The following is a 72,089-nucleotide window of genomic DNA, read 5'->3' as shown; positions in this document are numbered from 1 at the left end:
AAATGCTACGGTGGGGATCTACTGCTTTACGGTAGGTTCCAAAGTGCCCAGAACCCACCGTAAATTACGGTGGAACCCAGCTTGATGAAATTTTTATTTCATTTTCTTGAATAAGTTTTCGGACCTAATCCGAATACATGAATTCCCATCATTAATAACTCTAATGCTTGTTTAAAACATTAGTTTTCAGGTACTCAAGTGAAGGATGATGATCAAGTGCATGCATCTGAACCGAACACACTTACAAACGCTTCCGCACATGATCTTTTGTTTTAAAAACTATGTAAACAATTGTAGTTATCCTTTTATTACGGTTTCGTAAGTATATTACATGTTGTTGTGTCTAGTTATGTTTCAAACTATTGAAAGTTTTTGTTAAGTCGTCATTTTGGCGTTAAATGCAAGGTTCTATGTTGTCAAATCTAGTATTATAAACTGGTTCTTACACATCTATGTTTATTAAAAGTGTTAATGATGTGTTTGTTGTACTTCTAGTATATGTTGATGACATAGTTGTTACTGGTAATTCTGTTGGTGAAATTGAAAAAGTTAAACAGAGTTTGACAATAACTTTTTGATTAAAGATCTTGGTATGTTACAATACTTTCTTGGGTTAGAAGTGTTAACTTGTACAGATGGTATATGTTTGTCTCAAAGAAAGTATTGCACTGATTTGTTAGTTGAGTATGGGATGTTAGGATGTAAACCTGTGTGTGTTCCCATAGATCAAAATCATATAGTTAACATTGTGCTTAATAGTAATACTGGTCCTTTAAAAAACATAACTGGTTATCAACAACTGATAGGAAAACTAATCTACTTGTCTCACACTAGGCCAGATATATCATATGCAGTTCATGTGTTGAGTCAATATATGCATAGCCCTACTGATGGGAATTTGAAACTGGCATTTCATTTTTTAAGATATCTTAAGTATGCACTTGGTAAAGGGTTGTTATTCAGCAAAAGAGAACCTTTTGAGTTAAAAACTTTTGCTGATTCAGACTGGGCTAAATGCTTGGTTTTCAGGAAGTCTGTTACAGGTTTTTGTGTTTTTTTAGGTAATAACTTGGTGTCCTGGAAAAGCAAAAAACAAACAACTGTTTCTAGGTCCTCAGCTGAGGTTGAGTATAGATCTATGTGTGCTACTGTATGTGAGACAGTTTGGCTTAAAAATTTGTTAAGTGAGTTGCAAGTAGATATTAAAGTTCCTATTAGCGTGTATTGTGATAATAAAGCGAGATTGCAGCCAATCTAGTTTTTTATGATACGACCAAACATTTGAATTGGATCTATTTTTTTGCGTGACTTAATTGCTAAAGGTACAATAAAATGTGTTGGAGTAAAATCGGAGAGTCAAGTTGCTGACTTATTTACAAAAGGTGTTTTAGTTAAAACTCATCAAGCTTTGTGTTTTGAATTGAAACTGTTTGATGCGTTTAAGTGATGGAATTGTGGCGGGGGGGGGGGGGGTGTTAAAAATATAAGTATCTCTATATTGCCATATGTCTCAATTCCAATTCCATCTTAAACATTTCATCTGTTTATATTTTTTCTTTTATATTTTATTTCTTATAATTTGTCTTTGTTTTTTTGGTTTGCATATGAGTTGAAGTGCTGGGCTGATATAAAGTGGGCTCATGTAAACTGAAGACTTATGGGCTGACTTATGGCTGATTTATGGGCTTGCTTGAAGACTGGTGAAGAGCGGGTTGTTATAATGACCCGGGTTACCCGCATGTGATCTGATATAAAAGCCTTTCTATCCGTATTTGGGTTTTCATCTCAGATATTTTTTTTCAGTTCTCTGGTTTTCTCTCTCTTGTGAGCGATTAGGGTTTGTAAACTGAGAATCGTTCCGATTCTCAATTTTTGTGTTTCCTATAGTCGTTTAGTTTGAGATCATTGTGTTGATGATCTTTTGAGAGTTAGGAGTTCTTGTATCTGGATCGATTGAGTGTATTGATCAGTCTGTACTTTTTAGAGTTAATAAAATTCTGTTTGGGTATATTCTGAGTTCTTGCACTTTGATACCATAAATTTGACAAAATAAAGGTGAAATTAGAGTTCCTTTGCAATTCCAAATCATCTCTTTGTATATCTAAAAACCAAGTCCAAGTAGCTCTGGACTCTGCCTCAACAATGGCATAAGCAACCGGATATATCCCATTATTAGCGTCCATACCCACAACAGTTAGTAATTGACCTGGAAATGGCCCCTTCATGAAAGCACCATCCAAACCAAGTATTTCCCTTCTACAAGCTTTGTACCCCTCCTTTAGTGGACCTAAGCAAATGTATATTCTTCTAAAGACTGTTGTATCTAAAGAACTATTTGGCTAAGGTTTAATGTCAATTTTGACAATGGTGTTTGGGTTTGTTCTTTGCAATTCTAGAACATAGTCCCTTAACAGCCTATAATGCTTAGTAAAATAACCAACTACCTTCGTACCCAACTCATTACTTTTTACAAGTACAAAGTACATGTAAATAACTCTTTAACAAATATAAATAAAGATTGTGTTATTATTTCTTTTCTTGAAAGTACAGGCACTCAAGAAATATTAGAGTGCACCACTCCATGGTAGTCATTTGAATATTGTTCGAATTAGTGTTTTCAGTGTTTTACCTTTTAACTTGATTATTTTATTTTTTTATTTTTTTTTCCGTATTATATAATTGTTTGTTTTATAATCCTTGTGGTTCTGTATCCTTAAACTTATTTTGTGATGTTGATTGAGCGGCTTTTTGTTACCTTTTCTCTTTGATCTGATCCTATTTCGTTCAAAGAAATAGACGAACCTCGTGCTTAGAAATTATGTATATAAAGACCCCAAGTTTAATAAATAGATATGGAGCTATTTATTACTTAAAGAAAGGTATTTAATATATATGTCAAAATTCTCTTCGTTTATGAATCAAAGGAAAGACCAACTGCGTCGTTGTCGACTGAAAGATCAAAAAAGAATCACAAAAAAAAAAAAAAAAAAATCACATAATTGCAGTTTTGTAAATAAGTAAAACATTATTATTATATATATCAATTCACATCGTATGAATGCGTCAGGATAGTTTTCGGATTTTTCTTTTTTACCACATTAGATTTTAGCTTTTGCTTTTGGACACTTGATAACAACTCAAGTCCCCCACAAACATCCACACCTCAGTAACAAAGAAAGCGTTGTGAGACAGAGAGAGAGCACCGACGAGAGAATGAAGGGCATCCGGTGAAGATCTGGTGCGTACTCCGGCATGTGAGTGGTACCAATCTAAGACTTAGATCATGGCGGTGATCTGAAGTTGAAACAGAGACGAAGACGGAGAGGGTAGTTTTCCCTTTTACAAGTTCACACAAACACCAGAACATCTTCTCTGCTCTCTCACACCTCCGGTCGCCGGAGGAGGGATTCCGGCGTCGGTATACCCGGTCAGACGACACGCACACACCCCCAAAACTCTTCTCCTTCCTATGACACCCCCACCCCTTTCGTTTTCTCTCTCTCGCACACTGTTTTCGGCCGGAGAGCGGCGGAGCCGATAGTGCCAAAACCCTACTTCAAACATAATGAACAATAGTATGGTTTTAGAATTTTACGTTTTGGCCACTAAGGTTTCTACATTTTCGTTTGACTTTCTGCCAAAACCCTACTTCACATCGTGGTGTTGCTGTGGTGACAGTGGCTGTGTTTTGGTGGTGGTGGTGTGTTCGGTGATGGTGGCGGTTAGGCGGCGGGGGTTTTGTGGTTTGAGTTTGGCCGCCAAGGGATTGAGGAGGGGGAGCAGTGTAGATTGTTTTTCTGGAGCGGGGTGGGGGCAATCCGTCGTTGGAAAGATGAGGAAACAACCAAAGGTGTGTATCGGAATCAATGGAGTCTAAGTTTTTCCGTTCATATATAAGAGAGAGAGGCAAGAATTTACATGGTTTGTTTGTGGTTGTGGCTAGGTGGTTGGGTTGTAGTGATGATGGTCGCGGTGGCAGTTTGGTGCTGAGGGTCTGGGCGGCAACAGGTGGTGGTGCTTGTGTTTGGTGGAAGGGTTACCGGTCGTGGATAGTTTAGCTTTCAAAATGGATTTGAACAATGAAGTAGTCAAAAAGAAGTTGGTGACTTGACTTTTGTGTATTGTTCAGACGTTTAGATACCTTCAATACTCAAGTGTTTTGTTTTCCCAATACCACAATTAAGTTTTCCATTATCAAATTGCAATAATGTGGAACTTAGAATCACATATTATTATAGTCTTCTTAAAAACATTGATTTATAATAATTTAAATAGGTTATGGTTTTACTTAAGTTTAAACTGTGATAAAATATGTAATTTGTGAAAGTGTCTTTTATCTGTATCTCAATGTGAAAACTCGACCGCCGAGTGGCGAATCCAGGGTCGGATTTCACGGGGTTCCTTTTGGTAGTTTTTCACTAATTTTCATTATTTTTTTTCCAAATCATAAAAGGTTTACACTAACTTTTCCCATTTTCTTCGAATCGAATGGGTTCCTAGGAACCCATGGAACCATGCTAAATCCGTCCCGACCGCGCATAGCGCGGTGTAAACATCTAGTTTACATTATGTTGTATATACATTGGCAGGGTTAGCCCTGAGAATTCATGTACCTGTTCGAGCTCGAAAAAACGTGCCCTTAGGCCTTAACAAAATTGGGTATTCGGCTCACTAAAAGTCTAAACCTAATGCCAATGGACTAATAACTAATCTAAAACATAAAAATAGTTTTATAAGTGGGCATATGTTGGTGTTTGTATGGATATACCCTACTAATTTAATAATTTATTTATTTTTACATATACATATCGGAGTTTTTTAAAAAATAGCGTGTCATTTGAAATATCAGGCCCTGGCCCGGTGGTCCTCCCCGCCCACCTTCAGGGCCGGCCATATACATTGGTTAATATAGTGTCTATATTTGCGATTACAGTGCTTGTGCACTGATTACAGTGGCGGTGATGAGGGTGTGCGGGGAGGACCAACACACAAAGCCCGTGACTTCGAGAGGCACGCGTTTTTTTTTTTAAATCCGATATATATGTATTTAATAATATAGCATTAACAACTCCAAGATAAGCCCATTTACAAAACAATTTTTATGTTTAGAAGTTAGCACATTGGCATTAGGATTAGTGAGTCCAATACCCGTTTGATTTTAAAAGATAAAAACATTACGAAAGGGCACATTTTTTCGAGCTCGAACAAGGTATATAAATTCTCAGAGACGCCTCTGACTGATTATATGTTGTCGATTATATTTTACTTTAATTCATATATTGGTGCTTACACAACATATAATATGCTTAAGCGTCAAGGATCTACGGGCCTATTAACCAAGTATAGAGGTGTCTATGTTGTCTATTAAGCGTCAAGGATCTACGGGCCTTTGCATGTATTCCTGATCGATGATTCAACTAAACATGGATAGTAACATTGGTGATTACACTACATATATCTTCTTACTATAATATATGCAATCGATTTGTATTACTTATTACACTTTAGAGTTTAGAGTATGCACTGGTCTTGTTTAGTGTATTCATTGGTGATTGCACCAAAATGTATTAATTTTTAACTTTTAGCATGTACACTAATTTGTATGCGTTGTTGATCACACTTTGATTTGGGTTTTGATCGTATTCATGTTAGTTTTTTTTTTTTTTTTTAAAGAGAACTTTATTAAAAACGGCTTGCCTGACAAAAAACATAGGATCGCGCCACCAACCAATTACAACATATACAACGGATTGTTACACCATTCTCTCCAAACAATATCCTTATACTTCGATATGTTTTTAAGCCAAAAGAACCCATAGGATCTAACTTCACCAAAAATGTCTACACTATCTCCTCTACCATTGGCAAAAATCTTTTCGTTCCTAGCTTTTCATATCGCCCAACACACCACTATAACCAGACCTCGAATTATCTCCTTGGCTTTATTATTCCGGCTAACCCCATTGTGAATATTAAGGACGCCCGAGAACGAGAAAGCAAAGGGAGGTTTACCCACCCACTAAATCGATTCCAAACCCTCATAACAACGTCGCAAGCCGTATATATGTGATCCACTGTTTCCACTCCTTCCCCGCAAAGAGCACACGATGACGATTCGACCTGGATATTCCTTCTTTCTAGCGTATTCATATTAGTTAATAAGGTCGAAATCAAAGTCGATTTACTCTCTTTTGACTTTGACATTGAGTAAATTCAAATCTTGATCAATTTGATTCTGATAATTTCCAAATCCTGATCAACTTGCTTTTAATGTTTCTTGATTTTGATTGTATTCAGGTCTTTTTTGAATTTGATTTCGATCAGAACAAAAAATAGGAAAATTCGCCTGTATTGATAAGTAGAATACATCATTGGTCATTGGCAGTCTCACTTTTAAATATTCCCGCTGCCAGTCCAACCTTTCACATATTTTTCCTTCAACAGTCCCCCGTTAAAAATACTTAACGAAGTTAAGTTTTTTTTTTTTCCAGAATTACAACCAGATGTTTTAGGACTTTTGATCAGAACGACGATACGAGTCGATTGATGTGAAGCTTACCTCGAAACGGTGGTGCTCCAAACAACTTGATTTTTGTTAATTGTAAGTTTAAACACTCGAATTGAAGCACCGTTTTCGTTGTTTGGAACATCATTTCGAGGTAAGTTTTACAGCAATCGACTCGTATCGTCGTTCTGATCAAAAGCCCTAAAATCCGTTTGTAATTCAGAAGAAAAACTTAACTCCGTTAAGGTTTTTTAGCGAGGGACCGGTGGAGGAAAAATAGGTGAAAGATTGGACTGGCAGGGAGAATATTTAAAAGTAGGACTGCCAATAGCCAACGACGTCCATTAGTAATTATTACAGACTAATTTCCCTAAAAAATAGACGTTGGATAATATATGCGAGTACATGAGATTTTACCCTACCAGTTTTAAACAAAGTTGCTCCAACATTAAATTAAATTAAAACTAATAGCACAGAAGAAAAGTTGTTCCTACAAAGATTGTTCTTAGGGGAGGGGGGTGGTTCACTAGTGATAGAATTTATCACTTACAAGCAGCATTCAAGTTTCGCCATGTCATCGACCATTTTTCCATCACTTACAACCATTTTTAGTGGGGGTGGTCATCACTCATCACCACACCCAACAATTTCCCCCCCAACCAACAAATCCACTCACAAAACCAAACCATAACGCGTGAAGAAATAAACGGAAATATGATTTCGTTGCACATTAACGCGTTAATGTTATGACCGGCGACCGATATAACGAGTGATGGATGGTGGCCATGATACTTTCACGCACCACCCTGTCCTCTCTTACTTACATGTAGGGCTGTTCATTTTTATCCAAAACCCGAAACCCGACCCGAATTCAAAGCCACCCGAACCCGAATTAGCGAATACCCGAAAAACCCGAACCCGAGAAACCCGAACCCGACCAACCCGAACTTTAAATGGTTTGGTTATCGGGTCATTTTTTCCAGGCCAAAAACCCGAACAACCCGACCCGAAAAACCCGAAACACGAAACCCGAAAAAAACCCGAACATTTATTGTTTTTCTTCTTATAAAAGTGTTTAGATTTTGAGTCTTTCATAGATGGAAAACTAAATTTTGGGTTTTTTAAATATTATAATAGCATATTGTTAATTAATCTTTGAGCTTTGATGATATTTATAAAGTAACAATATGAATTTTGATGATATTTTATAAAAAAAACATTTATTTTCATTTTACATCTAAACCCGAAAACCGAATAACCCGAGCCGAACTATCCCGAACCCGAATAACCAAACCCGACTAACCCGAACTTTAAATGGGTTGGTTATCGGGTCAATTTTTCCTAGAGAAAAACCCGAACAACCCGACCCGAAAAACCCGAAACCCGAAGAAAAAACCCGATGAACACCCCTACTTACATGTGAGGAATCCTTTCAAGCTGCAACGCAAGCAAGTGACAAGGTCAAAGAGAATGTATCAAAGTAAAGAAAAATACATAAATAAATAGCTTATATATATATATATATATATATATTATTTAGAAAAAGTTATACTTCATGAGTTCATGGTAATTGTTGGTCGGATTTGAAGAATCTACGTCGACGAGCTTTGCAAGGATGTATGGTTCATACCTCAACCAACATAGAAAGAATTTAGAATAAAAAATTGACCATAAAAAATTACGTGAGAAAAGCAATGGTCATGATTAGAAATTTGACGAGCCCTTCAAAGATTCGCCAGGCATATATACCGTTATATATTATTTTTTTTTTCACAAAATCTGATCAGCTATTAACTACTTTAAATTAAAAAAAAAAAAGTTATTGGATTTTGTCACAATTGGTACCAAGAATGAAGTAATCGACACAAAAAACTCAACCCAATGTTGTTTATTGCCCTAAACGTTTCAGCGATTACACAATATGAAAGAACAGACAACACAATCTTACAAACTCTCAACTCTCTACTAACAAGATTATCAACAAGATAATCACTCACAAGAACACCGAATCTCGATCAAGATCACTGATTCAAGATGAATCAGTGTTTAACCAAATGAAACCCTAGGTATCTAGAGAGAGAAACAAGAGAAATTGTGTAAAAAATATCTGCTACAAGACTTCTTTCTGATTAGTTCTGAACGACTTCTCTAATCCTTTTTATTCAGCCATCTGCCCACTTGTCCATATGCAAAAATTGAAGCCCAGAAGCCCACTTTGTTATGCGATACCTGAAGCCCAGAAGCCCATTTGTCCAAAAGCAGCAGCAGCCCAATACTTCATTAAGACCTCATGAAAACATGAAAAAATAAAACCAATACTTCCATTAATAAAACCAATTAAAAAGATATTAAACTGAAAAGAAAGGAATATATTTTAACACCCCCCCTCAGTTTAATATCCAAAAAGGATTAAACATATTAATACCTGTACACATAAACTCATGTTGTTGTATTAACAACCCTTTAGTAAATAGGTCCGCCAATTGCATTTTTGAACCAATACCCAACGGCTTTAAAACATTTTTAGCTATCAACTCTCTTATAAAGAACAAATCAAGCTCAAAATGTTTAGTCCTGTCATGGAAGACAGGATTTGTAGCTATAGACAAAGCTGTTGTATTGTCGCAATACAAATTAATAGGCAACTCAACCTTAATACCCAATTCTAATAGCATATTTTTTAGCCAAACCAATTCGCAAGCAGCAGCACACATAGAGCGATACTCAGCTTCAGCTGAGGATCGTGAAACAGTAGATTGTTTTTTACTTTTCCAGGAAACTAAACAGTTTCCTAGAAATACACAAAAACCTGTAATAGACTTTCGTGTCTCAAGACACTTAGCCCAATCCGAATCTGCATATGCACTCAAGTTAAAACCAGATCCTTTACTAAATAAAGTGCCTTTTCCAGGTGAATGTTTTAGATATCGCAATAACCTAAACGCAATTTTTAGATGACCATGTGTAGGAGAATGCATGTATTGACTTAAATAATGCACAGTGTAAGAGATGTCCGGTCTAGTATGCGCAAGATAAATTAACTTGCCAACTAACTTTTGATAGCCTGTAATACTATCAAGAACACCACTATTTTCTTTACACATATTTACCAAAACATGATTTTGCTCAATTGGGTTATTAACTGGTTTGCATGCAGTCATGCCATACTCAGTTAATAACTCTAAGCAGTACTTCCTTTGTGAAAGACAAATTCCTTTATCTACCTTCACCACTTCAATTCCAAGAAAATATTTTAACTCACCCAGATCTTTGATTAAAAACTTCGATCTAAGTTTAGCTTTAACATTTTCTATCTCATCAAAGTTGTTACCAGTAACAACAATATCATCTACGTACACAAGCAAATAAACAATTACACTTTCAGTTTTCTTATAAAACAAAGAGTAGTCACACTTGCTTTGACAAAAACCTAAATCAAATAACACACCGACTAATTTCTCATTCCACATTCTGGGAGCCTGCTTAAGGCCATACAAAGACTTTCTTAATTTACATACTCTATGCTCATCTTTGGAAAAATAACCATCAGGCAACGACATGTAAACATCTTCATGCAAATTTCCATATAAAAAAGCATTGTTCACATCTAATTGGTACAAATTCCAATTATTTTCTACGGCAATAGCAATTATGCATCTAACAGTAACAAGTTTAACAACGGGAGAAAAAGTTTCATCAAAATCAATACCAACTTTTTGACTATAACCTTTAGCTACTAATCTAGCTTTAAACCGTTCAATTTCTCCTGTTGATTTATACTTTATTTTATATATCCATTTACACCCAACAACACTTCTACCCGGAGGTAATTCAACAAGATCCCAAGTATCATTGCGATGAAGAGCTTCAATTTCTTCATTCATTGCTGATACCCAATTGGGATCCTTAGAAGCCTCATAAAAGTTTTTTGGCTCATAGCTTTTATCTAACACAGATGTAAAACATTTATGTTCTGATGACAAGTTGGAGTAGTTTACCACCCTTTCTAATCCATACTTGACTTTACCCTCGACTATAAAATCACTCAAATTCCTAGGTAAGGTAGAACTCCTAGTTGACCTTCTGAGTTGGCTTTGGTTACCTATTTCCTCACTAATATTTCCCTCAGAAATGGTTTGTTCTTCAGTCATAGATATCACAGACTCATCCCTATTAGTGACATGTTCCCTCACACTGGACTGCTCTCTAGAAGCCTTGTCAACAGCATCAGTATCCTTATCATCTAAACCGGACGACACATGTGTCCCTATTTCTTTTAGTTCCTTTCCTTCATCATTGGGATTTTTAAGTTGTTGGGCTTCTGTGTTTTCATAAGTATAAAAAAAATTCAGATTATTTACTTCACTAAAAACATTATCATTAGTTTGTGATAAAAGATTTTTATCCTTAAAAGGAACCACAGTTTCAAAGAATTTAACATCTCTAGAAAAAAATACAGTTTTATTATCTAAACTATACACTTTATAACCCCTTTTCTCATTGGAATATCCAATAAACACACATTTCTCAGCACGAGTGCTGAGTTTATCAGATTCATTTAACACAGTACAAAAACACAAACACCCAAACAACTTCAAGTGATTTAAGAAAGGTTCAAACCCGTACACCAACTCATAGGGAGTTCTACCACCTAGCACCGAAGAGGGAGTCCTATTAATTAGATAAGCAGCAGTTAATACACATTCTGACCAGAATCTAACAGGTAAGCAACTTTGAAATAACAAAGCCCTAGCAACATTCAGCAAGTGCCTATGCTTTCTTTCCACTATCCCATTCTGTTGGGGTGTGTACGTACAAGTAGTTTGATGAATAATCCCTTTTTGTTTACAAAAACTGTTCATTTGGTTGTTAACAAACTCAGTTCCATTATCACTTTGAAAACATTTTATGTCTCTTTTAAACTGAGTTTTGACTATATTTACAAAGTCAACTACATTTTCAAAAACCTCATGTTTAGTTTTCATTAAACACACCCACACTGCCCTTGAGTAATCATCTACAATAGTTAAGAAAAACTTATGTCCTTCCCTACTAGCAATCCTATAGGGACCCCATACATCTAAGTGTACAAGATCGCCTAAGTTACTAGATGTATGATTACTCAATGGAAATGGTTCCCTATGTTGTTTGGCACGTTGACAAACTTCACACGGAAGAGTAGAGTCAGAAATTTCTAAGTTCAATTTATCTTTTAAAACTTTAATAGCATGATCGGAGGGATGCCCCATCCTAGCATGCCAAAGACTAGTGTAACTACTAGAACTACAACACACCTTATCAGACATGTAAGAACTGCCACAGAAATACAAACCATCCAGTTGATTACCAGTCACCAGGACTCTCTTGGTTGACAAGTCCTGAACATAACATTTGCTTTCATAAAAAACAACCAACATTTTGTTATCTCTGGCCAATTTGTGAACAGAAATGAGGTTTATGTTGTACTCAGGAACAACAAAGACATCCTTTAAAATCACATTATTAACTAATCTTACAGAACCAATCTTGGTTACCAACGCATTTATACCATTGGGATGTTTAACTGTTATTTTAAATTCAGAAACATCTATAAAGTCAAGTAAACAATTCTCATCTTTGATCATATGTTGATTCACACCTGAATCAACAATCCAACCAACATTCTGTTCACAAGTAGTCTCACTACTAAAACAAAAAACAGGTTTAGAAAACAAACTAGCACAAAATGGACTACCTGAAACATTACAACTCTGCGGAGACCCACCGGGCTTATCTCCTAACAAACTAAGAAGCCTTGCAATTTGATCACTAGTCAACGAATTACCAGACTTATCAGAAGATTCAACAGAACTACTATTACTTGCAACTACCTTCTTGCCTTGACTGTTTCTTGGTGGTTTCATCCAAGATGGATACCCAATGATTTCAAAACATTTATCCACAGAATGACCTACTTTATTACAGTGAGAACATTTTAAATTTTGATTCGAAACTTTACTATTTTTCTTAAACTCAAAAGGTTGATTAACTTTGGACACAAAAGCGATAGTCTGTCCTTTTTTACCACCACTGCTGGAATTTCTATGGGATTCTTCCCTAGAAACAACAGCAAATGCTTCCTTAACTGTAGGTAAAGTTTCTTTTATTAACAAATTTGTCCTAACACTTTGATATACCCCATCAAGACCCATTAAAAACTGCATTAGCTTAATCATATGATTAAAGCTATTGAATTCTTTTGCAGCATCGCAAGTACAAGCAGGCAGTTGCAAGATTTGATCTAATTGGCTCCACATAACATTCAATTTATGATAGTAGTCTGAGACAGTTAAACCATTTTGAGAAAAACTATTTATTTTCTGATAAAGATCAAACACAATCGACCCATCTATTTTATTGTAAGTCTCTTTTAAATCTGTCCACACATCACTAGCAAGTTTAGAAAAAACTTGACCCATGTACAACTCCTCACTAATTGAATTCAAGATCCAAGTTAATACTATAGAGTTACATCTATCCCATTGCCTAGCAAGAACCTCGTTGTTTTCAGATTTAACACAACTTTTATCGATAAATCCCCACTTATTTTTTACTTGTAAAGCAAGTTGCATAGCATTAGACCAAACCGTGTAATTCTCAGATCCTTTCAGTTTAATAGAAACAATAGTCAAATTACTAGAGTCAGATGGATGCAAGTACAAAGGGTCACTTGCATCGAGTTTACTCACAAGAGTCTTAGGTGGTGGATCACTAGGACCACCACTTGAGATAACCGGACCATCAACCATTGTAACACAAAGTCAAGTAGCAATCAAGAACCAACAACAAGAAAATAGCAACAAAAACACTAAGAATTACAACAAAACAGAACCTAACAGGCGAAACCTTGACAGGGACCAGATCAGAGGTTCATCACTCAAGGTGCCTCTGCAAGCCTTATCAAGGGAGCCGACTAGACCTAGAACCAATCTAAACCAACAACAACAAGTAACACAAGAAAAGGAAACAAATAACGACCAGTACAGAAATCAAATAACAACAAGTACCAAACAGAATAAGAGACAGATAACAAGTAACCAGCAAATAATCACGTAAAATTGCAACAGGATGTACCCTTCCTGTGTCCCAATCAACACCGGCCCGACTAGTCCGGCAAACAAGAATGCCTAAATGCAAGAACAGAAATAAAAAAAAAAACAAAAACAAAACAGCAAGAAACGATCTCACCCAGATACAAAACCCAAGTCAGGGTTTCTCCAAATCCAGTTAAGGTTTTACAATCTTCAAGGATTGAACCTTAACTGGAGCGGCAGCTTCCAAAAAACTTCTGTTGAAGATGTCCATGACACAAGACCAACGTCGGCAAACAGATAGTCCACCAAGACTTTGATCAACCACCAAACCCTAGATCTAGGGTTTCAGACTTTTGAACGGCGCAACTCCAAGTGAACAGATCTTCAAGATCTAGGAACGGCAGCAACAATCCAGGAGAGAAGTCAAGAAGATCGAACAGCGATCGGCAAACAACCACAGCGGAACAATGATCGGACCAACTACCACCGATTAATCACCAAGAGCTATGAAGCTCTGATACCATGTCACAATTGGTACTAAGAATGAAGTAATCGACACAAGAAACTCAACCCAATGTTGTTTATTGCCCTAAACGTTTCAGCGATTACACAATATGAAAGAACAGACAACACAATCTTACAAACTCTCAACTCTCTACTAACAAGATTATCAACAAGATAATCACTCACAAGAACACAGAATCTTGATCAAGATCACTGATTCAAGATGAATCAGTGTTTAACCAAATGAAACCCTAGGTATCTAGAGAGAGAAACAAGAGAAATTGTGTAAAAAATATCTGCTACAAGACTTCATTCTGATTAGTTCTGAACGACTTCTCTAATCCTTTTTATTCAGCCATCTGCCCACTTGTCCATATGCAAAAACTGAAGCCCAGAAGCCCACTTTGTTATGCGATACCTGAAGCCCAGAAGCCCATTTGTCCAAAAGCAGCAGCAACCCAATACTTCATTAAGACCTCATGAAAACATGAAAAATAAAACCAATACTTCCATTAATAAACCAATTAAAAAGATATTAAACTGAAAAGAAAGGAATATATTTTAACAGATTTTTATCACTCTGAACTACTGAGTATTTGCTGCTGTCACTCCCAACTATCACTTTGATTCCCATCACTCCTAACTTAACACTTTGTGTGTCGTATCACTCCGGTTGAGTGTTTTTTGGCTCACATTTTGTCTTTTAGGAGCAGATTCACCTGTAACCATTAGTAATTCATAAAGTGTTAGCCTAATATCACCAATAACACAAGTCAAACATTACATGCGGGGTGACACAACACACAAATTGTTATGTTTGAAGTGGTGGGAATCAAAGTGATAGTTCGGAGTGGCAGCGACAAATACCTAATAGTTGAGAGTGATAATATCTAATAACCCTAAAAAAATAACAATTTCCACGCTTCGTAGCGGGTTTTTAGTCACTATCGGTTTGGTTATTTAGGTTATCGGTTTAGTTTAGTACGTATTTGTATGATAGTGTTATTTGGTATAGCAACTGAAAAAGAATATGTCTGATAGGATGTCAACACGTATTTAACATCGATTGAAAACTATAAAAACGAATGCCGGTATCGACACCAATAAATTTTTGCCATTATCGGTTGAATTCGTTAAGTATTATTACCGTACTGGCACTCACTATAGCTTATATACCCTGACGTCAAGACAATCATAAAACCGAATATGGTACCAGTACCCTTTGCTTCAATCACTTGTATGTTACTACTATTCACAACTTGGTTTTGGGTAAAATTAATATTTAAATGTAGATAAATATAAGCACGTCACAACGGCATATTTGTAATTTTATAAAACGTCATATCTTAAAACTATAAACGAAAAAACATAGTGAAAAGTAATTAAAATAATAAAATAAAAAAGAAAAAGCAAAATTTCCACTGACCAAAATCGGTTTGTACATCGTGATTCATAAATTGCAAAGAATCGGCTTGTAAATCATGTTTTACACATTGCACATAGTCGAAATAGGCTTTTTATGATATGTATGTTATTTTCTAAGAGATTGTACTTTAAAACTATAAACAAAAATAAAACATACTCAAAAGTAACTATAATAATAAAATAAAAAAGAAAAAGCAAAATTTCCACCGACCTAAACCGGTTTGTACATCGTACGTGCTTCATAAATTGCAAAGAATCAACTTGTAAATCATGTTTTACAAATTGTACATAGCCGACATCGGCTTTTATGATATATAAAATAAAATATCTAGAATGTTTTAAAAAAAATGATTTTAATAGAGATATTTTGTTATTTGTTTTTTTTTATGTTACACTAGCTTATTCCCCGTGTAATACACGGGAGTGAATATTGTTTTATTGGTAAATGTTGTTGCTCGTGTTTTATTTTATAGATCATATGTAATAGATTTTGAAAAATTTGATAATGATATCTTATTAGAATTTGTTGTTTTAGGTATTATATTGGATCTGTGATAATCCAACAATTACTTTTTAAATTTAGGCTTCTCGACAACATTTGTATAAGCATTGCTGGGGGTACAGATTGCAAGAAAATAACTTTTTTTGTTTAAAAAATTAAAGTTAAAAGAAACATTAATAATGTATACATCTTTAAGGTAATATATATAATACCATCTTAAACGTTAGATAAAAGTTATTTCCTCATCACCTACAAAAGAGTTATTCATATGTTACATTTTTGTTATTTTACGTGTGTTACGTTATTTTTTTTAAATAAATCTCCTGCACAGTAACAACTTACAATTTAATTTATTTTTTAACGGCAATTTTTTTTAATCCGTGTCGTGTGTGGGACTTGAACCCAAGACCTCACTCCCCCAAACCTAAGTGTTTCGTATTTTCTAATGGACCACCACCCCATTGATAATGTATTGGTGTTGATAGGGTTTTTTTAAAAAGAAAAAACAAATTCGAGCTTTGATCTTTATTACATTTCCTCGTTTGGTAGGTGTGTGAAAGCTTAATAATATATGGAGCTTCGTTAACACAATTAGGGGTAGGCTAAATGTACTCCCCTCTTATTACTTTTTATACCCCATTTCCGTAAAATCATATTAAAACTTGTAATATTTACCCCCTATACAAATCATCATTTTAAAAAATATTCTTTTTGTTACAAAACAAATTCAAAAGTGTAAAAAAAGATTAGAGACGTTTTTTTTAAATACTTAATATTTATTTTTTATTTAAATCATATTTTTAAAGAGTTTTCATATATTGTTTCTAAAGACACTTTCTCAAATAGTATATTGATTATGTTTTTTTATTGAACATCTTTACAAATAAATAGTAACATTTTTTCTTATAAAAATAATAAAAAAGGTTTTGAACTTTTTTTTAAAAAAATCTATATTATGTTTTTTCCTCGTCTGGTTTGTTTTTAAAGGTCTTACTTTTATCTTTTTAATACCTTAGACGTGTTTATAATATAATTAACAATTTTTATTTATCAAAAAAGTAAAAAAAAAATCTTTTAAAATAGCGTTTACAGCCCTAGCACATATTAATCATTCAAACCATCTATGTAACTGAACAAATAAACAATAGTTACTAAAATTACTTTATCAAACTATAAATTAACAATCTATATAAATTCAAATTTAATTAGTGTAAAGAGTATGTTATAACTGGTTGATCTCGAAAATATATGTGGATTTTTCTCTTCTTCATTTAAAAAATATATTAAACTGTTTGATCTCGAAAATATATGCGGATTTTTTTATAATCAAAAGTAGGTCGTTCGAAACCAAAAGTCACGTAAAAGCATAAACTTAATTACGAATAATCATTGGTTTTCAACCACGCATCAGATACCCACTTCAAGTCGTTCCAAAATAAAAAAAAAACATTTTAAAATATTAAAAATAATAAATATAAGACATTTAAAATACAAACTAGACGAGAAAAAAAAATATAATGTAGACTTTTATCAAAAATAAAATTCAAAACTTTTTTATTATTGTTTTTATATGAAAAACATTGTTGGTAATTTGTAAAGACGTGCAATAAAAGAAAACATAATCAAAATACTATTTGAGAAAGTGTAAAAAATATCTGAAAACTTTTAAAAAAATAACGTTTTTAAATAAACATAAAAAATAAACAATTAAAAAATGTCTATAATATATTTTTACACTTTTGAATTTGTTTTGTAACAAAAAAAAATACTTTAAAAAAATAGGACTTGTTTAAGGGGGTAAATATTACAAGTTTAAATATGATTTTATGGAAAGGGGGTATAAAAAGTAACAAGAGGGGGTACATTTAGTAGCCCCCTTTGGTGTTATAAATAATTTTATGCTTATCAACTAATCAGAGGATTATAATTTTAAATTTCCTATCACATTTATTTGAATTTGATAAATTAAATAGGGATAAATGGAATTGAAATATAAACTCATCATACTTATTTGACTTTGATAAATTAAATAGAGGTAAATTATAGTTATGGAGATAAGAATGATAGTTGGTTGATAAAATTTTCAAATATTTGATATTTTGTCGTAAGATTCAAATTTGTAATTATAGTAAAAAAATATTTTCCTATATGAAGAAGATGACTGTTTCGTAGATATATATAAAATTCGGCTTATTTGCCTTTCAAAAAGAAAACTACATTATTTGGTTTAACTAATGTATTTTAAAAAGATATGTTTTAATTGAATGTGATATTTATTATTTTTTATTACTTATATCTTATTAGAATTTGTTGTTTTAGGTATTATATTGGATCTGTGATAATCCAACAATTACTTTTTAAATTTAGGCTTCTCGACAACATTTGTATAAGCATTGCTGGGGGTACAGATTGCAAGAAATAACTTTTTTTGTTTAAAAAATTAAAGTTAAAAGACACATTAATAATGTATACATCTTTAAGGTAATATATATAATACCATCTTAAACGTTAGATAAAAGTTATTTCTTCATCACCTACAAAAGAGTTATTCATATGTTACATTTTTGTTATTTTACGTGTGTTACGTTATTTTTTTTAAATAAATCTCCTGCACAGTAACAACTTACAATTTAATTTATTTTTTAACGGCAATTTTTTTTTTAATCCGTGTCGTGTGTGGGACTTGAACCCAAGACCTCACTCCCCCAAACCTAAGTGTTTCGTATTTTCTAATGGACCACCACCCCATTGATAATGTATTGGTGTTGATAGGGTTTTTTTAAAAAGAAAAAACAAATTCGAGCTTTGATCTTTATTACATTTCCTCGTTTGGTAGGTGTGTGAAAGCTTAATAATATATGGAGCTTCGTTAACACAATTTGGTGTTATAAATAATTTTATGCTTATCAACTAATCAGAGGATTATAATTTTAAATTTCCTATCACATTTATTTGAATTTGATAAATTAAATAGGGATAAATGGAATTGAAATATAAACTCATCATACTTATTTGACTTTGATAAATTAAATAGAGGTAAACTATAGTTATGGAGATAAGAATGATAGTTGGTTGATAAAATTTTCAAATATTTGATATTTTGTCGTAAGATTCAAATTTGTAATTATAGTAAAAAATATTTTCCTATATGAAGAAGATGACTGTTTCGTAGATATATATAAAATTCGGCTTATTTGCCTTTCAAAAAGAAAACTACATTATTTGGTTTAACTAATGTATTTTAAAAAGATATGTTTTAGTTGAATGTGATATTTATTATTTTTTATTACTTATATCTTATTAGAATTTGTTGTTTTAGGTATTATATTGGATCTGTGATAATCCAACAATTACTTTTTAAATTTAGGCTTCTCGACAACATTTGTATAAGCATTGCTGGGGGTACAGATTGCAAGAAAACAACTTTTTTTGTTTAAAAAATTAAAGTTAAAAGACACATTAATAATGTATACATCTTTAAGGTAATATATATAATAACATCTTAAACGTTAGATAAAAGTTATTTCCTCATCACCTACAAAAGAGTTATTCATATGTTACATTTTTGTTATTTTACGTGTGTTACGTTATTTTTTTTTAAATAAATCTCCTGCACAGTAACAACTTACAATTTAATTTATTTTTTAACGGCAATTTTTTTTAATCCGTGTCGTGTGTGGGACTTGAACCCAAGACCTCACTCCCCCAAACCTAAGTGTTTCGTATTTTCTAATGGACCACCACCCCATTGATAATGTATTGGTGTTGATAGGGTTTTTTTAAAAAGAAAAAACAAATTCGAGCTTTGATCTTTATTACATTTCCTCGTTTGGTAGGTGTGTGAAAGCTTAATAATATATGGAGCTTCGTTAACACAATTTGGTGTTATAAATAATTTTATGCTTATCAACTAATCAGAGGATTATAATTTTAAATTTCCTATCACATTTATTTGAATTTGATAAATTAAATAGGGATAAATGGAATTGAAATATAAACTCATCATACTTATTTGACTTTGATAAATTAAATAGAGGTAAATTATAGTTATGGAGATAAGAATGATAGTTGCTTGATAAAATTTTCAAATATTTGATATTTTGTCGTAAGATTCAAATTTGTAATTATAGTAAAAAAATATTTTCCTATATGAAGAAGATGACTGTTTCGTAGATATATATAAAATTCGGCTTATTTACCTTTCAAAAAGAAAACTACATTATTTGGTTTAACTAATGTATTTTAAAAAGATATGTTTTAGTTGAATGTGATATTTATTATTTTTTATTACTTATATCTTATTAGAATTTGTTGTTTTAGGTATTATATTGGATCTGTGATAATCCAACAATTACTTTTTAAATTTAGGCTTCTCGACAACATTTGTATAAGCATTGCTGGGGGTACAGATTGCAAGAAAATAACTTTTTTTGTTTAAAAAATTAAAGTTAAAAGACACATTAATAATGTATACATCTTTAAGGTAATATATATAATACCATCTTAAACGTTAGATAAAAGTTATTTCCTCATCACCTACAAAAGAGTTATTCATATGTTACATTTTTGTTATTTTACGTGTGTTACGTTATTTTTTTTTTAAATAAATCTCCTGCACATTAACAACTTACAATTTAATTTATTTCTTAACGGCAATTTTTTTTTAATCCGTGTCGTGTGTGAGACTTGAACCCAAGACCTCACTCCCCCAAACCTAAGTGTTTCGTATTTTCTAATGGACCACCACCCCATTGATAATGTATTGGTGTTGATAAGGTTTTTTTAAAAAGAAAAAACAAATTCGAGCTTTGATCTTTATTACATTTCCTCGTTTGGTAGGTGTGTGAAAGCTTAATAATATTTGGAGCTTCGTTAACACAATTTGGTGTTATAAATAATTTTATGCTTATCAACTAATCAGAGGATTATAATTTTAAATTTCCTATCACATTTATTTGAATTTGATAAATTAAATAGGGATAAATGGAATTGAAATATAAACTCATCATACTTATTTGACTTTGATAAATTAAATAGAGGTAAATTATAGTTATGGAGATAAGAATGATAGTTGGTTGATAAAATTTTCAAATATTTGATATTTTGTCGTAAGATTCAAATTTGTAATTATAGTAAAAAAATATTTTCCTATATGAAGAAGATGACTGTTTCGTAGATATATATAAAATTCGGCTTATTTGCCTTTCAAAAAGAAAACTACATTATTTGGTTTAACTAATGTATTTTAAAAAGATATATTTTAATTGAATGTGATATTTATTATTTTTTATTACTTAATTTAAATATTATCTAAAGATTAGATTAAGTAGAGATAAATAGGAAAAATATATTTTTTAGCGAAAAACTCTATTGAGAACAGCCCATAGACTGACATGTGTCCACAATTTGATTTCTTTTATTATATAGTATAGACTAGGTTAGAACCCCGTATAATATACGGGTTGAATAAATATAATTTTATATACCAAATAATAAAAATATATATATATTTAAAACCTCGTTTATTACACGGGTTAAATAAAAGTAATTTGATATATCAAATAATAAAACAATATATCTTTAAAAATATCGTTTATTACATGAGTTGAATAAATGTAATTTTATATATTAAATAATAAAAAAATTATCTCTTTAAGAACCCCGTGTATTGTACGGGTTGAGTAAATTTAATTTTATATATTAAATAATGAAAAAAGTTATATTTTTAAGAACCTCATGTATTGTATGGGTTGAGCACCTGTAATTTTATATACCAATCAATAAAAAGTTATATTTTGTTATATCTTTATAAACCCTGTGTATTAACGGATTGAATAAATCTTATTTTACATACCACATAATAAACAAAAGTTATATTTTAAAAAACCCGGTATATTACACGAGTTGCATAATTTTAATTCTGTATAGTAAATAATAAAATTATTATATCTTTAAAAAAAACCTCGTTTATTACACGAGTTGAATGAATCTAATAAAAAAGTATATTTTAAAAAAACTAATGGATATACTCGATATATGATGGATGGGGTTATTGTGGTGATGTAATAAATCTAATTTTATATACCACATAATAAAAAAAAGTTACATTTTAAAAACCCGGTATATTACACAAGTTAAATAAATGTAATTTTGTATAGTAAATAATAAAAATATTATATCTTTAAAAAAACTCGTTTATTACAAACGTTGAATGAATCTAATAAAAAAAATATATCTTTAAAAAACTAACGGATATACTCGATATATGATGGATGGGGTGATTGCGGTGATGTTTCTTATAAATGTCACGTAAACATAGTGAATACCGTACTTGAGTTAAGAGGTGAACACAAAAATAAAAGTATAGAACCAATAAACATTGATTAATGTTTTTATTTACCCCTTATAAACATTTTTGAACTAGGTTCTACCCTTAACTATTTTAGTTTAATAAAATAAATAAAACATTTATATTATATTAATTTACATTTAGTGTACGTCTTTTGTTAATTTCAGGATAAATAATTTTGAAATCTAATAAATATTTCAAAATATTATATTATCTTCTATACGAATTGTTTAAATTTATATTAAATTTAATTTTATAATTACTTTTTAATTATTATAGTAAATTTAATTTTATTATTATCTTTTAATTAATATTAATTATCTATAATTAAGTAGGAGAGAGATGAGAAAACTAAAAAATAGATGGCTCCAATGAATGACATGTGTCCCTCAATTGGTTTCTTTTATTATATATTTTACATACTAAACTAGGGTGAGATCAAATAGAAAGTTTATTTTGGCTAGGAATGATAGGAAACAATAGGATTATGACATGTGACAAAATTTAAAATAAAGAGGAAGGGTATTTTAGTCAATTTAACCCAATCTTCTCCCTTCTTCTTCTCTCTGTAACTTCAAAACCCACCATTTTCAAAACCCACCATCTTCAACCTTTTCTTCACTTTCTATCTTAATAATCACTAAATTATAGTGCGATTTTCGTCACCAATCAATGATTCAAACACTCAATCAACGTGTTCTTATACTTTTTTTTTTGAAGAAAGCCAGTTTAATTTCATACAATATCTCTTTTTTTCCTGTGATTTTGAAGCGAATCACTCGATTCGTTTGATTCGATCGCTGATAAGTGTTTCTAACATTCAAATTTCGTCAATCGGTAAGGAAATCTAAAGAAATCGGCTTTGATCTATGTAAGAAATTTTTTAATTGCATTTTTACGATCTGGGTTTTTGAATTGAGTCATTGCGTTTTACAAAGTAATCTTGGCGGGGGTCCGGGGGCAGCGCCCCTGGGAGCAGGGTCCAAGGGGCAGAGCCCCTGGCTGTGGTCGAGCTGGTTCAAACAATTCACAGACAAAACATACCCTAGTTCAATGCATTTTAGAGAGAACAATTTCTTTTGTGTTTTTAGGCCATTGCGTTTTAGAAAAAAAGACATTTTTATGTGTTTTTTGGTCCATTGCGTTTTAGAAAAACACATTTTGAAGTGTTTTTAGTCCATTGCGTTTTAGGTAAAACACATTTTTATGTGTTTTCGGTCCATTGCATTTTAGAAAAAAACACTTTATTTTGTGTTTTTAGGTCATTGCGTTTTAGAAATAAGACATTTTTATATATTTTCAGTCCATTGCGTTTTAGAAAGTACACTTTCTTTTGTGCTTTTAGCCATTGCTTTTTAGAAAAAAAGACAATTTTAAGTGTTTTCTGGCCATTGCATTTTAGAAATAAGACATTTCTTTGTGTTTTGGTGCATTGCGTTTTAGGTAAAACAAATTTTTATGTGTTTTCAGTCAATTGCGTTTTAGAAAGTACACTTTCTTTTGTGTTTTTAGGCCATTGCGTTTTAGAAATAAGACATTTCTTTGTGTTTTCTGGCCATCGTGTTTTAGAAATAAGACATTTCTTTGTGGTTTTGGTGCATTGCGTTTTAGAAAAAAGCCATTTTTTTACGTTTTTTGTCCATTGCGTTTACGCAACTGGGTTTTTAATTTTTTTTTTTTGAAAATATAGCAATAGTATACTCGTTTTAAAGATAAAAAACGCTCTTTTTTTGGTGCAATTTTTATAAAAAAATAATGTCGTATGAAAAAGTTATTAACGTTTAAAAAATGGGGGGGGGGAATTGGAGGAGAAAGAAACTATTGTCCTGGATTGACTAGAATGCACTTAAACAAACCCATGCGCCTCGTTTGTTTCTCTTCAATTTCACTTATTTAATCTTAGCCCTTGATTAAATCAATTGATGCTTAAGATTACTTCCTAGCCTTCCTAGCCAAAAAAACTTCCTATTATATCCTAACCCTACTAAACTATGCTTGCAAAGTAGTTGAATCGAGTGTAACATAGTTTTATTATGACACCTCCAACACAACACAAATGGTATATGACGAAAATTTGCAAGCTTAAAATCCGTTATTGATATTGTGACGAATTACTTCCTAGCCTTCCTAGCCAAAAAAACTTCCTATTATATCCTAACCCTACTAAACTATGCTTGCAAAGTAGTTGAATCGAGTGTAACATAGTTTTATTATGATACCTCCAACACAACACAAAGGGTATATGACGAAAATTTGCAAGCTTAAAATCCGTTATTGATATTGTGACGAACTTCCGACATAATAGAACGGCTGATAATATTGTACCGAACTTACAAAATACAAATGAAAATTTGCAACATTTCAAAGAAAGAAATTAAAACGAATTTTAACATGGGGTCTGCAGGGGATGATTTCTCGCTAAATTTATCACTATTCTATTATATATCATAAATGAATAGTTTTGGGCTGATGTGGCATCACCTTAGAGCCTCCTAGATTCATTTTGGCGGGAAAATGAGTTGGGTTTTACATCATGCGCGAGTACCCGTTTTAATGTGATCCAACCCATTTTATGACCCGGGTATATAAGTCAACTAAAAAATCTAAATTCTTGTCGCTCATTCTTTTCCTTCACTGATTCACACCGAAACCCTAGCCTTCTTCTTCCTTTGGCTTGAAGCTTCTACCATACGTTTTCCTGAAACCCTAAACTTTCATACGCTTCTTCTTCTTCTTCTACCTGCATCCCATTCTCTCTGAATCGCTTATACTTGAATGGCTTAACAAAGTATTCCAAAATCAAGCTTATTCACTTCCAGGTATGTCGATTCTATAGTCGATATTGATTTTATACTTTTTATTGTTTTCATCACCTGAACTTTGTCTAAAATTTTGACTGTTTCATCGACTACTCTCTTGATCCTTTCTATCTCTCTCTAGAAAACCTTCATCGGAGATTGTCGCTGCCTTCTTCTTTTTCGCTGGAGATCCGATCAAAATCTCGGTATGTTTAGTGTTATTTGATACCTGTTATTTCGTTTCCCTTTATTTTCGTGTCCATCCTTAAATTTTTTTTCATAGATTCTATAACAACCCTCGAAATATTTCCGACACCCTAAAAATAATTAGAATGTCCCAATATGACCTAAAATACACCCCATACGTAAAAACAGACCCCGAATACCTTAATTTTTATTAAAATAAATTAAAAACAAGAAAATAAGTGCTCTGGCGGGCCGCGATAGACTTCACTTGAGTCTAAGCGGGCAGCGAGCGCCTGGGCAAGTGGCGCAGCCCTAAGCTGCCACGTGGCCTAACACCCGTCGAAGCTATCTCGTGACAAATCAAGCCTACAGCCCTAGCCACCTATCTTGCGGGCCGCGAAAGAGGCAGCGGTGGCTGTCGCGGGCCGCGAGGAAGTCAGATTACAGCCCTATAAATTGAAGGTATCGGCCTTCAGTTCCGATCGCTCAATTCCTTTTCTTAATCTCGAATTTCTTAATAGTAGAAGCTATTTTCAGATATAATACCCCCTAAATAACGAAGTCCTGCTCCGTTGTAAGTATCATAACCCATGGATACGTATTAGATACGCTGCCCGATTGATCTAGGGTTCCGTAACGGCTGTCGTGGTTCTGCCGACGTAGTCGTTGGAATGCCGTCTCGGGGAGGGTATTACTAATGTTAAAATGGGTTATTATACTAACACGTGTGTATTTAAATAGATAATTCCCAGGAAATCCTTACAGAAAACCTAAGACAACAATGTGAGTAATCTCCTTTTTGTAAACAGTTTTTACAAAACCTTAAATATTTTACAATGCAGTTTAGCAGTGATTGAGTCTTTGTAATTCTACAATTACTGCCGGTATGTTGGGGGTTTGTATACAAAATGTGGAACACGTTGTCATTGGACAAAGAGTTAGCCAATGTGTAATATGACCCACCAGTCAGGATTGACAGTACTGAATGAGTAATTGGGTAGATGTAAACATTGTAATCGCTCTCAATATTGTTTAAATTAATAAAACTTTTCTTGATTGAACTGGGATTCACTCATCAGTATTTCCCATTGACAAAATGTTTTTAAACGTGTTTCAGGTAACACAATGTGAAAGCCAATTAGAAGCCAGCCGGGCAGCACTGAAGGCTTGGAAAAGTGGCTATAAAAGTTACCTAAATAAAAGAAGATGTTTACTCAATAAAATCGGGTTTATCCCTATAAAAATGTTTGTAATAAAAACTTGGGTTTTATCCCAATATGTTTAATATTACAAAAGTGTGGTATTTACTCTGATAAAATATTTCCTAACTACGTTCCTGATGTAATTTCCGCTACCAAATTAATAAACACCGATACCACCAACACCGAGTCTCGCGGCCGCCCTTTCCCGAGACAGATAGGGGGCGGGGGTTGCGACAGAAGGTGGCATCAGAGCTAAGCCACTAATTCAGCCACAAAAGTGTTCTGCTGACATCAAAACTTATCTAAAATGTTAGGAAATAAATTTCAGAAATACGTGCATAATTGTATTTTATTGTTATGTGTTATTTGACTATTTGTTAGTTTACAGTATGAGCGACCAAGGACCATCCGCCGCGTATCGTCAGTTGTCTGGTTCGCCTAGAAGCGAAGGTGCCTTTTCACAGCCTGGCCTCTCAGGGTATTCTGCTGATACTGAAGAAGGAATATTCGTGTTTAAGGCTTAGTCTGAAGAGCCATTCTCTTAGAAAAAGAGAGGATGGTTCAGTAGGGGAGCACATGAGCGTAGGAAGCGAATGAAAAAGTTACAAGAACAGAGAGCCCTAGCAGCCGCCAGAAGAGAGACTGATGTGTGCAAAATGCAACATATAAATTACATCAAATATGGCATAAAACTAACCCTTTTTTAGTACTAATGTTGGAAAAAGTGTGTGATGTGTGCAAAATGCAACACATAAATTACATCAAATGTGGCATAAAACTAACCCTTTTTAGTACTAATGTTGGAAAAAGAATGTTTTTGTCTTCCTTTTGTATTTTCAGGATTAAATGAGCTCAAATGAACAAAAGAAGCAAAAAGGCATCTAAATCTAACATAAAATACAAGAAAAGGAACAAACGTGGCATGCCCGACCCCCCGACAGCATCTTCCCAAGCAAAAACAAGAGAACAGAAGGCTGAACACGCCCCGTGCTCAGTGAGCACGGGGGCGTACCCAAGTGTCTGCAGAAAAGACAAAGTTGTAGAAGCTTCTATCACCCACCATGGGGGCGTGCCCAGCGGACACGGGGCCGTGGTCAACTCTAAGATTTACAGAATCTAAGGAAATCTAGATAGTACAGATACGCTTCTGCACACGGGGTCGTGCCCAGCGGACACGGGGGCGTGGTCAACCAATGCAGACAAACTGCAATTAATGAAGAAAGAGAAGGAGGATAGACACGGGGCCGTGCCGGAGCTTCTGTTCAGGCTATAAAAAGGGGTGCTTGGCTCATTTGCAAACCATCCCTTGGCACACCACCTCTCTCACACTTCACCCACCCACCACCACCATCACAACACCATCATCCACCACCATCATCCATCATCCATCATAGAGTGTGTGAGTAGTCTCGGGATCCAAGATTGATCGTAAGAGTTCTTGACAATCAAAGGCCATGTTTGCCTAAGTCTCTTACATCGCTTGGTGAAGACAAGTGTCTAGTGTAAAAATTTTTTATTTTTAATTTTTTCGCACTTTTTATTTCGTTATGTATTAATGACTTTAATAACTAGTTTCTTATGTTGAAGGTGATTCTTCCTTATCATTTGTCCGTGGTGTCTTGGCATTATTTTACTTTCTATATAAAATAAAAGATTTTCACCATTCATATCTCCACGGTCTATATGGAAATATGTTGGCTACCTGGTCGGGGGTTAAGGGAATGGTTTGGTAAGAGTCTTGCCTTGTTCAGTGTATAGATCCTGCAAGGACCTGGGTCAAATTTAGTAGGACCTCCTTCAATACCCACCGGTATTGGATGGCGGGGGTCCAAACTCTTTGATCCCCTCATATGTAAGCTACTATTAAAACTTTAACCCGACTACTTAGGACTGTATCCCTGCTGACTCAGACTACTTAGCCGAGGGTAACGTCACCTTCAAAAGAGGGGCCTACCACATTACGCATTAATAACTTAATTAATTATCTTTTAATAATCCAACCGTTTAGGATTGTATCCTTGCTGACTCAAACTACTGGGTTGAGGGTAACGTCAACTTCAAAAGAGGGGCCTACTACAATAACTAAGATAATCTCTTAAAAAGTGCAAAAGTGCGGAAATAATCAAAGGTTACACTAAACACGAGTCGGATCCAAGTGATTCATCTTGTCTATCTGTTTTTATTTTTATTTTATTTTTCAGCATTTTAGTTAGTTTTATTTTTCTAGTTTAAAAACCTTTTTTCTAAACTTTTGATTTGATTAGACGTTGAGGATAAACCGGTATTAAAAGCTCTTGTGTCCTTGGATGGCCTCGGTATCTTACCAACACTATACTACGCTTACGATGGGTGCACTTGCCCATATGTGTGTTTAGTGTTAGTAAATATCGTGTTTTATAAATTTAAAACTTGGCTAAAAAGTGTTAAAAGGCTTAAAATATACATTAAAAACTATACGACACTTCATACGCATCAAGTTTTTGGCGTCGTTGCCGGGGACACAAGGATTTTAAGAAAGTTAGGAATTAACGGCCTAATCGTTTTTTCTAATTTTTCTATTTTTTTTAGATTTTCTTAGATTTTTCAGTTTCTGCAGAGCTTAGCACGGGTCGTGCCTGGTCGGGCACGGACCGTGCCCAGCATTATTACTGGCAGTTTTTATTTTTCGAGTTACAGAGAGTTGAGCACGGGGCCGTGTCGGTGCAACACGGGGCCGTGTCGAACTCCCCAGTAACAGGAATCCGAAAAACAATCACTGTATCTCCGACCACGGGCCGTGTTCATCTGAACACGGGGCCGTGGTGAAGCTTCTGACCAACGTTCTTCTTTGTTTTTATTGCAGGACTTGGAACCCAAATTTTCCACGTAGTGTATGAGCTCCAGTTCTAATAGAGACATAAAAGAACCCCTAGACGAACCCGAACGCTTTCTAAGAAGAAGACTTAAAGCTAAAAACCAAGAGAAAGTTTCGGGGGACCCACTTCCAATGGCGGACCAACGTACCCTCATGGATTACCTACGACCCACCGTAGGTAATCTCGGCGCCGCTGTCAATGCACCGAATGTCGAAGCCAACAACTTCGAACTTCGGCCACATTTGATACAAATGCTTCAAAACTCCGCAACCTTCCATGGGCTTGCGGACGAGGATCCTCATCTACATATTACTAATTTCTTTAAAATATGTGATACCTTTCGGATCAATGGAGCATCAAATGACGCCATCCGCCTTCGAATGTTTTGATTTTCACTAAAAGACCGAGCTAAGGCTTAGCTTAATACCCTCCCAGTTGGCTCGGTAAACACCTGGGATGAACTAGCCCAAAAGTTTCTATATAAGTATTTCTCTCCTGCTAAAACGGCTAAATTAATGACTGAAATTAATATATATTCACAAGAGGATGGGGAATCCTTATATGAAACTTAGGAAAGGTTCAAGGAACTACTAAGAAAGTGTCCTCATCATGGTCTTGCGGTGTGGCAACAAGTATCCACTTTCTACAATGGGTTGTTGCCACACACAAGACAAACACTTGACTCTAGCTCCGGGGGACTTTTAGGTAATCGTCGCCCAAATGAAATATATAATCAAATTGAGGAAATTGCTCAAACCAATTTTCAGTGGCACACTCCCCGAGACAATAAATCTATTGCCCTGGGCGCCCATAAGGTTGATGAAAGCACTTCTTTACAAGCCCAAATCGAGACCCTTTCTTCAAAAATAAAAAAGCTAGAAATGGCAAAAACAGCCTCGGTCATGGCTTGTGAGGGGTGTGGTGGGCCACAGGAAAATTGGAGTTGTATGAAAGAAGTAGATGATCAAACAGAATCGGTAAACTACATTGATAATAGACCTACGCCGTCGGGTCCTCCAACGGGTACCTAAAACCAAGGATGGCGTAACCACCCTAACCTTGGTTGGAGAGAACCCAACAATGGTAGTAACCAACAAAATCTAAACCAAGTAATAAACTTTCAACAACCAAGAATTGAGTCACAAAATTTCTCTCAACAACAAGGTGGACAAGAAAGGCTTGAAGATACTGTATCTCGCCTCATCTCCGACACCGAAAAGAAAAACTCGGATTGATTTCAACAATTGGAATCGAATTTTAGAAATCAACAAGCTATTATTCAAAACATTGAAAAGCAATTAAATCAAATAGCTTAGAATTTCTCCGAGAGACCACAAGGCACGTTACCAAGTAATACCGAAACCAACCCAAAGGCACAAGTACATCTCATCATATTGAGAAACCGTACCGTGGGTCCCGAGGAGGCTCCATTACCGCCCACTGAAAGAAGCCAATCTAGCCAAGCCACAACTCCACCCACGCCCCATCAAGAGAAGGCTTCTCCACCAATTCAAGAGCCTACTAAGACTCCTCCGGTTCCATACCCCGGTCGGTTAATTCGGCAAAAGACCGATGAGCAATTCGCAAAGTTCGAAAATTTACTAAAACAATTGCATGTTAATATTCCATTTATCGAAGTCCCAACTCAAATGCCTAAATATTCAAAATTTATGAGGGACTTCCTCACTCATAAAAGGAAAACTGAATCATTGCAATTAGTTAATTTAGGCGAAGAATGCTCCACCTTACTACTCAACAAACTCCCGCAAAAGAAGATTGACCCTGAAAGCTTCACAATTCCTTGCTCGATTGGGGAATCCCCCATTCGCAATGCACTAGCCGATCTCGGGGCTAGCATCAACCTCATGCCCGCATCAATGTTCAACCGACTCGGACTTGGGAAAACAAGCCCTACAAAAATAAGCATACAACTCGCCGATAGGTCCGTCAACTATCCACAAGGTGTCGCTGAAAATCTATTGGTCAAAGTCGGCGAATTTGTCTTCCCGGCCGACTTTGTCATACTAGATATGGAGGAAGATACCGAAGTACCACTCATCTTAGGGAGGCCATTCCTAGCTACGACCCAAGCGGTGGTAGACATGAATGATGGAAAACTAACATTGAGGATTGGGGATGAGAAAATGAAGTTTGGAGTTGGAAAAAGAGTAGAAGACGACGACCCGGTCAACTACATGAAGGTCATAGACTCGAGTTTGGATGATGCTCTCCAACGGTGTAGCATGGGATGCAAAACATCCCACTTGGGTAACATATGACCAGGCTTTGGGTCTAGCCAAGGACCCTTATACACGTGGCGCACCACGGAGGCATTCCGTGGAACTATCCTTAGTTTTGTTTAGATTAATTTTTATGTTTTCTAGTTTAGTTTTAATTTTCAGGAATAAAACACACTCGGGATGGTGAAGGATACCAAGGGAAACTTGAACCAGCACCCCATGCACAAAAACAGGGCCACCCGACAATTTTTCTTCATTAGAGTAAGTTCAGCACGGGGCCGTGCTCACCCAACACGCCCCGTGCCCAACCATCTGTAGAAAATGCCCAGTTCAGGTAACTGGACACGGGGCGTGCTCACTGAACACGCCCCGGTATCCAGGCTTCTGTTTCTTTTTACTAATTTTTGTTACTGGCAATCTGAATACGGGGCCGTGCCCGGACACCACGGGGCTGTGTCCAGACACCCAGTAACATAAATTTTTGCTTTTTCAAAACTTTTTACACATTCAATCAACCTAAAAACTTATTTTTGGGACACATTAAGGACAATGTGTAATTTAAGTGTGGGGGGGGGGGTGCTAAAACCTTGAATCTTGCAAGTCCTAATTACAAGCCTTACACAAAACTCTTTTGGAACCGCTAATCACCCCAAATTTTTTCAAAAATTTTTCATTTTTTTACTTGTCTAGGTTTAATTTGGGAATTTCAAGTTCTAAAAAGGTTATATTTTTACAAATTTACAACCGACAGCGTCGTGATAAAAAGAACCAACATAAGAAAATTATGAAACGACATGACAAATCTAGTTAAATTTGATTATATATATTTGATCACATAAAAACCCATTTCCACAAAAAGTGAGTTTTGAGCCTTTATTGAGCATACAAATACACATCTTTAAACTAAATGATCATTTTTCGTTTCTTGTGTGAATAGCCGCTTGGTTCTTACGACTCAACTTGCCACGACGATACATTCCCGATCCTTACCAACTTAAACCCGAGTAAGTAAATGATGGAAGCATTAGGACTAGTCCCTTTTTATTTCTACACCATTATTTTTCTTTTTTTTACCACCTACCCAAAATCCCCCTAATTAACCCGTTTGAGCCTAAATCTTTTCATTTCTTAACCCAAAACAAACACCCTTTTACCCACCAAAACCCTTTTTTTATTTCTAACCCTTTATTTTAGTAACAAAGCTCGGTTTTTCTTATGACTTCCTTAAAAAAATATGATGATGATGAAGCCAAAAGAAATAAACAAACAAAGTTATCAAAAAAGAACTTTGTTTGAAAAAGTGCTTCATCAAAATAAAAAGTTACAAAAAAATAAGAAGTCTTACGAAAACCGACGCTTTTTACGCCTTTCGCCCTTTTACTAACCACTAACCCAACCACCTAACTATAACCCAAGCCTAACCCTTCACCCAAAAGTCCTCTTGATATTTACAAAGGTGCATAGTTAAAAAGGAGGAGGATTGATTGCTTGGCAAGCTTATGGTAGGAGTAAGTTCCATGCCGCACTCGAGTGATTCACTAAAATACATCTTCGGCCGAGTGTTGAGTGATCCCCCGTGAGGTATGTGAACTTGTATATAAATGGAATTTTAAAAAGGCATGTTATGCCCTAATAAGTAATTTATCTTATGTAATGTTTTAAATAAATCATGACGAATAGGATTGTAAATAAATAAAAATAAAACCTAATTAAGAATCTTGGAAATCCCGACACTCTATGACAAGACCAAAAACCTTCTCTTCTACCCATTCCATTTGGGAGTGTAAAGCCATATTATAAAGAGTTTTGCTTGAGGACAAGCAAAGATTCAAGTGTAGGGGTATTTGATGTGTGCAAAATGCAACATATAAATTACATCAAATGTGGCATAAAACTAACCCTTTTTTAGTACTAATGTTGGAAAAAGTATGTTTTTGTCTTCCTTTTGTATTTTCAGGATTAAATGAGCTCAAATGAACAAAAGAAGCAAAAAGGCATCTAAATCTAACATAAATACAAGAAAAGGAACAAACGTGGCATGCCGACCCCCCGACAGCATCTTCCCAAGCAAAAGCAAAAACAAGAGAACAGAAGGCTAAACATGCCCCGTGCTCAGTGAGCACGGGGGCGTGCCCAAGTGTCTGCAGAAAAGACAAAGTTGTAGAAGCTTCTATCACCCACCACGGGGGCGTGCCCAGCGGACACGAGGCCATGGTCAACTCTAAGATTCGCAGAATCTGAGGAAATCTTAATAGTACAGATATGCTTCTGCACACGGGGTCGTGCCCAGCGGACACGGGGGCGTGGTCAACTAATGCAGACAAACTGCAATTAATGAAGAAAGAGAAGAAGGATGGACACGGGGCCGTGCCCGAGCTTCTGTTCAGGCTATAAAAAAGGGTGCTTGGCTCATTTGCAAACCATCCCTTGGCACACCACCTCTCAAACACTTCACCCACCCACCACCACCATCACAACACCATCATCCACCACCATCATCCATCATCCATCATAGAGTGTGTGAGTTGTCTCGGGATCCAAGATTGATCGTAAGAGTTCTTGACAATCAAAGGCCATGTTTGCCTAAGTCTCTTACATCACTTGGTGAAGACAGGTGCCTAGTGTAATACTTTTTATTTTTAAATTTTCACACTTTTTATTTGGTTATGTATTAATGACTTTAATAACTAGTTTCTTATGTTAAAGGTGATTCTTCCTTATCATTTGTCCGTGGTGTCTTGGCATTATTTTACTGTCTATATAAAATAAAAGATTTTCACCATTCATATCTCCACGGTCTATATGGAGATATGTTGGCTACCTGGTCGGGGGTTAAGGGAATGGTGTGGTAAGAGTCTTGCCTTGTTCAGTGTATAGATCCTGCAAGGACCTGGTTCAAATTTAGTAGGACCTCCTTCAATACCCACCGGTATTGGATGGCGGGGGTCCAAACTCTTTGATCCCCTCATATGTAAGCTACTATTAAAACTTTAACCCGACTACTTAGGACTGTATCCCTACTAACTCAGACTACTTAGCCGAGGGTAACGTCACCTTCAAAAGAGGGGCCTACCACATTACGCATTAATAACTTAATTAATTATCTTTCAATCATCCAACCCTTTAGGATTGTATCCTTGCTAACTCAAACTACTGGGTTGAGGGTAACGTCACCTTCAAAAGAGGGGCCTACTACAATAACTAAGATAATCTCTTAAAAAGTGCAAAAGTGCGGAAATAATCAAAGGTTACACTAAACACGAGTCAGATCCAAGTGATTCATCTTGTCTATCTGTTTTTATTTTTATTTTATTTTTCAGCATTTTAGTTAGTTTTATTTTTCTAGTTTAAAATTCTTTTTTCTAAACTTTTGATTTGATTAGATGTTGAGGATAAACCGGTATTAAAAGCTCTTGTGCCCTTGGACGACCTCGGTATCTTACCAACACTATACTACGCTCACCATGGGTGCACTTGCCCATATGTGTGTTTAGTGTTAGTAAATATCGTGTTTTATAAATTTAAAAATTGGCTAAAAAGTGTTAAAGGGCTTAAAATATACATTAAAATCAATACGACACTTCACACACATCAGTGTGTTTTTGTCTTCCTTTTGTATTTTCAGGATTAAATGAGCTCAAATGGACAAAAGAAGCAAAAAGGGAGCTAAATCTAACATAAATACAAGAAAAGGAACAAACGTGTCATGGCCGACCCCCCGACAGCATCTCCCCAAGCAAAAACAAGAGAACAGAAGGCTGAACACGCCCCGTGCTCAATGAGCACGGGGGCGTGCCCAAGTGTCGGCAGAAAAGACAAAGTTGTAGAAGCTTCTATCACCCACCACGGGGGCTTTCCCAGCGGACACGGGGCCATGGTCAACTCTAAGATTCGCAGAATCTGAGGAAATCTTGATAGTACAGATACGCTTCTGCACACGGGGTCGTGCCCAGCGGACACGGGGGCGTGGTCAACTAATGCAGACAAACTGCATTTAATGAAGGAAGAGAAGACGGGTGGACACGGGGCTGTGCCCAATGGACAAGGGGCCGTGTCCGGGCTTCTGTGCAGGCTATAAATAGGGGTGCTTGGCTCATTTGCAAACCATCCCTTGGCACACCACCTCTCTCACACTTCACCCACCCACCACCACCATCACAACCCACATCCACCACCATCATCCATCATAGAGTGTGTGAGTAGTCTCGGGATCCAAGATTGATAGTAAGAGTTCTTGACAATCAAAGGCCATGTTTGCCTAAGTCTCTTACATCACTTGGTGAAGACAAGTGCCTAGTGTAATACTTTTTATTTTTAATCTTTTCGCACTTTTTAATTGGTTATGTATTAATGACTTTCATAACTAGTTTCTTATGCTGAAGGTGAATCTTCCTTATTATTTGTCCGTGGTGTCTTGGCGTTATTTTACTGTCTATATAAAATAAAAGATTTTCACCATTCATATCTCCACGGTCTATATGGAGATATGTTGGCTACCTGGTCGGGTGTTAAGGGAATGGTTTGGAAAGAGTCTTGCCTTGTTCAGTGTATAGATCCTGCAAGGACCTGGCTCAAATTTAGTAGGACCTCCTTCAATACCCACCGGTATTGGATGGTGGGGGTCCAAACTCTTTGATCCCCTCATATGTAAACTACTATTAAAACTTTAACCCGGCTACTTAGGACTGTATCCCCGCTGACTCAGACTACTTAGTCGAGGGTAACGTCACCTTCAAAAGAGGGGCCTACCACATTACGCATTAATAACTTAATTAATTTTCTTTCAATAATCCAACCCTTTAAGATTGTATCCTTGCTGACTCAAACTACTGGGTTGAGGGTAACGTCACCTTCAAAAGAGGGGCCTACTACAATAACTAAGATAATCTCTTAAAAAGTGCAAAAGTGCGGAAATAATCAAAGGTTACTCTAAGCATGATTCGGATCCAAGTGATTCATCTTATCTATCTGTTTTTACTTTTATTTTTATTTTTCAACATTTTTAGTTTTTATTTTCTATTTTAATATCTTTTTCTAAACTTTTGATTTGATTAGACGTTGAGGATAAACCGGTATTAAAAGCTCTTGTGTTCTTGGACGAACTCGGTATCTTACCAACACTATACTATGCTCACGATGGGTGCACTTGCCCATATGTGTGTTTGTTGTTAGTAAAATATCGTGTTTTATAAATTTAAAACTTGACTAACGTGTAAAAAGGGCTAAAAATATATATAAAAACCTACGCCACCACACGCGCATCAGAGACAGATGCCCATGCCCAGGATATGATTAATAGGGGTTTAGCCAATTTTCATATGGTAGCAACCACTGCAGCCGACCCTAACCTGGAGCAACTAATAGCACCCCAACCACTACCACCAATTCCCAACCAGCCAATGAAGATAGAAAACCCTGAAAATCAAGTAGAAATGCATGATTTCAACCCAGAGGAGGAGATACCTAGGGTACCAGCACCCAATCCCTTAGATCCAAACTATGACCCGTGGTGGGACGACAATAGGGACTATGTGCAACGTTACCCGATTCCAGATGACATGCCCATGCCGAATCTAGGAGCATACCCAGGTTTGGACCCTCTAGATCCCTATTACGATAACGATGTATTCATTAGGGAGATTTTAGAGAATCCTTACCCATACCAGGAACTCACACCTCCATACAAGGAACCCGCACCCCAGATTCCAAACCCAGTCCTAGAACCTACACCCCCAATGAGTGCAGAAAATGTACAAGAACTCAGGACATTCGGTGAGGAAATTTTAGAGAGTAGTGAGAGAATGAGACAGGTGGGAGAGCGACTCGTCTGGAAGTACGACGAGCGCAATATGGATTTCTGGATGAATCCATATCCGTGAATGTGATGGTAGAGATGGTGATGATAATAGTAATAATAATAATATAATAATAAATATGTGTATGAAAAAAAACTACGGATGCCTACTACTAATAGTATAATTTCCATTTCAGCTATATTGTAATTTTAATTTCCAGTGTTGGTTTGTAGTAGATGCACATATAGATATAAAAAGAGTAAGTCGCAATGATTGACGTTTTTTATCAACTTGCGTGTTGTGTGATTGGTTGTACTAAATATTATTTTTGTGATATTAATATGTGGTAATTGTCTAAAATTCAGATGGACCACGAAGTGAACCAGGAAAACCAGAATGATAATATCCAGAACGACAATAACCCGATTAATGAGAATCCAAACAACAACCATGGAAACCAAGTGGATAATAGTGCTATCCAACACATAGTGGCACAAGGAATTATAGATACAATACAATTTATTATTCAGACTGTTAAGGAAGCTGATAATAAAAGTAAACATAGCAGTAAACGACCAACTGAACCTGAACACAGCGTGAACAATGGACCTGTACTTCAAGTGCCCATTCCCAAAAGAAGAAGAACCATGCCTTATGGTTGTTCTTATAAAGAATTCTGGTCCTGCAAACCAATAGAATTCTCGGGCAATGAAGGACCCATTGCAACTCTACGTTGGATAGAAAAGACTGAGGCTGTCTTAAAAATAAGCAAATGTGCGGAAGAGGATAAGATAATGTTTGCTTCTAATTTGTTTAAAAACTCAGCCTTAGAATGGTGGAACACTATCCTCTAGTCTAGAGGAAGTGACAGGGTTTACAATATGGAATGGGAGGAATTTAAAAATATGGTAGAAAGGAAATTATGCCCTCCCAATGAAAAGGAACAGATAGCAAATAAGTTTCTGAACCTTAGAATGACTGGAGTGGATAGTAAGGGATACACTACATTATTCTTTGAATTTGCTAAAATAGTGCCAACCCTTGCATCACCTGAACCAGTATTAATCTCCCGTTACATCTGGGGATTAATCGGGGAAATTAGGCATGTAGTCAAGGCAGCTAGACCCCAAACCATAGAAGAAGCTGTAGAACTAGCAAACACCTTGACTGATGAGTTAGTGCGTACACGAGAAGAAGACCAAAGGAGGAACCTAGCTCAGAGACTTACCCAGGAATTCCGTTCTGGAAATTCCAACCGTTGAAAAAATGTACGTTCCACATCTGCAACTTATTGCAAGTATTGCAAAAGGAAGCATTCTGGAAGATGCTCCATATATTGCAATTTCTGCAAAATATCGGGACACAAGGAAGAAGACTGCAGGAAAAAAGCCAACAACAGGATATGCTACAACTACGGAGAACAAGGTCATATCAAGCCGAACTGTCCAAAATTAGCTCCAACTACGAACAACAAGAATACCAAAAATGCTAGAGCATTTGTTCTAACTACAGATGAAGCCAAGATGATTCCAAACGTTATAGCCGGTACGTTTTTAGTTAATGATGTTTTTGCTAAAGTATTATTTGACTCTGGTGCGAACCAAAGTTTTATTAATACTTCATTTTGCAAACTTCTAAATCAGTTATTAACTACACTCCCACAAGAATGTCTAGTAGAGACAACAAATGGAAAAACTGTTAGGATTTTTGAAATCTTGCAGGGAGCAAGAATAAAGTTTTTAAATCAAAAGTTTATTGCAAACCTTTACCCAATGAATCTGGCAGGATTCGATGTCGTTTTAGGAATGGATTGGTTAATAGCCAATAAAGCCAGTATTTTATGTGATCAAAAGTCAATTCAAGTAAATTCACCAAAGGGTGAATAGATCACAATTAAAAGAGATAAGCCATCTAGAGCCACAAAATTCATCTCTGTGATGAAAACAACAAGTTGTATAAGAAAAGGATCTATAATGTATTTGATTTCTATAATCATTAACACTAAAGGAAAAGAACTAAAAGATATTCCAGTAGTATCTCAATTTTCAGACGTATTCCCAGAAGAATTACCAGGACTACCGCCGGACAAGGAAGTCGAATTCAGAATCCATCTACTACCAGGAACAGCGGCAATTTCCAAAGCACCTTACCGTTTAGCACCCGCAGAAATGCAGGAACTGAAGAAACAATTAGCCGAATTATTGGAGAAAGGATTCATACAACCAAGTTCATCACCATAGGGAGCACCAATTTTATTCGTCAAAAAGAAAGACGGATCAATGCGTATGTGCATTGACTACCGTGAATTGAACAAGGTCACGATTAAGAATCGGTACCCATTACCAAGAATCGATGATCTGTTCGACCAATTGCAAGGAGCTCGATTTTCCTCTAAAATCGATTTAAGGTCAGGATATCATCAATTAAAGGTACAGGAAGAGGACATTCCTAAAACTGCATTCAGAATAAGGTACGACCATTATGAATTTACTGTCATGCCATTTGGTTTAACCAATGCCCCAGCTGTGTTTATGGAGATGATCAACCGAATATGTAAGCCATATTTGGATAAATTCATAATTGTCTTCATAGATGATATTCTCATTTACTCTAAAAGTAAGGAGGAACATGCAAAGCATTTGCACGCACTTCTAAGTTTATTAAGAAAGGAAAAGCTTTATGCAAAATTTTCAAATTGCGAGTTTTGGTTAGAACAGGTACAGTTTCTTAGACACTTAGTTAATCATGAAGGAATCCATGTGGATCTTACCAAGATCAAGGCGATTACCAAATGGAAAACCCCTAAGTCACCAACCGAGGTTAGAAGTTTCTTAGGATTGGCCGGTTATTATAGAAGATTTATTCGAGATTTTTCTAGAATAGCCATTCCCTTAACTAAGTTAACTTGTAAATCTGTTAAGTTTGAATGGGGGCCAAAACAGGAAGAAGCTTTTAAAATTCTTAAGCAAAGATTAACCCATGCACCCAACATAGCGTTACCAAAAGGAACTGAAGATTTTGTAGTTTATTGTGACGCCTCTAAGTTAGGTTCTGGATGTGTATTGATGCAACGCCAAAAGGTTATAGCTTACGCATCTAGACAACTTAAGATCCATGAAAAGAATTATTCAACCCATGATCTCGAATTAGGAGCAATAATTTTTTCTTTGAAAATTTGGAGACATTACCTTTACGGTAGTAAGTTTACATTTTCACTGATCATAAGAGTTTAAGGTATGTTTTCGGACAAAAGGAACTGAATATGAGGCAAAGATGTCACACCCCCAACATACCACCTAAGGAATGTCCCCATTAGGCGTGTGACGTACCAGCAACGAGCCACTAATTACATTGAACCCATACAAGTTTCAAAATGAAATCCTTAATTATTAATGAAAAATACCATCAACGAGTTTAAATAAAAATCAACACGTTCAGCGGAAGCATATAGTAAACCAAAGTTAAACTATTCAAAACCAATGTTAATATCAATAATCAATCACATGATTCCCTCCTGTCGACCCATGACCACTCCAGCTACTCCAGACAGCAAGTTCCAAATCCAAGACATCTAACGACCTGCGAGCATGCAACAAGTGTATCAGACAACGCTGGTGAGTTCATAGTTTTAAGAAAACGTTAGTTACCAAGTGTTTAGTTAATCCATTGAATTTAAATCCGAAAGTAATGTTGATAATACCCCGAATACAAGACGGCTTCTGATTATTTTGCCCTTTCTCCAATGCTCCTATCAAAGCATTGGTCATGACTAGGTCATTAGTTCAACACCCGTCCTCCCAGGTACGGGGTGAGGTTGCCAAACCTAAGTAGCGCTACTAACTAATACCATGTTACCTTCCCGGTAACCAAACAACACGGAGGGACTTTAAAGGTGATAGGATGAGTATATTATCCAACATTCCCGTTTTTTACCCAAAAGACTTATCCCTCCCCGGGATACCCACTGACTGTCCCAACCACCGGGACGCATGCTCAAGAGAGATGAACTCACCTTTGATTTGCTCGGTAGGACTTATTACTTGTTTAACAGAAGTGTTCAACCAAAACCCTATGATAGTTACACCCAACAATCAGTTTGTATACATGTACAACACGTATCATTCCACATTAATTCATCAGATAATGCATAAAAATACAAGTATTGATATTCATCACCCCATACACCAGTCTTAACAATTAAACATGTTGTGCGACAATTCATTAGCCATGTATGGCCTAGAAAGCATAAAACCCAACAAGTGTGCGGTCCGTTTACACATGTGCGGTTCAACTGACTCGGGACCCGACAGAAAATGTATGACTCAGCAGGCCTCACAGCCCATGCTACTAAGGGAATGTGTGTGACCCACTACTGCTATACGATCCAATCCGCATAGGTAGCCCAAATAATTCGAGTGGCAGCCCACCGAAGGGCAACCCACTTGACTTTGACCCAACCACCATGATAGTCTTCGGCCCAATCTCTTATGATAACCTTCGGCCCAATCTTTTATAATATGCTTGGCCGATTAGAACGTAAACGTGAAAGGGTGCACTCACAGTTTAGGATATATACAAGAACTTGTATGACTCTAGTGTGTATTTGACCCCTTTACCCCCTACTCATTCATATTATTATCATTCATAACATCCTTTAATCTTAGTCATACTAGTCAATCTTGACAACATACTAATAATCATGGACAAATACCATAACAGCACATTGCACATACTACCAACATATTCCATCAAGAATAATATTAACACAAACTTTCATGGCATTTATCAAACTCACATATACACATCCCTAGATCATTAACACATATCACAGTTCGAGAGTTTCAATAATTTAATCCTGAGTTAATATTTGAATCAGCATGTGGCCCATATCATCAATTTTTCATGAACATCAGAATATCACGTGCTATAACCCTAGTCCATCGTTTCCTCATTATGCGTGTTCAAATATTCATGACAACCATTATCATTAATAATCACACACTCCTATCCACTAGTTATCAGATACATTCATGCGATCAACATCATTCAAACGTTACTCATGAATACACGTATGATCAATAATACCAATACGCATAACATAACATGTGCAAAGTATAACCCACATACCTATCAATAATAAATACACGTATGATGTCTTGAAAGTGTAGGATACGTTGATGGGGGGGGGGGTTTCTGCTACAGCCGTTCAAAGTCTTGAGTGGAGAATAGGGTTTTGTTTTGTTAATTATTCAAATATACTTAACCCTATTTCATAATTTATATATAAACATAACATAGTTCAATTTTCAACATTACGTGCCAGACATGAGAGTGGGCCGAAACCCAATATAATTCGGATTTAGGGTGTGTGCATGTGCATATCAATCTAACCCCAACATAGCCGGCCCACTATTAACTTCCATTTTAAATATCTACAAACAACTTCGGTCCAATTAGATTATAAGGTTCTAAATTGTCGACCACTCTTGCATGTGGTCTGATGGCCACTATTTCACATTGCACCAGCTTTAAATTGACGGTCCAATACCATGTTTGCCTAAAGTCCAATTTAGATATTGATGAATTAATGGTTGTTAGTATGTTGAGTAAAGTTAATAAAATGGACTGCATATAATCATTTCATGTAATTACACACGACACCACACAGATCAAATTGTAAAACAAGATTTGCCAAACAAATAATATGCATAGGAAGGATCTTGAAACTTCGGGTTGTCACATCATCCCCAACTTGAAAGAAATTTCGTCCCAAAATTTGACAAGCAAGCACAAAGAGGTGAAGTGATCAATCAAGATTGCTGCAGATTCTCCTCAGGTGCCACATCATCCCCAACTTGAAATGGAATTTCGTCCCGAAATTCACTAGTAGTATCCGAATTGATTGGTCAACAGGAAAGAGTTGAGGATACTTAAGCTTCATCCGATCCTCACGCTCCCACGTGAAGCCCGGTCCACGTCTTGAGTTCCAACGAACACTCACGATTGGAATTCGACTAAGTTAACGAACCTTGACTTCCTGGTCCATGTGTTCGATAAATTCCTCCAGTAAAAGTATCACACGTGTTTCCTCAGACAACCACTGCCTTAGATCCAAAACATAAATGACATCGCGTACGTTACCCGATTCGTCGGGTAACTCGAGTTTGTAGGTTACGCTACCGATTCTTTCCAGACTGTTGAATGGTCCATCGTGACGCCAGTTAAGCTCGCCATGCTTCCCAAGCATTCCACACCCTCCCCGGGTGAGACTTTCAACACGATACGATCGCCTACCGCGATCTTCCAGCGTTTCCCAAGTTTATCAGCTTTCCTGACGGTCACGCGTTGCCGCCAATCGACTCCCGATCCAAACAACCTTCCCAAGAGTTTCGAATACCAGTCCTAGACCAGTAATTAAGTTGTCAACCATCCCAGTCTATCAAGAAGGTTGGTATTATTATCTATGTAATGCCTCAACAGAGTTGTCTTGTTACCAAGATGATAACTGCCACCGTAGTACTCAACCATAGGCAAGAGTCCTTCAATTTGCACCAAATCCGGTCATACACATGCCCGCAACATGTCTTCGAATGCCAGGAGAGTTTGTTTTCTCTGATCGTTTGCCCAACGGCGATAAGCAATGCTCTGGTCCTAACGTGAGCCAAGGGTGTTGTGTATTGCCTGACATAAATCATGCATAGATCAAATTCAGAGGTAACAAGAGTTGGCACCTCGTACCTAAAAGCCGCCTCTCTCAGAGGAACATTCACAACTGTGAAGACTCGTCAGTTTTCTTGATTGCATGAAAGTGTGCTGGTACTTGAGTCCTTAATGATCACCCAGGTGATAATGTTTCCCTTTCGAGTAGTAAGTAGACTAGTGACAAAATCCATGTCAGTCCGTTCTCTTTTCCATACATGTGTTTCGGGGTGCTAATATCCCACCTTGACTTTCCCACATGTCAGACATTGTTCCCATGCGTGGCTATGTGGGCCTTCGGACCCGGTCACCCGTACATGGTCTTCAGGTTTTAATACATCCTATCTAAACTCAGATGAATAGGATATCGAGGCCTGTGTGCTTCGCCTGCACTAGTTCCCTAAGGTTGCTGTAGTGAGGTCCCTATTCGTTCCATGAAGTAGCAAATATCGTTCGATCTGCCAAAGGTTGCTTCCCCATGCCCAACATGGGTCAATCTTGAGAACTCTTCCCCTTCACTTCTTCAATTTGAACACGACGAGTCTGATCAGGTATGTTAGAGTCGATAACGAGCTATAAAGCTCGTGCACGTCCAGGTTTCACTGTCGTATTCATTCAAAGGCTCCATCCAGCATTGCCATCACATGTCTAGCTCCCTTGAAACAAGTGTACACGGGAGGCCCTTGTGATCAGTCTAAGTGGTGCATTCGGTACCGTCCAAGTAATGTCTCCAATTTTAAATCCAAGGACTATGGTTTCCACCGCGGGCCGTGACTCGTGTAGTCCTTCCCGTAAGTCCACCACGTGGGCCATCTCCTTCTCGTGTTGCATCAATGTGTAACCGGGACTCTGATGAATCATCATAGTATACCACTAAATCACCCGTACCCTCGGGTAAAGCCGATACTCAGTACATTATGGTGTTGAGTTTCAAAGCTTGAAGAGACGTTCTCTTGTTCTGTCTCCCACGGATACACAGCACACTGCTGTGTTAAAGAGGTTAGAGCTGCACAATCTTTGAAAATCCTGCGATGAATCTGCGATTGTATCTTGTGAAACCAAGGGTTTACCATACCCCCAAAGGGATCCTTGGTGTCGATCAGTTTCTAATAGAATGGATATTAGCGAGATCCACGTGTATTCCCTTTTCGTTGGCTACGTGACCGAAAAGAGTATGTACCCCTCCAATCCAGAAGTTACTCCCGACGAGACTTCGCGTGTAGTGGCTCCTCCCTCGGGAGCTCTAAGATAGGATGCAAATGCCGCCCTTGGTGTTCCTTTCTCCTGGAAGTGATTCAAGACTTCCGCGATAAACACGGTCGATTCATGTGATCCATAAAGCGGTTGGTGTGTTGTTTATCCCAAATGGTCATGGAATAATTTCTCCTGTGTCTCCTGGAAATGGCCGCGTTGCGTTCAATATACCGTTTTTAGGAACATCCTCCCCTTGGACTTCCATCTGATGTTAGTTCGTTCGTTAATCAATGTTCGAATAGGGGCTTGACCCTTGCAACTGGTCAACAGGTTGTCAATACATGCTCGAAACAAATGGTTCTGGACTGTCACCTTGATGAGTTCTCAATAGTCAGTACCCATATGAAAAGGCCCATCCTTCCTAATATAACTGTGGCTCCCCCAAAGCAAAGAACTAGGTCCAACAACACTCCTGTCCAACAGTTCCTGTAATTGATTTGACAGGTCCTGCTACCCTCCTGGGGCAAAACGGTAAAGAGTACGAGTAATCAGGGCTGCCTCTGGGGTGAGATTAAACTGAGATTCTGTCTAAGTTGTGAAAGTAACTTGAAAGTTCCTTGGGCAGTACACCGGGAGAATTCTCGAACAATTGGTGGATCCACGATCCCCCTTTTTTTTTTCCTTAGCTTCACATCGGTAACGGTTGTTATTGTAGCAGGGTAATCCCTCCGTAGACACTTCTGGGCCCTCATTTCTGAGATGATGCTAATCTTTACCCTACTTTGACACCTTAGGTCAGGCGAACACTAATTACTGAGTCGAAACCATCAAGGATAGTAGAAGGAAGGTTGATGTCGTGCACTAGTCCCACAAGGTCGAGTTTGCATTCCAACGAACATATAAGGTTTCAATTGACTCGCCATCAGTAGATTCCACAACAGGTTGGTTTCAAGAAGCATCAGGGATAAACAGAACAGGAACGAGGCGTTTAGTTACCAAGAACGTGTAGGCCACCATGTTGTTATAATCCTGGCGTCGTCCATGCCAATCCTAAATGTCCCTCCATGAGCATTATTTCCCGTGTTGTTGTACGCATTGCGAGGATTTCCAGTACGGCCGTTGTTCCCTTGGTTGTTGTCGTTTGATTTAACAACAGCCACTCCATGTCGTAGGCACCTTCATTTTCCATACTGTTGGTTACCATTACAAATACCTTGATATTGCCGTGACTGTTGCCTCTAATGTTGTTGTTTGAAACGGAGCTCTACGATCTTTCACCGACAGGGTCCACCTATTCACATTCCATGGTACGTGCTAAGGCACTACTCACTGTGCGGGGAGTTTCACATTCCATTCTACAGTCAGTTGTCATTGCTTATGTCCTAATTGGTTCGTAAAGGTTGACTCCCATCAGTCGTTGACTAGGGTTGGAGATTCGATTGCAGTCACTTTGCTGGTGTTCGTTGCCGGTAATCAGGGTTGTCCAATTACTGAGGTCGGTAAAATACTATGCTCACCCTTTTGTCCATCGATCTAGCAAGTCGATTGAGTAATACGCGGTATGCTGTGAGAGTGTTGCAGAAGTGATCACACTTCGGAGTCTAAGACGTCAATACATAGGGTTCCATCAAACGAAGAGAATCGAGAAAGGTATAAACCAACTCAAGGACGTTCGTGCAAGCACTTAACATTCTACACGTTTCGCTAGGCATTCAGATGTGTGTTCAAGCAATGCTCGATAGCATCGAGATTCGTAAGTGGTTCAGAAAGGAGTGAAAAGATCATGTTCGAGTAAGAGACAATCACTGCTATGACTCCTATAGACTGTTATGTTTCACATCAATCAAATAACGAAACAGAACCCCTTTTTCACTTGTTAAGCCTCACTGGGACTCGCATGCACCCCACATTATTATTATGTGTGCACCCACAATAATATTGTGATTTGCATGCTCATCTCAGTTCCTCCTAACTCATGTCGAATGGTTCCTCAAACTCAAATGTCAAAACGGAGGTTGTCAAGGTAATAAAATCACAGATATCCAAAGACTATGACATACTACCAATGCATCATAATGTAAGCAAGCAATTCATGTAATCATACTATGGTGACAAGTGTTTGTCCGTATGCTACGTCATAAACAAATGTGTACTAGCCATGTAATGTATGCAACAAGTGAGAAAGACGAACCTTGCAATCTGGAGCTGAGTGTCATGGTCGTATTCACGTATTCAGAATTGTTTGGTTATAGTCTGGTTTTAAAAACATTTTAAAACCAAGTTCACTATAACCAGTGGCTCTGATACCAAACTGTCACACCCCCAACATACCACCTAAGGAATGTCCCCGTTAGGCGTGTGACGTACCAGCAACGAGCCACTAATTACATTGAACCCATACAAGTTTCAAAATGAAATCCTTAATTATTAATGAAAAATACCATCAACGAGTTTAAATAAAAATCAACACGTTCAGCGGAAGCATATAGTAAACCAAAGTTAAACTATTCAAAACCAATGTTAATATCAATAATCAATCACATGATTCCCTCCTGTCGACCCATGACCACTCCAGCTACTCCAGACAGCAAGTTCCAAATCCAAGACATCTAACGACCTGCGAGCATGCAACAAGTGTATCAGACAACGCTGGTGAGTTCATTGTTTTAAGAAAACGTTAGTTACCAAGTGTTTAGTTAATCCATTGAATTTAAATCCGAAAGTAATGTTGATAATACCCCGAATACAAGACGGCTTCTGATTATTTTGCCCTTTCTCCAATGCTCCTATCAAAGCATTGGTCATGACTAGGTCATTAGTTCAACACCCGTCCTCCCAGGTACGGGGTGAGGTTGCCAAACCTAAGTAGCGCTACTAACTAATACCATGTTACCTTCCCGGTAACCAAACAACACGGAGGGACTTTAAAGGTGATAGGATGAGTATATTTTCCAACATTCCCGTTTTTTTACCCAAAAGACTTATCCCTCCCTGGGATACCCACTGACTGTCCCAACCACCGGGACGCATGCTCAAGAGAGATGAACTCACCTTTGATTTGCTCGGTAGGACTTATTACTTGTTAACAGAGGTGTTCAACCAAAACCCTATGATAGTTACACCCAACAATCAGTTTGTATACATGTACAACACGTATCATTCCACATTAATCCATCAAATAATGCATAAAAATACAAGTATTGATATTCATCACCCCATACACCAGTCTTAACAATTAAACATGTTGTGCGACAATTCATTAGCCATGTATGGCCTAGAAAGCATAAAACCCAACAAGTGTGCGGTCCATTTACACATGTGCGGTTCAACTGACTCGGGACCCGACAGAAAATGTATGACTCAGCAGGCCTCACAGCCCATGCTACTAAGGGAATGTGTGTGACCCACTACTGCTATACGATCCAATCCGCATAGGTAGCCCAAATAATTCGAGTGGCAGCCCACCGAAGGGCAACCCACTTGACTTTGACCCAACCACCATGATAGTCTTCGGCCCAATCTCTTATGATAACCTTCGGCCCAATCTTTTATAATATGCTTGGCCGATTAGAACGTAAACGTGAAAGGGTGCACTCACAATTTAGGATAAATACAAGAACTTGTATGACTCTAGTGTGTATTTGACCCCTTTACCCCCTACTCACTCATATTATTATCATTCATAACATCCTTTAATCTTAGTCATACTAGTCAATCTTGACAACATACTAATAATCATGGACAAATACCATAACAGCACATTGCACATACTACCAACATATTCCATCAAGAATAATATTAACACAAACTTTCATAGCATTTATCAAACTCACATATACACATCCCTAGATCATTAACACATATCACAGTTCGAGAGTTTCAATAATTTAATCCTGAGTTAATATTTGAATCAGCATGTGGCCCATATCATCAATTTTTCATGAACATCAGAATATCACGTGCTATAACCCTAGTCCATCGTTTCCTCATTATGCGTGTTCAAATATTCATGACAACCATTATCATTAATAATCACACATTCCTATCCACTAGTTATCAGATACATTCATGCGATCAACATCATTCAAACGTTACTCATGAATACACGTATGATCAATAATACCAATACGCATAACATAACATGTGCAAAGTATAACCCACATACCTATCAATAATAAATACACGTATAATGCCTTGAAAGTATAGGATACGTTGATGGGGGGGGGTTGGGTTTCTGCTACAGCCGTTCAAAGTCTTGAGAAGAGAATAGGGTTTTGTTTTGTTAATTATTCAAATATACTTAACCCTGTTTCATAATTTATAAATAAACATAACATAGTTCAATTTTCAACATTGCGGGCCAGACATGAGAGTGGGCCGGAACCCAATATAATTCGGATATAGGGTGTGCATGTGCATATCAATCTAACCCCAACATAGCCGGCCCACTATTAACTTCCATTTTAAATATCTACAAACAACTTCGGTCCAATTAGATTATAAGGTTCCAAATTGTCGACCACTCTTGCATGTGGTCTGATGGCCACTATTTCACATTGCACCAGCTTTAAATTGACGGTCCAATACCATGTTTGCCTAAAGTCCAATTTAGATATTGATGAATTAATGTTGTTAGTATGTTTAGTAAAGTTAATAAAATGGACTGCATATAATCAATTCATGTAATTGCACACGACACCACACAAATCAAATTGTAAAACAAGATTTGCCAAACAAATAATATGCATAGGAAGGATCTTGAAACTTCGGGTTGTCACAAAAGACGCTAGATGGAAATACTTAGCGATTATGATTGTAATATCCAGTACCATGCAGGAAAGGCAAATGTAGTGGCTGATGCTTTAAGTCGAAAGTATCACGAAAAACCAAAAAGGGTACGTTCTCTTAAATTAAATCTACAAGTAGATTTAAATAATCACATTAGAGAAGCACATGAATCAGTAATCAAGGATGATACTGAAAAATTAAAAGGAATGATCCAGGAATTAGAACAAGGGACAGATGGAATTTGGAGATTCCATAAGAAAAGAATGTGGATACCTAAATTAAGAAACCTACGTCACCGTATATTAGAAGAAGCCCATAAATCTAAGTATACGATGCATCCTGGAAGTGATACGATGTATCAGGACTTAAGAAAGAATTTTTGGTGGATAGGAATGAAAAAGGATATAGCAGCTTATGTTTCTAAGTGTTTAACCTGTTCACAAGCCAAAGCTGAACATCAGAAACCCTCAGGATTGCTGCAACAGTTAGAAATGCACGTATGGAAATGGGAATTAATAACAATGGATTTTGTTACCAAACTACCCAAAACAAGAAAAGGTAATAATACAATCTGGGTGATTGTAGACAGGCTAACTAAGTCAGCTCATTTCCTACCGATGAAGGAAACTTTCAGTATGGAACAGTTAGCTGAGTTGTATGTAAATGAAATAGTTTCATTACATGGAATTCCCTTATCAATTGTTTCTGATAGGGATAGTCATTTTACCTCTCATTTTTGGGCAAGTTTCCAAAAAGCAATGGGAACCAAGTTGAATCTAAGCACAGCTTATCATCCTCAAACGGACGGACAAAGCGAAAGGACGATTCAGACAATGGAGGACATGCTTAGAGCTTGTGTAATTGATTTCGGAGGTAATTGGGACGATCACTTACCATTAATAGAATTTTCTTATAATAATAGTTATCACACAAGTATCAATGCTGCACCATTCAAAGCACTTTATGGGCGAAAGTGCCGAACCCCAGTCTGTTAGGCAGAAATTGGGGAAAAGCAACTATCTGGACCTGAGATAGTGCAAGAAACGACTGATAAAATCATTCAAGTCAAGGAACGACTGAAAGCAGCGCGTGATCGACAGAAGAGTTATGCTGATAACAGGCGAAAACCATTGGAATTTCAGATAGGAGACAAAGTGTTGTTGAAAGTCTCTCATTGGAAATGAGTGGTAAGATTCATCAAAATAGGGAAGCTAAGTCCCAGGTATGTTGGACCTTTTGATATTATTAGAAGAATAGGACATGTAGCCTATCAGCTACAACTGCCAGAGGAAATGGCAGGAATACATGATGTATTTCATGTATCTAATCTCAAGAAATGTTTAGCTGATAAATCACTTGTAGTGCCTCTAAAGGATATAAAGGTAAATGAACAACATAAATTTGTAGAAAGGCCTCTACAGATTGAAGACAGGAAAGTCAAGAACCTCAAGCACAAGAGATTAGTTATGGTTAAAGTAAAATGGGACTCCAAAAGAGGACCAGAATACACATGGGAGCTTGAATAAAAAATGCAAAGAAAATATCCACACTTGTTCCAGTAGATCTCGAGGACAAGCTCTAAAACAAGGTGGGGAGGATATAACAACCCTCGAAATATTTCCGACACCCTAAAAATAATTAGAATGTCCCAATATGTCCTAAAATACACCCCATACGTAAAAAAGGACCCCGAATACCTTAATTTTTATTAAAATAAATTAAAAACAAGAAAATAAGGGCTCTGGCGGGTCGCGACAGACTTCACTTGAGTCTACGCGGGCCGCGAGCGCCTGGGCAAGTGGCGCAGCCCTGAGCTGCCACGTGGCCTAACACCCGTCGAAGCTATCTCGTGACCAATCAAGCATACAACCCTAGCCACCAATCTCGCGGGCCGCGAAAGAGGCAGCGGTGGCTGTCGCGGGCCGCGAGGAAGTCATATTACAGCCCTATAAATTGAGGGCATCGGCCTTCAGTTCCGATCGCTCATTTCCTTTTCTTAATCTCGAATTTCTTAATAGTAGAAACTATTTTCGGATATAATACCCCCTAAATAACGAAGTTCTGCTCCGTTGTAAGTATCATAACCCCTGGATATGTAATAGATACACTGCCCGATTGATCTAGGGTTCCGTAACGGTTGTCGTGGTTCTGCCCGACGTAGTCGTTGGAATGCCGTCTCGGGGAGGGTATTACTAATGTTAAAATGGGTTATTATACTAACACGTGTGTATTTATATAGATAATTCCCAGGAAATCCTTACAGAAAACCTAAGACAGCAATGTGAGTAATCTCCCTTTTGTAAACAGTTTTTACAAAACCTTAAATATTTTACAATGTAATTTAGCAGTGATTGAGTCTTTGTAATTCTACAATTACTGCCGGTATGTTGGGGTTGTGTATACAAAATGTGGAACACGTTGCCATTGGACAAAGAGTTAACCAATGTGTAATATGACCCACCAGTCAGGATTGACAGTACTGAATGAGTAATTGGGTAGATGTAAACATTGTAATCGCTATCAATACTGTTTAAATTAATAAAACTTTTCTTGATTGAACTGGGATTCACTCACCAGTATTTCCCACTGACAAAATATTTTTAAACGCGTTTCAGGTAACACAATGTGAAAGCCAATTAGAAGCCAGCTGGACAACACTGAAGGCTTGGAAAAGTGGCTATAAAAGTTACCTAAATAAAAGAAGATGTTTTATTCAATAAAATCGGGTTTATCCCTATAAAAATGTTTGTAATAAAAACTTGGGTTTTATCCCAATATGTTTAATATTATAAAATGTGGTATTTACTCTGATAAAATATTTCCTAACTACGTTCCTGATGTAATTTCCGCTGCCAAATTAATAAACACCTATACCACCAACACCGAGTCTCGCGGCCGCCCGTTCCCGAGACAGATAGGGGGCGGGGTGTAACATCCCGAAAACGGGTTTGGTAATCAAACCACGTTAATACTAAAAGACGGGTAAGATACCGTTAGTGGTAAAAATTTAACCCAGTAAATATTATGACGTAAACAAATCATCCTAATATTAATTAAAAGGGGGAAAGAAATACTTTGAGAAAACAAAGTATATAAAAGGTCCGAGTTAACGGGACTTAAAATAAAACGGGTTATGAACAGGATTAAGCAACTAGGAATAAATAACCTAGTTAGTCATAAGCCTTATAGTAAAAAGAAAATATGTTAAAACACACTATATGCAACTTGGGTTAAGTATAGGGGCCAAATGTGATAAACTTAAAACAAGTTTTAATAAAATGAAACATGAAACACCAAAACACACACCTTGAGTGTGTGTTCTGGTCGACAATTCTAGAGGAGCCAGGAGCTCTCATCTTTCAAACCCTAACAAGCTAAACTACAAGCAATTGGAAGGGCAAATCACACCCAAATTGAAATCCAAGCATGGATTAGTGATCACCTCAGTAAAATGATCATAAGGTATGTGGAATTTAAGATTCCAATTGAAATTTTGAATCAATACTTGGAACTCGAAATTTATGATGCATGATAGTTGCTTGGATGAAATAGGAATGAGATAGTGATTAGGGATAAACCCTAGTCAATTACTTGTTGAAATTTTGCTTAATCTTGTGAATTCACAATCACCATTAAAGGTGATAAGTGGGTTTTGTAAGAATATGTTAAACACTAGAATTTTGATTGTTGTTCTAGTGTAATTTGAGCTCTAGGAAGTGAATTCAGATTTTGTTAATGTGAAAATTTATATGAACATGCTTAATTGATGTTAAGCTTGGCTAAATAACTAGTTATGAAAATTGATAGTTGATTTTATAGAATATGCCCCCAACGTGTTTGTTAAAATGCCTAAGTGAATGTTCATATTTTGAAATTACGAATGAAACGCGTAATTGCCTTGTTTGACTAATTACGTGAAAGATGGGGTAAAGCGGGTTCTAATCATAATGTTGATTTGACTTAATTGTGTAAACCATGTGATCAAAAAGTAGTTAACTTTTTATAAGCTAAGTTAACTAATCATGAAGTCGAATAGTAGCTTCGGCATAGAGAATAAGTGAGGTGGAATAGTCGTGATTTTTATGACTAATTTAACCGCCTTGTAAATGATTGAATATAGTTTGACGCCTAACGAGTGTCACGACCCCCGACCCCATCTGGCCGGAATCGGTGCCGTGAGCAGTCCAGTGGTACCGTTGATTATTTTGAAAAACATTGCAGCGGAAATTTCATCAGGACCGTGAGTTAGGAAAAATATCAGAGTTTAGAAACACCGGATTTTATTTAAAAAGATGGAATAATTTCCATGTTTTACAAAGGTAGCTTTTAATAAAAACAATATTTCTTAATTTGAAAATAAGCCACTTCTTGAAGTCCTTCAGTGTCGGATCCAATCCTTACTCCAATCTATTGTAATTACCTGAAACGCGTTTTAAAAAGATTTTGTCAGCGGGAAATACTGAGTGAATTATTCATTTTACTGAAAATGACACGTTTTATGATTATTCACAGTGTTAAGATCTTTTACGCATGTTTCTGATATCAACCAACTACCCACAGTATTTGTCACTCGACCGGATCTGTGACAGTGGTCATATCACCATTGGCTGCCCCAATGAATGACGTAAATCAATTAAATTAGGTTCGCCCACCTAAAATGATTTAAACTGTAGTAATGTGCACAATACCCCACATACTGGCTGTAATTTGGTGATTACATCAACTTAATCACTGTTATTATAATCTCGGAAAAATGAATTTGGAGTATTGTAAACAGTTAACAACTCACAAACTGTGAGAAAAGAGTTTATAAAAGAAGAATAACTCACTAATCATCATGCAGGATTGAGTTAACAAACTTCTTGATTCTACTTTTCCCGATAATTAAGCATGTACTTTATTATTCTGGATCTTCTGATGATTTAATAGTTTGTTTGATTGTAAGGGTGTAGTTGGGAGTATTTTTTTTTGGTAAGTTTAACAGAATGGAATACGTATTGGTGTAAAACCCAAATCAAACCTTAACGGTAGTCATGAGATTCGAACCTTAACGAATTTCACAAAAACCGGGTTAATGATCAATACAGCTTTTACGATAACTCACGAGATCAAATTCTCACAATGAACGACAAAGTGAAATACTTCAACTCATTTATCGAATTGACGACAAACGACAAAGTATAATACTTCAACTCATTTATCGAATTATCGACAAACGACAAAGTATAATACTTCAACTCATTTATCGAATTATCGACAAACGACAAAGTATAATACTTCAACTCATTTATCGAATTATCGACAAACGACAAAGTATAACCCAATGTGGGCGGCACTTAGACATTCTTTGGATATATTGATCACTCGGAAAATGAATCGTAATAGCGATTGAGTGATTATTGGTTAGAACACCAACGTATAGAGAGAAGAAGAAAAGAAATGAGCAAAGAAAAATGAATCCTAAGCTTCTTATTTATAGCAAGCAGGCAAGCACCTCAATTTCATATTCTGGTCGATGTGGGATAAGTTGACGTGCCTACCTACCTGCTTGACATGCTAGCTAGCTTGCTTATATATATTAATTCAGCTGCTTCACTCGTTTTTCTTGCATAACTTTTAAAATATAACGTTTTATAAAACGACGAATGTGTCTTTAGAACGAGCATATTTTTATCTACGTTTTAACCTAAGTTTCATTAAAAACGGAGTAAGGAAAAAAAATAATATATTTTATTATTAATATTAAACGTTCTTATACGACCCCATATATATCTATTTTTAATAGACCTTACTTAGCTTAATTAATCTTGTTAGCTTAATTAATATTGATTAACTGATTAATTAATCATATTAACTTAATTAGGGTTTCCTTATTGCATAATTATCATACTAAATATTAATTTTTTAGTGAGGGTTGTTACATCCTCCCCACCTTAATAAAAATCTCGTCCTCGAGATTTGAACTATGATATTTTCTTGGGGTAATGTTTCTTCTTTTAATTAAGAGGAATAATGTAGCGTGGAATGGAATCAAAAGATATTTTGAGGGGTATGAACATTTTAAAAATAAAAATGATTTATAGAAACAATTGGATTCAATATCCGAAATGAACTTACTTTGATCAATTTGAGGGAGATTCTGAATTGATAAATATCTATTTGTGAATGGAAGTATGGAAAATGATTTGTTAATGATTATCCGAAAATCAATATCGTTTACTTAAATGGTACTGGACAACAGGATTTAGTGTATTGTAATCTGAGTACATAATTGTACCAGGAATATGACAAATCGAACGAATGACTTATGAATAGGGCTTAACACAGGCTACAGCTCTATCCGGATGCAACAAAGTGTTTGTAATGATTGAAAGAATTCAATAATGATGACCGAATAAATTCACCGTTTTCGAAATTGTGAGTTTCAAGGAAGCGAATCAAGATATTTCAAAAGATGAAATGTTCAAACGAATGAGATGAAATGGTATAGTTTTTCAAGGTGATTGGGTTCAAGCCAAAAGATATATGATCTATAGAAAAACGAATGTGAAGAACTTTTTTGGAATTAGTAAAATTCTTTGTCAGAAGAAAACTTACCTTGATTGGTACTTAAGGAAGACTTAAGATTGACCGGTTCAAAATGAAATGAAAACATGAAAATGATTCGTCAAATATTGAATTATGATATGAGAAATTCTATGTGTTGAGATGAGTGAATTGCAAAGATACACCAAAGGACAATAGAGTTAGTGTATTAGAATTCCAAATTGTTTTAAATGGTGAAATAATGTGATAGTACACTATTAGTGACTATATTTTTCATGCTATGTCCTAGAGATGGAAATATAATAAAAATAAGTTGTTTTGACATGACCAACCATTATATTATATTTGTAAAGCCAATGTAATATATATTATTTGTTTCGCATTTTTACTATATGTAAATGGTTACCACTTTCAAATAAAAATTATTTTAGTATTTTATTATACTATGTAAAATAATTTATATTTACTATGTAATATAGATTACAAAATAACGCAACGCAGTTATTACATTTAAAATATTTTAGTATTATGATTTTATAAAAGAATCACTATTATTTATAACGTTTAAATGAAAATTGTGAATAAAAGGGGTAAAAGTATTTGTAAAATATTTTATATAACACTGGGTCAATTCTATGTGATTACTTATTTTTATTTTGAAACCATATAGCGTTGTAAAATGTAGTTACAAATGTTGTGGTGACTATTCTTTATGTATTACAATGTTCTTCTAACCCAATGTAGTCGCTGACTATTATATTATTCTTATATGGTTATTTTCTTGCTAGAGTGTTATAGTACATAATTACTACAAAATATGTGATACATAATTATTTATGTAATTTTATTAGTCCTTCTAAAAATATGTCTTCTCTTTTTAGTATAAAGTAAAATTAAAATTTATTAAATAGGTATGATGATTTATATATATTAACTAGTTATTATCATGGTTGGATATTGATTAGTGCTGCCTTGTTTAAGCATAGGTGGCCAGTCCATGCCTAACTAAGGCTAGGCTATTCAATACATGCCCTTGATAATAACTCTAGTATCTAAAAATAATAATACTAATAATATTAATATTAATTGCCAAAAATGCATAAACTTAAATGAGAGTATACTTCAAACAAAATTTTATACGTAAAAATATAAATTCTTTACCTTAATGGTTTAACAAGAATTTTAAATATAGAAATACCATATTGTAAGTTTCCATATATAATCAATTTTATATAATGTTTTTCGATCAATGATGATAAAGTAAGAATATCATGAAAGGCTCGATTGAGGTTGTAAGGACTACGGAATTAGGACATGAAATGGTGGATCATTATCTTAGCACATAATTGTATTAAGATTGCTTTTATAAAATAAATCAATAAAGAGGATTCATTATAAATAAATAAATAAATAAATAATTAAATCCTAGATTAGCGCAATCTTCAAATTTGTGAAAATGTCATCACAAAGTGATCGTGATCAAAGAGATGATTTGATGAATTCGAAGACTAAACAAGCATATTATGGTTTAAGAGAATTGAAGTGCTTGTTAGGACTATTTTGAATATGATGGCTTCAATCCATCATATGGGATTTTGAATTGAATACGTAATACGAGCAAGTTCAAACAATTGAACTTGGTGTAAACAAAACGAGTTCATGTATTAATAAGAATTTTTTTGGATATGGTTACAACAAAACCCATGTATGTTAAAGGAAATTGAGTTTTTCAAGAAACTTAATGACTCGATATCAAAGAGTCAACATTTTGCAATAACCGTGGTTTATAAATGCAAAGATCAAGTATAGCGAAATGATATTTGAGCTTTTGATAAAACAACAAATTGGAATGATGTCCTCTTATGGTCTTTTATAATTGAAATGAACCACATGCGTAACAAACAGTGCATGTGGAGCGTGTGGATTTATCAAGAAATGAAATGAATCAATATTTGCTACTATGAAAGAAATCCTCATGGTATGATGACTATTAGAGGAAGTAGAAACACGAAAGTCAACTCTTTATAGGCAGAAGTCAGAATTGCAACGGAAGAAATATAAGAACTTTATCTGAAATCTCGTGTGATAACCGTTGTTACGTGAAATTACCAAGGAATGTCGAATGAAATGAAATGAAGTAGGGGATTTGCAAAGGTAGATGACTTCTTTTGTAGTGCCAATAATTATGACTATAATTAGACTGTGCATTGATGGTTGTGAAATATTGTTCCAACGTACCTAAGCGATATTTTGATCGTTTGTAAGATCATGTGGCAAAGTGCCGATTTTTAATTAGGAGTTCTGTTACTGATGGAATTAGTGTTGGTATCATCGTGCCCAAATTTATATTTTTCAAAGGTCTTGCCTTGGAAATTGTAGGTGATACACTTTGATGTCTTGTGAAATTTTAGGTTTCATGTGTTTTCTGGTGCATTAGCACAACTTTAGATGGTTCTTACTTGCGTTCATAATTTATGGCGTTAATAATTTATGGTAACGCATTGGTAATTCTTATATTTTTGATGGTGTCCTAACTTAATGGATTTCCATTTATTATTGTTGCTCGAGTTACGAGATAGATGATCAAACAAAATAATGTTTGATATCGATATAGGTAAGAGATTTTTGATAAAGGAATCTAGATTTATTATTGACACATATACTTGTGCTTTATCCTTAATTATCAATTGTTGTGGCTTTTGAAATTTCTTATAGATATACATATCTATATAATCATATATTTCACATGCTGTAATATACATACCCTTTATAAGGCTAATGTATTTAACAGATTCTTATTTTCAAAAACAAGTCTGATATCTGGCCATGATACTTATTTAGGGAAATCTTGTCACTTGTTTGACATTTTATATACCCCATCTTACCCGGTTCGCGCCGGAGAGGTAACCTCAGTATATCCGGACAAGCTGGAGAGTTTGCTACTCTATACCCAGTTTTGCCGGAGAAAATTTTCTATTTCCCATAAATAGTATATTTTCAAGATTTTAAAAGTGTCTCTTTTATTAGGACTTTTATCCAGAATCAAGGAAATTTGTATTCCCATAACATATCTTATTCTAGACCAAATAATATCAATAAGCAAGAATAAATAGCAATTAAGTGCTATTGCCTGCTAACCGTCATTCTTATGACATACCAGTATTCATTACATTATACTTATATAAGTAATTTACCTTAAAGTTTATTTTAAGGCAAAATTCTTAAGTTCAAGTCTAAATATCATTCAGAATGTTATCAGATAATATTAAGTTTCTAACTTTCCGTTTAAGCTTAGGTATTATTATTATAACACCTACTTGCTCTAAACAAGTGGCTTAGTTTATACTAAGGCATCTTTTCTTATGTTCAAGTCTAAATTCTATCAGATGTGCTACCAGTTAATAGCAATCTCCTAACTCTTTTATTTAAGTATTGTTATCACAACACTTATAGGCTAAAAGTAGTGGCTTAGCTCTGATACCACCTTCTGTCACGACCCCCGACCCCATCTGGCCGGAATCGGTGCCGTGAGCAGTCCAGTGGTACCGGTGATTATTTTGAAAAACATTGCAGCGGAAATTTCATCAGGACCGTGAGTTAGGAAAAATATCAGAGTTTAGAAACACCGGATTTTATTTAAAAAGATGGAATAATTTCCATGTTTTACAAAGGTAGCTTTTAATAAAAACAATATTTCTTAATTTGAAAATAAGCCACTTCTTGAAGTCCTTCAGTGTCGGATCCAATCCTTACTCCAATCTATTGTAATTACCTGAAACGCGTTTTAAAAAGATTTTGTCAGCGGGAAATACTGAGTGAATTATTCATTTTACTGAAAATGACACGTTTTATGATTATTCACAGTGTTAAGATCTTTTACGCATGTTTCTGATATCAACCAACTACCCACAGTATTTGTCACTCGACCGGATCTGTGACAGTGGTCATATCACCATTGGCTGCCCCAATGAATGACGTAAATCAATTAAATTAGGTTCGCCCACCTAAAATGATTTAAACTGTAGTAATGTGCACAATACCCCACATACTGGCTGTAATTTGGTGATTACATCAACTTAATCACTGTTATTATAATCTCGGAAAAATGAATTTGGAGTATTGTAAACAGTTAACAACTCACAAACTGTGAGAAAAGAGTTTATAAAAGAAGAATAACTCACTAATCATCATGCAGGATTGAGTTAACAAACTTCTTGATTCTACTTTTCCCGATAATTAAGCATGTACCTTATTATTCTGGATCTTCTGATGATTTAATAGTTTGTTTGATTGTAAGGGTGTAGTTGGGAGTATTTTTTTTTGGTAAGTTTAACAGAATGGAATACGTATTGGTGTAAAACCCAAATCAAACCTTAACGGTAGTCATGAGATTCGAACCTTAACGAATTTCACAAAAACCGGGTTAATGATCAATACAGCTTTTACGATAACTCACGAGATCAAATTCTCACAATGAACGACAAAGTGCAATACTTCAACTCATTTATCGAATTGACGACAAACGACAAAGTATAATACTTCAACTCATTTATCGAATTATCAACAAACGACAAAGTATAATACTTCAACTCATTTATCGAATTATCGACAAACGACAAAGTATAATACTTCAACTCATTTATCGAATTATCGACAAACGACAAAGTATAACCCAATGTGGGCGGCACTTGGACATTCTTTGGATATATTGATCACTCGGAAAATGAATCGTAATAGCGATTGAGTGATTATTGGTTAGAACACCAACGTATAGAGAGAAGAAGAAAAGAAATGAGCAAAGAAAAATGAATCCTAAGCTTCTTATTTATAGCAAGCAGGCAAGCACCTCAATTTCATATTCTGGTCGATGTGGGATAAGTTGACGTGCCTACCTACCTGCTTGACGTGCTAGCTAGCTTGCTTATATATATTAATTCAGCTGCTTCACTCGTTTTTCTTGCATAACTTTTAAAATATAACGTTTTATAAAACGACGAATGTGTCTTTAGAACGAGCATATTTTTATCTACGTTTTAACCTAAGTTTCATTAAAAACGGAGTAAGGAAAAAAATAATATATTTTATTATTAATATTAAACGTTCTTATACGACCCCATATATATCTATTTTTAATAGACCTTACTTAACTTAATTAATCTTGTTAGCTTAATTAATATTGATTAACTGATTAATTAATCATACTAACTTAATTAGGGTTTCCTTATTGCATAATTATCATACTAAATATTAATTTTTTAGTGAGGGTTGTTACAACGAGCTAGGTGGAGGCTTGGGAAAGGAAGCGGGTCAAACAAATCAAGAATGGAGGAAAAGCATAATTCGGATTCAAGGTAAGTATAGCTTACACTAGTCATATGTTTTAGAATGTTCTTTGTTGTATTAATTAAGAATAAGACAAATGCCTTTGAGATATGGTGTTCCGGCGTGTAGTCATACGGAACAAGATATCCAAATAGGATAAAAAACCATATTGATGGTTAAAAATGAGTTAAATCGGTAATTCGATCATGTTATGACGAATGAAACATGTACTTTTAAAGGTTACCATGTAAGGTAAATCATGATAACCAACAAGGGTAAAATTTTAATTTGGTCACTCGTTGACAATAATTGTTGGTTTTGAAAGGTACTTATCTCGTAAGCCTTAATAGGCCAAAAAGCGTTAAGAGGTGATTTATAATTAAAACGACCATGTGGTGTAAACCGGAGCGAGTCGTGTAGACGAGATGGCAATAAGCTTCATCTCGCCAATATAATTGGTCATTTAGACCAAACGAGTCAAAACGTGAAAATATCACTCTTTGACCATATCGACTAATGGTATGTTGAGATTGTATGATTACAGAAATAACTATCGTGTGGATATTTACATCGCCATTACTTAGCGGCTATTGAGGCAAGGTATTTAAGTGGGTCAATATAAGGATCCGAACGAGGTACGCAAAATAGAATAACTCTCATTCAAACGTAAGGTTTAATGAGAGTTAATCGGAGTCTAAAATAGATTTTGGTTACTTTAATAGGTAAACCGAGGGTTACAAACGATGATCATTAAGTTTGAAAGGCCTAATGACTTTTCAAACAAAATCATAGTTGGAAAGAGGGCTTATAGGTCAAACATGTTAACAAAAATCTCTCATCGTTAATGAAGGGCCGAAATGGACCAAAACACCCTTATAAGTTAAACTGAGCAAACAAACTTTAAAGGTTGTTTGGAAACGAGTTTCTTGGTTAGATAAATACTTAGGATAAGCATAGAAGTTAAAAGATGTAATATGTTAGTCAATTGGCTCTATTTGAGTCCTTGCCGTAAAATAATGAGTGGAGGGGTAAAACTCAGTTTTACATAGGTTATCATAGTAAACCCACCATAAATTCAGTAGTGGCAGGAAGTTTTATGATAAGAAATGTGGTAATGTAATGCTAGAAGCGATCGAAAACAATTTTAAGCTTGGAAGTGCTTAAATACCCTTAACGGGTCAAAATAAGCACTTGAGAGTAAACGGGTTTTAGTTACGTAAGAAACTCGTTACTTGAACCTAATATGATAGGAGATTTTGAAATTATAAATTTCATAAGTTAGAGGGGGCATACAAACCTGTTTTTGTTGGAATTATACATGAACGGGTCAAAACAGCAAAGCATAAAGAACATGCAGCAGCTACCGTAAGTTACGGTAGCTACCGTAACTTACGGTAGCCACTAAATTTGTTACGGTGGTTTTATACTGCTTTACGGCAGCCCCTGAATGCCCAGAGGCTACTGTAACTTACGGTGGCTACCGCAAGTTACGGTAGCGCCCAGTTATTTTTGTTGAGTTTTGTTTTGTGAATCCATTTGAACAAGTTTTAAACCGCGTATGACTAAAATCATTTCATGTTTATGGAATGTAGGTTGCCTAGTAGTACCGGATGACGACTGAGCCCGACGAAGAACCGAACACACGAGATCAAGCTTCCACGAATAGTTTCGTCGTCACGTTTTAAACTGCAAACTAAATTACAAAATGTTGGAATGTTTTATTTAGTAAAATGTTTTAACAAACTCGTATTTTTAAGTGTACGTTTAATCTTAATACACTATTATAAGTCAAATTATTTGGACAATTGATTAAGTTGGACATAGGGTGTTACACGGGGGTTGCGACAGATTCATCCTGATAAGATCCAGGTATGTTTTGCTTTTATATTTGATATTCATTACTGTAACTTTACTTCAATTTTGTTCTTACAGTTGATATCATGTATAATAATCCTTTATCATTTTTTGTTTTGCATATTGTTCCATGTTAATGGGCTACACCCAATCTCTCTTTCAGGATTGGTCAAAAATAGGTAATAAATTGTGATTTCCGTGTGTTGTTCTTTCCTTCGATTTTATGGTTTTTACAATCTGTGTGTTGTTTTTGGTATTTTAATGTTTTTATGATATTTTAATAAATCGGTTAAAAGTTTTCCTTTTTAATGTTTTATTTATTTTACTATTCACACAGATTGTTTGTTTTTGTCTTGTGTTTTTAGGGTTTTAGGGTTATATATTTCATGTTTTGATTTAGGGTTTTCCATTTTTTAATGTCCACTTACTAAATTGGATCTCAACTCAACTACAATGTGTAATCACTAGATTGGAGTCACGTGCAGTGAAGATGGTCATGTATCATCGGTTTCCGGCTTCACGGAGTTGGGTTTCATGCACAGATTCCAGCAAACACCATTAGCGAACTTTTAGCTTTGCAGATCTTGAGCCTCAAATCCAATGGTATCTGTGGCCCTTTTACTTGTTTTTTGTTATTATTGTTGCTTTGAAAATAGATTCTTTAATGGCGGTGACAACGGTCTGCGATTGCGAAACAATCAAGGTGGATGATTTTGAACTAACTCGGTACTCATTTCATTTTCACTCACAATGTACTTTCAGAGCTTGCTTTGTTCTTACGATAAGATTCTTCCGCTTGCACACTTTTTATGTACAGATAAATCCCCATTAACTACTCTAAGTTTTGTGATTTGATTGCTGACGCTCATGATGCTTTCGGCAAGTGTTGTTGATCAATCGTTTAATTTGTGTATAAGTTGTTTAACAACTCACATTTAACATGATAATTGCAGTTTTAGGTTAAGCTTAAGTTGAGAACATTAGGTATCGTTATAAATTTGTGTTTGTTTGGTTATTTAGTTAGTTGTTGATCTTTTACACAATTTGCAAAATTTGATGTGAATTCTTAATTGATGGTGTTACATGTTTTTCTGGCCTTGCTGGTCAACACTTTTGTTCACCACCCCCCTTCAGTTTTTTCTAGTTCAGTCAATTAAATATATCAAAGGATTCGCAGCCCAGTTACCAGCCAAGAAGTGACGCAAATTCAGCATCTGCAAGCTGCCCTCGCTTCTGTTTTTGTTACAAATAAAAGTGATGTCTGGTGTGGAATGATGGAGTCAAAGAGTCTTTTTCTGTTGTAGCCCTTAGAGGTAAGATTTATGATAATTTATATGGGCTAAACTGTGCGTGGTCCTTGTGGAACAACTGGATTCCGCCAAAAGTTAACATTTTTGGGTGGAGCACCTCAGTGAATCATATTCCTTTGAAGGTTGGTCTCACGAATAGAGGAATTTTGTTGGGCGATATCTTATGTCCGAGATGTGGTTTGAGAGAAGAAGATGTGTTCCATATAATGTGGGATTGTTTATGTACTAAGTCTATTTGGTGGGCGGTTTTCGCTTTGATAAAAATCCCGTTCCCAGAAAATATTGACTTGATTCAATAACGACTACCGGTGCATATGGAGATGAATGGATCTAAAGAGTGGAAGAAATTGATTGGTGCGGTTCTTTAAGTGGTGGCTTGGGAGGTATGGAAGGCAAGGAATGAGAAGACTTTTAATGGTCGAAACGTCCATTATAACCGAACGGCGAAAAGGATAAAGGAAAACCCATTTTCTTGGTTTACAAATAGATAGAAATATTGTAATATTAATTGGGATAGGTGGTGTGACTTTAATAATCTTATAATGTCGGGTTTTAGTTTCTTGCTGGCCCGTTTTCTATATTTTATATAGAAGTATCGCCGTTAAAAAAAAAAAACTTATGGAAATCTAAATATTAAAAAAATCTTCAAGAAGATAAATAGCTTAAAGCTTATGTTGCAATGATCTATCAATAGTGTAAAGTTATTAGGTGGGGTGCATGATGAAAAGAATACGTGTATTAAAAACCAAATCATTTAACCATTATAATGAAATTTAATAAGAACCAAATCATTTAACCATTAATGAAATTTAATAAGAAGATTGGATCCAAATCAACCCCACTATGAGCTAAAATAATGGCAATAATCTGCTGCAAAATTAAACTTGTTTACTTAATTAGATCAAGTGTCATCATGCCACATATAGTAAACCCTTAGTTCATTTATTCTCTTGCCTATATAAATGTCACATCACAGATGTTTTTTATGTTGTGCAATTGAATTCCAATTAACTGAACTAGGAGAAGCCCATTTCTCTTTTGGTCCAGCTTAATTTCCGTTTTCAAACACAACAAAAACAATGTCCATTTTCACAAATATTCAACATCCTTTGACTTTTACCTTTGGAATTTTAGGTAAAATTTTGACTTAACTTTTTTTTTTCTTTATGTTTCAGTTTCCGTATATATAGTTTCTTAAGCCATTTGGTGTGGAGAAGCGTTTTTTGCCATATCTGCACAATGGCGGTCCAAACACTACGAATATTTTACACCACAAAAGTCTTTTTTAAAATTATTCTGTAAAACTAACTAGCGAAGAAGCAGAGAGGTATACCCACATCATATAGCCTTAAGACTAAATTCCTTTATCAATCTCGTTGGTTAGGATCTATGTAAAGTCCTTAAGAGTTTGAATTTCATAATTGGATAATTATAACCCTCCGGTCTTTTTTATCAGTTTTTTTAGATTCTTTAAATTTATCATTGAATAGTTTCATTTTTCTTAATGTATAGGAGAAAATAACTGAAACCCTAGACTTTGTCACGCTATTTAAAAATGGCCGAAATTTTCAAAAAATAGGTAAACTACAAATTAGAGAGGACTTTCACTAGCAACCTTGTCAATTTGTAATCACTCGGTGAAGGTCTGTTGGGAATTAAACCAGACATGTAAAGAATTCACTGACGGATCACGAGAGGATTTTCATTAACCTGTCACCGACGAACATATATGACTATTATAAATTGGTCAGTGATATGTTGGTCGAATTTGTTCGTTGATAAAAGTTGATTTCTAACAAGGTAACATGAAGTCAGGAAAGTTTACTTGGTGAAGTATTTTAAATATACATATTTGCATGCAGGAAATGTCATTTCCTTCATGGTGTATCTTGCGCCGGCGTAAGTTAATAAGTTATTATTCTCTTTTTGTATAAATATATACAGGGGTTGGTTAACGTACAAAATTCCTTAACGTACGCTGCGTTCGAGATGAAATTACGCATGTTATAAAACTCAAAACCCTAATCACGCATGTTGAAAACCATAATCATGTATGTTGAAAACCATAATCACACATGTAAACCATAATCACGCATGTACAAAAGGAGAAATCACGCATAGGGTAAAACCCTAATCACACATGTTATTATTTCATCTCGTACGTATTGTACGTTAAGAGAGATTGTATTTTACATTTTCACAATATATATAATTCCTCCCTGTAAGGGTTCCTGTAAAAAGGGTATGAATCGTACAAAGTGTAAGAAGTCTATAAAGACATGGGGTTTTAAATTTTCGGTATGATGTTTTATATTCTTTTGGCATGGTATTATACAGAAAAACACCAAACGTAACAATTTAAAATGCCATTAAATGAATTCTAGACATGAATCTAAAACACCATGCAAAGAAATTAATCAGTATGTTTTAAATTAAATGCCAAGAATACATATGACTGTGTTATAAATTGTTGCGTTTGATGTTTTTGTTGGGTAATCATGATGTTGCGGGTTATTTCGGGTCGAGTACGGGTCGAATAATCAACTGGGTCCGCTGGTTATTTGTGGTTTATTTATTTATTTAGTTATGTTTGAATAAGTTAGGGCCAATGTATACGTTAGAAGTGTATTTAGCATGTGGTCAAATGGGTTAGTTGAGTCAACCGATTCCTTAGGAAGATGAGTAAGTAGTATTTTGAATAGTTCTTATTCACGTTGTTGCATGTATGCCTATTTAAGGCTTCATTGGGTGTTGAATAAAATAACAAGCAAACTTTTCTTTTGTTATCTTCTGTATGTGAGTGTGTGTTGTGTGAGTGGAGAGGGGCCTGAATCAACATTTGGTATCAGAGCGCAAGGTTGAATACGAGGGCCGTTTTGAGAGTCGGTGGCGAGAAAGAGTGCAACCCTTTTCGCTGCAGGGAAAAACGCAGCAGTAGGAGGAACCGAGGTGAAGACCGTGAGGCTGTTTTTGATAGTCTACAGAAGATTAGAAAGCAAGGCAGCCGATGTCGCCGAGAAAAATGTCACCGAAAGCAAGCCGCAAGTGAAAGCAAAGCACAGCAGATGTGGAAGGAGCATCCCTTTTGGCTATAGGGGTGAGAACGAGTAGAAGAAAGAAACCGGAAAGTGAAGAAAGAGCCCGTAGCCGGAAGGAGATACTGGCGTAAGAAAGACCGTTACCGGAGAAGAAGAACGGAAGCCGTGACAGACCGAACGACGTGACCGACCGAATTTGTTCTCTTCACCGTGAATAAAGACCGAAGACCAAAGTAGGTAACCGAGACCACGGTTTGCCTAAAAAAGAAGACCGACAAGCTGCAACAAAACGGCGGCTAAACTAGACCGAGACCGTAGGTGTGACGGGGGTGAATGTTGGGCAATCATGATGTTGCGGGTTATTTCGGGTCGAGTACGGGTCGAATAATCAACTAGGTCCGCTGGTTATTTGTGGTTTATTTATTTATTTAGTTATGTTTGAATAAGTTAGGGCCAATGTATACGTTAGAAGTGTATTTAGCATGTGGTCAAATGGGTTAGTTGAGTCAACCGATTCCTTAGGAAGATGAGTAAGTAGCTGTATTTTGAATAGTTCTTGTTCACGTTGTTGCATGTATGCCTATTTAAGGCTTAATTGGGTGTTGAATAAAATAACAAGCAAACTTTTCTTTTGTTATCTTCTGTACGTGAGTGTGTTGTGTGAGTGGAGAGGGGCCTGAATGATCAACAGTTTTTATATGTTATACCACACTAAAAGAATATAAAACATCATACCTAAAATTTAAAACACCATGCCTACATAGCTTTCTTACACTTTGTAGAAAAAATGTCTTTTTTACACTAACCTTACCACTTCCTTATATATATAAGTTACCAAAAGTATACTTTGCATGCATGTATTCAGACCAACGTTCTACAAAATCATCACAAAGAAATCAACAGAAGGCTTTCAATCTATACCGTATGTGGTGGCTCTCTTTAGCTCGATGATTTGGATATATTACGCCACACTTAAATCCGATGCTATGCTTCTCATCACCATCAACGCCTTTGGTTGTGTCATTGAGACCCTTTACATATCGATTTATATTGCTTACGCCCCCAAGGACATTAAGGTAAATTACATCTTGATATTATTGTTTGCTTCATTATATATTATTGATATTTTGTGCAATAGTTATATTACTTAGTGTTACAGATTCAAACCACAAAACTTGTTGTGTCATTGAACTTTGTGGGATTTTGGATAATTGCTCTTTCGACTCATTACCTAGCTGAAGGTCCTACCCGGGCCATGATTCTTGGATGGATATGTTTGGTCGTTTCGGTTAGTGTATATGCAGCACCACTAAGCATCATGGTACGTAATATTAGAAAGATTTTCGAGTCAAGTCGAGTTGGGTTGGTGTGAATGTGTGATGGAAGATTAGTAGTGAAACTAATTTAAATTTCTTGTATAATGCAGAAAAAGGTGATAAGAACTAAGAGTGTAGAGTTCATGCCATTTGGGTTATCATTTTTCTTGTCCATAAGTGCTGTTACGTGGTTCTTCTATGGTTTATTTCAAAAGGACATTTACATTGCAGTAAGTTTATTTATGCTTTCTAAAGTTGAATGATTAAACTTCTATAATTAATATTGACGTTAATATAAATATAAAAGTACTACTATTACTTGGAAACAATAATAATATATTCTAGCCGAATATGATTTTAATAATCCTAAGTATTAGCAATTGAATCATAATAAACTATACTAACAATTTTACTAATATACTCATAATTTTCAAATTCCTTGCTTTATTCGTCGGGCCAATAGGGGCGACAACATGTCGCCGCTATTGGTTGTATGCGTCGCCGCTATTAATCTGGGCAAACCCCAGCCGTTGGATGATGATATGAATCGTGTGGCTAGGGTTTAACATGGGACACCGGTTTGCGGATTGGACCAATAGCGGCGACATATTGGATGTCGCCGCTATTAAGGTCGCCACTATTAATCGTTATTCTTGTAATGGAAGTAACCCTCTTCACCTTTGGTGACAAGACATACGACGTGCCACTACTAGAAAATCTGAAATTTCTTACACCAGTTTTCCTAGGAAATGCGTCACAAAACTGGCTTTTCTACGCATTTGTGACAAACACTTGATGTAGGAAAACAGCTCGTAGGAAACCTGTTTTCAACGCATTTCCTACGCAAATTCCTACACATTTTCTACGAAACTAGTACATCGCAAATTGCTACGAATCTCCTACAATATATTTAATTATTATCTTTCAGCATTTACTTTTTTTGCTACACGTTTCCGACCAATACACCAACACACATCCATATGTATATCATTATCCACCATCCACCATCCACCACCCACCACCGTCCATCACCACTACCACTGTCCACCACCCACCACCACCACCGTCCACCATCCACCACCCACCACCGTCCATCATCACCACCACCACCGGCCACCACCCATCAACGTCCACCACCCACCACTGTCCTCCAACACCCACCACCGTCCACTACTACCGTTCATCACCACCACCGTCCACCACCCACCATCACCATCGTCCACCACCCATCAACGCCCACCACCCACCACTGTCCTCCTACACCCACCACCGTCCACCACCCACTATCGTCCATCTCCGCCACCACCGTCCACCACCCACCACCACCGTCTACCACCATCACTGTCCACCACCACCACCACCCACCACCACCGTCTGTACACCACCACCAGTTTATTTAGAAGCCTGTAGAAGTTAAACAACAAACAGTCTTCTTCTTGTAGACTGCATACATTTGGTCCACCTCTTCTGCTATAGAAACAACTTATACATACATACATACATACATACATACATACATACATACATACATACATAGATACATACATAGATACATACATAGATACATACATACATACATACATACATACATACATACATACATACATACATACATACATACATACATACATACATACATACATACATACATACATACATACATACATACATACATACATACATACATACATACATACATACATACATACATACATACATACATACATACATACATACATACATACATACATACATACATACATACATACATACATACATACATACATACATACATACATACATACATACATGCATACATACATACATACATACATACATACATACATACATACATACATACATACATACATACATACATACATACATACATACATCCATACATCCATACATACATACATGCATACATGCATGCATACATACATACATACATACATACATACATACATACATACATACATACATACATACATACATACATACATACATACATACATACATACATACATGCATGCATGCATGCATGCATGCATGCATGCATGCATGCATGCATGCATGCATGCATACATACATACATACATACATACATACATACATACATACATACATACATACATACATACATACATACATACATACATACATACATACATACATACATACATACATACATACATACATACATACATACATACATACATACATACATACATACATACATACATACATACATACATACATACATACATACATACATACATACATACATACATACAAATGCACACTTAATAACAAATATAATCACATCCACATACACATATCGATACAAACATGCATATACGTACACATACATACATACATACCCACATACACATATAGATACAAACATGCATATACGTACACATACATACATACATACATACCCACATACACAAATACATACATACTCAGATTATACTCATATCCATTTGTCCACATAGTTACGTACATTTAATATTAAAATAAAAATAATTACATAGGTTGTTTCTTACAAATTTGTGACAAATCCATAAATGTCGTAACAAATGTGT

General features: G+C 35.8%; 1 protein-coding gene and 1 non-coding gene across 2 annotated transcripts in view; one reads left to right on the top strand and one right to left on the bottom strand.

The window, feature by feature from the left end:
- Positions 1-29,908: 29,908 nt before the first annotated feature.
- LOC118481351 lies at positions 29,909-30,015 on the bottom strand. The gene has a single exon (XR_004865558.1). It is a non-coding gene; the product is annotated as a small nucleolar RNA R71 (small nucleolar RNA).
- A 36,211-nt stretch (positions 30,016-66,226) lies between these two features.
- The window catches only part of LOC110870651 (bidirectional sugar transporter N3), a 7,727-nt gene continuing 1,864 nt past the window's right edge, over positions 66,227-72,089 (top strand). The window contains exons 1-5 of the mRNA XM_022119830.1: positions 66,227-66,281; positions 67,010-67,046; positions 69,051-69,261; positions 69,345-69,506; positions 69,612-69,731. Of these exons, the coding sequence (XP_021975522.1) occupies positions 66,227-66,281; positions 67,010-67,046; positions 69,051-69,261; positions 69,345-69,506; positions 69,612-69,731 (585 nt within the window). The remainder of the gene's footprint in view (positions 66,282-67,009; positions 67,047-69,050; positions 69,262-69,344; positions 69,507-69,611; positions 69,732-72,089) is intronic.

This window comes from Helianthus annuus, chromosome 8 (genome assembly GCF_002127325.2).
Source record: "Helianthus annuus cultivar XRQ/B chromosome 8, HanXRQr2.0-SUNRISE, whole genome shotgun sequence".
In the NCBI taxonomy this organism is placed as follows: Eukaryota; Viridiplantae; Streptophyta; class Magnoliopsida; order Asterales; family Asteraceae; genus Helianthus; species Helianthus annuus.
Note: the sequence above shows the minus strand (reverse complement) of the source record. Positions and strands in the feature narration are given on the sequence as shown.